At 42.1% G+C, this 72,089-nt stretch overlaps 2 protein-coding genes across 4 annotated transcripts; one reads left to right on the top strand and one right to left on the bottom strand.

Moving 5' to 3' along the window:
* Positions 1 to 25,378: 25,378 nt before the first annotated feature.
* Positions 25,379 to 64,454, bottom strand: LOC132870542 (uncharacterized protein CXorf38-like). Its single transcript, XM_060904219.1, has 4 exons — positions 64,409 to 64,454; positions 33,842 to 33,964; positions 33,116 to 33,265; positions 25,379 to 25,807 (listed from the first exon to the last, which is right to left on the bottom strand). Exons 2-4 carry the CDS (start codon positions 33,956 to 33,958, stop codon positions 25,673 to 25,675), a joined length of 402 nt encoding a protein of 133 aa, XP_060760202.1. The 5' UTR covers positions 33,959 to 33,964; positions 64,409 to 64,454; the 3' UTR covers positions 25,379 to 25,672.
* Positions 34,717 to 55,571, top strand: LOC132870538 (uncharacterized). Of its 3 annotated transcripts, XM_060904216.1 has the most exons (8): positions 34,717 to 34,893; positions 35,022 to 35,938; positions 36,812 to 36,908; positions 39,044 to 39,275; positions 50,133 to 51,025; positions 51,158 to 51,212; positions 51,603 to 51,756; positions 54,894 to 55,571. In XM_060904216.1, the coding sequence occupies exons 3-8, from the start codon at positions 36,831 to 36,833 to the stop codon at positions 55,027 to 55,029; spliced, it is 1,548 nt and encodes a 515-aa protein (XP_060760199.1). In that variant the 5' UTR covers positions 34,717 to 34,893; positions 35,022 to 35,938; positions 36,812 to 36,830; the 3' UTR covers positions 55,030 to 55,571. The 3 variants fall into 3 exon arrangements, with proteins under 3 accessions (XP_060760199.1, XP_060760198.1, XP_060760197.1); XM_060904215.1 differs by having other exon boundaries at positions 35,022 to 36,896; XM_060904214.1 differs by having other exon boundaries at positions 35,022 to 36,908.
* Positions 64,455 to 72,089: the final 7,635 nt, after the last annotated feature.

Raw genomic sequence — 72,089 nt, 5'->3', positions numbered from 1 at the left:
CCAGTAGTAGTAGTAGTAGCTGTTGTAGTAGTTGATGTTGCAGTAGTAGTAGTCACCAGTGGCAGTCGTAGTAGCTGTTGTAGTAGTTGATGTTGCAGTAGTAGTAGTCACCAGTGGCAGTAGGTGATGTTGCAGTAGTAGTAGCTGTTGTAGTAGTTGATGTTGCAGTAGTAGTTGTCACCAGTGGCAGTTGTAGTAGGTGATGTTGCAGTAGTAGTAGCTGTTGTAGTAGTTGATGTTGCAGTAGTAGTTGTCACCAGTGGCAGTTGTAGTAGGTGATGTTGCAGTAGTAGTAGCTGTTGTAGTAGTTGATGTTGCAGTAGTAGTAGTCACCAGTGGCAGTAGTAGTAGCTGTTGTAGTAGTTGATGTTGCAGTAGTAGTAGTCACCAGTGGCAGTAGTAGTAGCTGTTGTAGTAGTTGATGTTGCAGTAGTAGTAGTCACCAGTGGCAGTAGTAGTAGCTGTTGTAGTAGTTGATGTTGCAGTAGTAGTAGTCACCAGTGGCAGTAGTAGTAGCTGTTGTAGTAGGTGATGTTGCACTAGTAGTAGTCACCAGTGGCAGTAGTAGTAGCTGTTGTAGTAGTTGATGTTGCAGTAGTAGTAGTCACCAGTGGCAGTAGTAGTAGCTGTTGTAGTAGTTGATGTTGCAGTAGTAGTAGTCACCAGTGGCAGTAGTAGTAGCTGATGTAGTAGTTGATGTTGCAGTAGTAGTAGTCACCAGTGGCAGTAGTAGTAGGTGATGTTGCAGTAGTAGTAGCTGTTGTAGTTGTTGATGTTGCAGTAGTAGTAGTCACCAGTGGCAGTAGTAGTAGCTGTTGTAGTAGTTGATGTTGCAGTAGTAGTAGTCACCAGTGGCAGTAGTAGTAGCTGATGCAGTAGTTGATGTTGCAGTAGTAGTAGTCACCAGTGGCAGTAGTAGTAGGTGATGTTGCAGTAGTAGTAGCTGTTGTAGTAGTTGATGTTGCAGTAGTAGTAGTCACCAGTGGCAGTAGTAGTAGCTGTTGTAGTTGTTGATGTTGCAGTAGTAGTAGTCACCAGTGGCAGTAGTAGTAGCTGTTGTAGTAGTTGATGTTGCAGTAGTAGTAGTCACCAGTGGCAGTAGTAGTAGCTGTTGTAGTAGTTGATGTTGCAGTAGTAGTAGTCACCAGTGGCAGTAGTAGTAGCTGATGTAGTAGTTGATGTTGCAGTAGTAGTAGTCACCAGTGGCAGTAGTAGTAGATGTTGTAGTAGGTGATGTTGCAGTAGTAGTAGTCACCAGTGGCAGTAGTAGTAGCTGTTGTAGTAGGTGATGTTGCAGTAGTAGTAGCTGTTGTAGTAGTTGATGTTGCAGTAGTAGTAGTCACCAGTGGCAGTAGTAGTAGCTGTTGTAGTAGGTGATGTTGCAGTAGTAGTAGTCACCAGTAGTAGTAGTAGTAGCTGTTGTAGTAGTTGATGTTGCAGTAGTAGTAGCTGTTGTAGTAGTTGATGTTGCAGTAGTAGTAATCACCAGTGGCAGTAGTAGTAGCTGTTGTAGTAGTTGATGTTGCAGTAGTAGTAGTCGCCAGTGGCAGTAGTAGTAGCTGTTGTAGTATTTGATGTTGCAGTAGTAGTAGTCGCCAGTGGCAGTAGTAGTAGCTGTTGTAGTATTTGATGTTGCAGTAGTAGTAGTCGCCAGTGGCAGTAGTAGTAGCTGTTGTAGTATTTGATGTTGCAGTAGTAGTAGTCGCCAGTGGCAGTAGTAGTAGCTGTTGTAGTAGTTGATGTTGCAGTAGTAGTAGTCACCAGTGGCAGTAGTAGTAGCTGTTGTAGTAGTTGATGTTGCAGTAGTAGTAGTCACCAGTGGCAGTAGTAGTAGGTGATGTTGCAGTAGTAGTAGTCACCAGTGGGAGTAGTAGTAGCTGTTGTAGTAGTTGATGTTGCAGTAGTAGTAGTCACCAGTGGCAGTTGTAGTAGTTGATATTGCAGTAGTAGTAATCACCAGTGGCAGTAGTAGTAGCTGTTGTAGTAGTTGATGTTGCAGTAGTAGTCGTCACCAGTGGCAGTAGGTGATGTTGCAGTAGTAGTAGCTGTTGTAGTAGTTGATGTTGCAGTAGTAGTAGTCACCAGTGGCAGTAGTAGTAGCTGTTGTAGTAGTTGATGTTGCAGTAGTAGTAGTCACCAGTGGCAGTAGTAGTAGCTGTTGTAGTAGTTGATGTTGCAGTAGTAGTAGTCACCAGTGGCAGTAGTAGTAGCTGTTGTAGTAGTTGATGTTGCAGTAGTAGTAGTCACCAGTGGCAGTAGTAGTAGCTGTTGTAGTAGTTGATGTTGCAGTAGTAGTAGTCACCAGTGGCAGTAGTAGTAGCTGTTGTAGTAGTTGATGTTGCAGTAGTAGTAGTCACCAGTGGCAGTAGTAGTAGCTGTTGTAGTAGGTGATGTTGCAGTAGTAGTAGTCACCAGTGGCAGTAGTAGTAGGTGTTGTTGCAGTAGTAGTAGCTGTTGTAGTAGTTGATGTTGCAGTAGTAGTAGTCACCAGTGGCAGTAGTAGTAGCTGTTGTAGTAGGTGATGTTGCAGTAGTAGTAGTCACCAGTGGCAGTAGTAGTAGCTGTTGTAGTAGTTGATGTTGCAGTAGTAGTAGTCACCAGTGGCAGTAGTAGTAGTTGATGTTGCAGTAGTAGTAGTTGTTGTTAATCTAGTATGACTAATTACCTTGGGTATCAGGGGTATCAGTTTTTTCAGGTGAATGTACTCTCTTTCTGCCGAAGAATGACAAAATAGATGTATTTTTCTTTTTTTTCTTATCCATGTTTACTTGTCTCTTTCGAATATTCGTATATAGACCCAAGGTGTCCGCGGAGTCTAAAAAAGTCTAAAATTACACATTTTCAATTTTAGGCCTAAAAAAGTCTAAAATACAGAGATATTTTGCACTGTTGGTCTAAAATTTCATTTGGGTAATTTAAGACCTAGGTAAATCTTCCCGGAAGTTCCTTTCAGCACCTAGATGTCACCCAGGATTGGTTGGCATCTCGGTGCTGAAAGGAACTTCCGGGAAGATTTTCTAGTTTCGGTTGTGTTGCCAGATTGGGTGGTTTTAAGTGCGTTTTAGCGGGTTTTGAACATATTTTGGGCTGGAAAATGTCAGCAGTATCTGGCAACACTGCGAAGATTTTCTAGTTTCGGTTTACAGCGCTGACTCAGTTCGTGCAGTCGCTGGTGCTGCATAGGCTACCATGTAAGCTCTGTCAATTTCAGCAACAAATTAAAAATGGAAGTTGACGAATTGGTTCCTAAAAGAATTAGTAACGGGTCAGTCATCTGGCATTTTTTTGGATTTCACGAGGAGGACGTGGAACAGCAAATGCCAGTTTGTAAAGTGTGCAAAAAAAACCTGTCATCACGAAAGGCAGCAGCACGACAAATATGTTCCATCACCTAAAACTCACCTGGTACAGTATGAAGAGTCTCTTCGGGTGTATTCAGACCAGGATAGTTCGATAGTTCACTTGCTTTGGTCCGAACCAAATGTTTTTTTTATTTTTTCATTTTGGTGCGGTTCGCTTTCACACTGTACATTTTAGTAAGCAGACCAAAATCTGTCAACAAAGCCACGCGCCCTGAGGTCGTTCAGTTATTGGTCAGAGACGACTTGCGCACAAAGCGTTAAGTTCAAAAGTAGTTATGGAGGCTTTCTGTGCTGTTATTCTTTTTAATGTCATCAAAGCTACATGTTTTTTTCCAGTTTTTACTGTTTTCACAATTGTGCGATTACTATGCTGTTGTACAAGTAATTTATCAACGACGACTTCAAAGGGCAAGGTGGCTACGGAGGATAGCACTGATGAGTGCACATCATGTTGTGACAGTTCTGGCTCTTCACACAAGACGGAGGAGGTATGTGTCGGGATATTCGCCTTATCCATCGTAATAGATGAATTTCTTTTTTGCGTCGCTAGTACCGCCACTTTTTGAAAGGATGTCCCTGATTTTAATGTAGGTCTGACGGAGTTTCTTCACTTTTAGCCGACATTGTTTTGGGGAGCGCGTGAACCCCTTCTCCTTCATTTTCTCACTGAATACAGCAAACGCATCGGCATTTTTGTGTGTTCTCTCCAAAAGCTCAGATATGTGGACATCTGCCCATATATCCACAAGGGTACGCGTTTCTTCTTCGGCCCACGTTTGCCCCTACTCCTCTTTTGTACTCTGTAGTCTAGCCTACCACTGGTCTGAACGACTGTTGTAAGGTTCCCTTGACAACCGAAACAGTGTTTGCACTTTGCAGTGGAGTGTCAAGACTCTGTTTTCCATAATGCTCGACAAACGATGGAAGCTCCCGAGGTACAAAAAAGCAAAACTGTCAGATTAGGTCCGGTCTGCTTTCACACCAAAAGGTCCGCACCAGAGTTCCTTTGGTCCGGACCGAGTCCGACCTTGCAGCTCGGTCTCGGTCCGCTTGTTTGGTCCGGACCAGAATTCGGTGGTTTGTATTCAGACCAACCCAAAAGGTCCAGACCAAGGGAAATTTGGGTCGTTTGGTCCGGACCAAACAACGTAGGTGTGAATACGCCCTTAAACTCCAAACTACTTTCCCACAAGCTAAACCCCCCCCCACGAGCTAAACAAATGACCATAGCGGCCTCGTTCTCCAAAGCCACCCCATATGAGAAACCGAGTCAGAGACGGAGAGCTATAACAGATGCAATCACTAACGTCATTGCCGAAGACGTGATCACAATTAGTATAGTGGAAAAAACAGGCTTCCAAAAATTACTAAACACACTCGATCCCAAATATGAGTTGCCTGGTCGCAGACATTTTACAGAGAAGGCAATACCAGAATTATACACATCTGAGAGGCGGAGCCAGAAAACATTCAGTTCAAAAGTGTGCAAAGAGAAAAATGATGTTTTGCAGATCTCTCTTCTCTCCCTCAATCTCTCTCTCTATTGTGAATGTTCCAATGGTTCTCAGTAGTCAGGTTAATAGCTTGGAGATCTATTTTTTTTTAAATAATTTAATGAATGAGCACTTTTTTCTTATTTAGGCTAAATGTCTTTCTCAGTGTTGAGCTTGCACTTTATTGGTTTGAGCTCTGAGCAGCTCTGTATTGTGTTGCCCCTTTGTTGCAATTTTCAAGATCGTTTTTGCAGTTTGTGCCACATCTTTGTTGAATAAAAATAGTCTTATTTCAATTCAATTGTGATTAATCATGAACATGACAATGTAAAATGTGTTGTTGAAAACCACCTGTAAAGTTAACCAAGAATGTTATTTAATCTGCAGGGATTGTAGTGAAAACAGTAAAGAGTAAAAGTTAGATTTCATGGGGTCCTTTAAAGGAGATTTAAATATATTAAAATATATATCGTATATCGTGAAATGGAGAAAATGTATCGGGATATTCATTTTTTCCCATATCGCACAGCCCTATTGTCATGGTTTGTAGCAAAATGGGCAAATGCAAGTTTAATGACTGCTGGCTTGAACGCAATGATTCCGTAGACTGGTTAAAACGTGTACCAAACAATCCGTTTGAGGCGTACTGCACATTGTGCAAAAGAACACTCAAACTCAGCACCCTGGGTGTAAAGGCACCGGAATCGCACGCGAAAGCGGAGAAGCACCAGGCTGCCCATAAAAGTCTGCAACAATCGCATGCCATCACTCAATTTTGTTCACCGTTGTCAGGTCCAAGCACATCTCGAGACGGTGTATCAGCTAACTCCGTGCAAACTGTAACACTACAACATACAAACCGTACGGAATGGAATGCCTCATCCTCAAGTGATTTGCGGGATGTCTTTGGCTCCACTGCAACTTAGTTCCTCATTAATGCAAGAGCGCACCCTAGGGATGTAATGAGTTCATTGGTGAATGATAATAAATTTTGTTATTTCGAAAGTAATTCAGGCTCTCCCAATTTTCTTTATTTTGTTTGTGCCGTATAAGTCTTAAATTTAACCTGCTATGGTCTTAAAAAGGTCTTAAAAAGTCTTAAATTGAACTTGTTCAAGCCTGCAGACACCCTGTAGACCGTAAGACGCCACCTAGCGAAAGACTTGGATCAGGTTTTACTCGCTTGGGACGCTACAAACTGGGCGGCGTAAATACACGAACGGGTCCGAACAGGTCCGACGTATATTCAATATGGCGGCGGTCAAAACAAATTCATCCGATGCTGAAATCTGTTGAATATCCAGATAATTATGTTGGAAGTTGCATATTTGTGCAAGATTTTCGATGTTGAGACCATGAAGTCAAGTAATACCAGTCCCCCCAGGATTTCGCGGGCCTTTTTTGTGATTGTTGCGGGCTAAAATGTCTGATGTTGTGGGGGGTTTTCGAAAAATTGCGATGAAAGTTGCGGTGTTTTTTAGGTTTTTGTTGCGATTACATTGCAGGAGGAAGTGAAAGTTGCAAGAAATTGTTGCGATTTTCTCTTTTTGTGATTAAAATTGAGTGATATGTTAAATATTAAGTTATTACTGAAAAACTATTGATTAAAAAAACAAAGACACTGAGAAATGGTCCTATAAACAACTTTACCAATATAAAAGATTACCAGGACTACAAAAATGCAGAAAAATAGACTTTACTTATCCAAATGCACCTGTTGGTTCAAAAGTTAAAGTGCATAGAACCTCACAGCACAACATGAAGTTACCTAAAATATAATATAAATGCCTCAGCTTTCATGTAAGAAAAAAAACTATTAATACTAGTACTGTGTGCAGGCAGTCTCTCCTGAAGACTAAATTAAACAATAATTATAAACTAATAAAATAAATGGCTCAGGCTTCATAGAAGAAAAAAAACAATTTGAACAGAATCTCACAGTATGATGCTGAAGCTGCCTAAACAATGGAAAATAAAATACCATTTTGGCAAAAATGTTGGCATCCATTAATTTCTTGTATTAAGTAAAAAAAATAATGTAAAGTGCACACAGTCCTTCACTGTAAACATAACACACTTTCAGTAACAGAATTTAAGCCTACATAAACACTGACTCGCACATGCTGCTTCTCTTGAATGGAAACACGGAAGTAAGCAGTGTTGCCAGATACTGCTGACATTTTCCAGCCCAAAATATGTTCAAAACCCGCCAAAATGCACTTGAATCCCCCAACTGGATGGGAAACTGCCCAGTCTGGCAACACTGGAAGTAAGGCGGAAGGTAGTTTGTCGACTTCACCTCAAGACGACGCCAACGATTGGTCAAATTTGTGGGAAAGTTGTGGTGATTGGATATAATTGCAACACCACCCTGAATTCGCGGGGATTGGTTGAATTTGCATTGAAGTTGCAAATCGCAACATCGCGAAATCCTGGAGGGTCTGTAATACACCACGAAACGTTCCAAATAGGGTATAAAATGCTCGCGTCCATATTGGCCCCTGCCCCGCTCGACAATGCGTTCATTATTCGAAATAGTGCGTCTTAGATGCGGGCGCGCCAACAATCTGAGTCTCTGAAACATACATATTTACAACCCTGTCATTACCTGGAACTCAGTTTAGATTTAGAACATTCTTAAGATAAAACGTCCTGCATAGTCTCTTTATGATAAACGTCTTAATGCTACTTACCCATGAGGTTATCAAGTAGACATTCTTCTTCGGGACCTTCCAGAGGTATAGTTGGGATACGCATCCCGCAACAAAATATTTATAAGCTTCCAGGCTCTTGTAAGCTTTGAGGGCTTTGCCAGTGTAACACGAGTCACGATTAACGAGAAAATTGTAAATGTCGTGGTAGGCCAGATCGGGCAAATCACTGGCACCGCAGCTCCGAATTTCCCTGAACAAGGTTTGTGGCAAGTTGTACGGATCTGCAATCCCCAACCTGGAACACCTTTCCACGTAACGCTGCCTCACGTCACCTTCAAGATGCTGAACAAACTTAGACAAGTAATCGTGCGATGTAGATGGGGTATTTTCCGAATTTTCTTGGGGATTAGTCCCTGGATCCATTACACTCGTGCAAGGTAAACTATCCTGAAGCCGTCCAATATGGCGGAGTAAACACGGACGGGTCACGTGACTGCACATCCTCTATAGCGCATTTCATACACAGTGGCAGTTCAATGTGCTTTACAGAGGTAAAGGCAAAACAGTAAACAATAGAAAATTAAATTACATAAAATAAAGGGGGAAGAAGAGAGAAAAAAACTAAGAATTAAACAATAGTAGAAATAAAATAATAAAATGAAGTAAAAGTTCAGTAAAAAACAGCAGAATAAAATAGAATAAAAGTTAAGTAAAGTTTAAAACATGCAAAGACTGTAAAAGTTTAAAACATGTAAAGATGATGATATTTATCAGCAGGGGCGGTCCTGGGGGCGGGCCGACCGGGCAGCTGCCCAGGGCGGCATCACGGGGGGGGGGGGCGCGAAAAAAACAACAACAAAAAAACGGTCCCAAAAAAAAAAGGTCCCCCCAAAAAAAACCCCCGAAAAAAAAACAAGACGGGCGGTGTGTGTGTGTGAACATTTTGGATGGGGAAGCCCAATACCAAAGTTGCGCAGGTGACGTCATCAGTGTGTGTGTGCCTAACTTGTCATAGCCCCATAATATGCACAATCCCGCCAGCGGAACGTTGTACTAGTCATCAAAAAGACTTTACTACCATAGTACTACACTACTATGACATTACACAGAGTCTTAAGTAATACATTACGACTTGATCATTGCCATTCTGGTAACAGCAAATTTATAACAGGCCGTGTCCGCGACGTACAACACACGACGAGAAATGTTTAAACGACCATGTAAAGCTGTTAATGTTGTGACGTTCGCGAACGAACCGATTCTTTTGAACGGCTCCTAGGCATGAACGATGAGAACCGAGTCTCGAGCTGGGGGAGCCGTTCTTTTTTGCCCAAGGACAAGAAGTAGGCTAAACAGCGTTTGCCTTTTATTTATTCAAGTTTTATCTGTTTGCCCGGGGAGTAAATCACTCTAGGATCGCCACTGTTTATCAGTTAGCAGAAAGCATCTGAGAACAGCTTGGTCTTTAACCTAGATTTGAAGCTGCCAACAGCAGGAGCATTTTTGATGTCCTCTGGCAGTTGGTTCCATGGCTGTACTGCATAGTAGCTAAAAGCTGCTTCACCACACTGTTTTAACAACAGGTTTTACCAGTAAATTTTTCTGCTGCGATCTGGTAGATCTGATTGGGTTAGGCCGCTGCAACATGTGGAAGCCACACAAAACTGGACGTGTTATTCATCTAATTGTTTGGAAAAACACACAAAGAGGATAAGCTATTCATCAAACTGGACGTTATTTATGCATGCGTGTGTATTAAAGCTAGACTGGCTTTCAGAATTTTCCCTGACACCCAATTATTTTTGTTTAGTGGACCGAAAGCTACTGAATTTGAATCACAGACTTCCAATTTTATGAGGTTTTTTTTTTAAATAGAACAATTAATGGGCGGCACGGTGGTGTAGTGGTTAGCACTGTCGCCTCACAGCAAGAAGGTCCGGGTTCGAGCCCCGTGGCCGGCGAGGGCCTTTCTGTGCGGAGTTTGCATGTTCTCCCCGTGTCCGCGTGGGTTTCCTCCGGGTGATCCGGTTTCCCCCACAGTCCAAAGACATGCAGGTTAGGTTAACTGGTGACTCTAAATTGACCGTAGGTGTGAATGTGAATGGTTGTCTGTGTCTATGTGTCAGCCCTGTGATGACCTCGCGACTTGTCCAGGGTGTACCCCGCCTTTCGCCCGTAGTCAGCTGGGATAGGCTCCAGCTTGCCTGCGACCCTGGAGAACAGGATAAAGCGGCTAGAGATAATGAGATGAGATGAGAACAATTAATGAATTTGGGGCCACGTGACCCTAAATTCTCCGCTATTTTTTCCTCCTTCACCATGACCCTATTCAAGCTACTACGTCATGCATCATGTGGTACAAATTTGAAACTGGAGGGAACAATGGAGGATGTGAATGAAACATGAAAGACCGACTACAGTAACGGAAAGCGAGAAGAAAAAAAAACATTGTTACGAAGGAAAGGAAACTAATAAATATCGGTGGTCAGCGAGCACCTCGGTGTGATCAGCTGTTTGTTTAGCTACAGAATGATGGAACTGTCAGTGCGCGGTCAACGGTAAACCTGTAGATGGCAGTAATGCAACACTGTGGATGCCAGCTGTTGTAAAACCCAGAAGAAGAAGAAGGTAAACCTGCGCATGCACACATGGACTTCCTGTGGCTGCTTGACTGCGTGAAGCAAGCTATTTCATGCATGTTATTTGCTAGGGAATCCCCTCAAATTAAAGAACTTCCCAGCCGCAGAATGGCCTGTTTTTTTTTTTTGTTTTTTTTTTAGATATTACAGAAATAAACATGTATCATAATGACCAAATTTCCGATGGAACTAAATTTCACCGATTTTATGAAATCGAAAGGCAGTCTCGTTTTAAGGTTATGAAAAATAAAACTTACCAAAAATTAAATGAAACTTTTTAGCATAATAGAAGAATATAACTTAAAAAGTTCATTCATTAATTTTTCCAATAAACCTCTTCTATGTTCTGACTTGCTTTTTTGTTATACGCACCTGAGCGTGTTGATCTTATGATGTTAAAAGCAAAGTTGTTTCTACATTTGGGAACTTGCTGAGATACATATTTGTTTATCATGCTTGCAACTGGTTTTGGCTGGTTTCAGTTTAATCCTTGAAACTTGTCTTCACTCACACATCTACTCTCCATTTTTCCATCGAGCTAACCTAATCAGTAATGTAATACTCTATCACCCATTGAAGCTACCCAATCACACACAGACAACTCGGCTTCTTGAATCACATCTTCCAATCATATCATTACCCCACACTCTTAAATGTGAATATATACTCATGTTTGTCTCTCAATAAACTGAGGAACATCTCTGAACAGCTGTGTCTGCGTCAGTGACTGTTACTCCGGGATCGAGCCATGAGGCAGAATCTCCCAGGCTGCAGAGGACTACATTTCTACATCATACTTTGTCAATTCAACTTCCTTCATGAGAGACAAATCAAAACCTATCACTTGTTCAGTAAAAAGGGGAGAAAAAAGAAATGCTGCAGTGATACAGTGACTTGCACAAGTATTCATCCCTCTTGGTGTTTGTCCTGTTTTGTCGCATTACAAGATGGAATTAAAATGGATTTTTGGAGTGTTAGCACCATTTGATTTAAACAGCATGCCTACCACTTAAAAGGTAAAAATTGTTGTTTTCTTGTGGCACAAACAATAATTAAGATGAAAAAACAGAACCGTGGATTGTGCATAGGTATTCACCCCCTTTCGTATGAAACCCCTAAATAAGAGCTGATCCAACCAATTCACTTCATAAGCAGGGGCGGACTTACCATTAGGCAAACCAAGGCGGTTGCCTAGGGCCCCCAAAATTTGGGGGCCCCTAACAGTCAGCCCCGTCACGGTAAACACCAAACAATATATATGTAATCTTAATTTGTCTCTGATATTAAGTAGTCAACGATATAAATGGAAAAACACACCAAAAAAGCATCAGAATATCGAATTCATGTGTATATAGTATTTGTCCCAGCACCCCCCGGTTGTTTTACATTGGACTCGTCCATGATCTGACGACGTAGACAGGTGCGCGATGGAAACTCAAACCAAAGCAGCGGGAACTGTAAACAAGATGAAGCGCAGTTATGAGAGTGGTTGCGCTAAATGAAAAAAAAGGGCACAAAGCAAAAATAATGCAGCTGCACTTCTGAAACTAACTACATTTTTCAAATCACCTGAGTCTGCTACAGCCTCAACCTCCGCTGTTGAGGAATGTGTTCGTGTAGTTTGGGTTCCATACTTCTGCACACCACCTTTCTATGAAGACTTTGGAGAAGCCAGCAATAAGTAGGACTTTCTTTCTCATATGATTATGACTAGGGTTGCCACCTGTGTCTGACAAAAATCCTGGACATTTCGACCATCCAATCGACCTTTTTGCTTGTAAGCAACGGCGCCCTTCACACATCTAAATCAAGACAAAAATTGCCCTTCTACGCTGAAATTGTATTGCTCTAATTAGTAAAAATGACACTTTTGCTAGTTACTTGTTTAGTTAATTGCTTTACATAATATAGCAGGTCTTCATTATTTTGGTTTATTTCCAACAGTTTTTGGTTGTGGACACCTGGGGGCAGTAGTGGGCACAGGTAAAAGGGGAATACATAATTAAGTTCTGTTTGTTTGCTTATGTGGAATAAAAATAAATAATCTAATTTTTTATTGTATCTGAGAATACTTGAATGTAAGGTGTAGTGTCAAACAGCTTACCTGATTGCTTAGAGTGTGGTGTGTGCTTTGCTTGTGCTTGCCTGTGCCTCTGCTGCTCTTGGCTAAACAAATACATAGGAGGACATATAACTGGGCACATACAGTACATACAGGAGTAGGCAGATAAGACTATTTGGATTTCATTTAATTCACCAAAACCTTACCTAATCTTCCATTTATATTTGGTGTTTTTCTTTGCTGCTGCTATGAGTCCTGGCTGATTTTCAATGAATGTCTTTAACTCAGTACAGGACAACTGAAAGTTTAGCCTGACTTGAAGCTCAGCCTTCACCATTGCAACAGAGAGTCTGTTTCTTTTATCAGTCCAAGCATCCTCCATTGCCCCTTTTCCCCCAAAGCAGTTCCAGGGCTGGTTCGGGGCCAGTGCTTAGTTTGGAACCGGGTTTTCTGTTTCCACTGACAAAGAACTGGCTCTGGGGCCAGAAAAACCGGTTCCAGGCTCGCACCAACTCTCTGCTGGGCCAGAGGAAAGAACCGCTTACGTCAGCGGGGGGCGGAGTTGTTAAGACCAACAACAATAACAAGACCGCGAAAGATCGCCATTTTTAAGCGACGAGAAGCAGCAGCTGTACAAACGCGAAGTCAGCCATCATCATCACTATTGTTGTTGCTGCTGCTTCTTCCGTGTTTTTGCTTTGATATTCGCGCCAAGGTTTATGCAAACGTAGCGCCGTAACTGACGTATGCAGCGACGTAATGACGTTTTCAGCGACGTAATGACGTGGCTCCGCTTAGCACGGCCAGCTCGGAAAAGCAAACTGGTTCTCAGCTGGCTCGCAAGTTGAAATACACATTTTGCCCATTATGTACAAAAAACCGGGACATTCAGTGTCCCGGATTTTTTTTTTTTTTCCGGGACAGACCATGAAAATCCGGGACAATCAGGAAAAACCGGGACAGGTGGCAACACTAACACAATGGACATTTGGAGATTAAGGACTTTTCAGTAATGTACTGGCTGCAACCTTTAAAAACTCATACCTCTCTCTTTCTCTACCCCCTCCCCCCCACACACACACACAAACTCTCTCTCTCCCTCCCTCTCTCTCTCGTACATTTATCTTGGCATCAGTCTTATCCCATTGAAATGTAGAGGTTTCGATAGAGTAATATCCATTTGTGTTGTAGTTCTGATAACAGTAAGATCATTTTGTATCTCTGGTAATGTGTCTGGTAATATATATCCATTTGTGTTCTACTTCTGATAAGAATAAGATCATTTTATATCTGGGAATATGTATCTGTGGAGTAAAAATAATTGGATTTCAGATATCCTTGTTTTATTAAAATATGGAGATTGACTCTTAAAATTCTCTCTCTCTCTCTCTCTCTCTCTCTCTACTGTCCTTCTGTTGTTTGCCTTGTCGCTCTCTCTCTTTCTGGTTTGATCTGAGCAATAAACACCATCAGAATTTTGGCAAATGCTGGAGTAATCTCAAACCTGTATCACTGTGGAGCTTATTTGGGGCACATTGTTAGTGGCAGTTTGCTATCTTTTTTTTCTGAATTTACAGCAAGGAGATATGGCATGTGCCAAGTAGGGATGACCATTATTCTGTGTGTGTGTTTCAAGACTGACTTTTGAGGGCCCCATGTCTGTATTTCACCTAGGGCCCCAAAATGGCTAGAACCGCCCCTGTTCATAAGTCACATCATTAGTTGATTAAGATCCACCTGTGTGCATTCAAAGTGTCACATGATGTCTGTATAAATCACCCTGTTCTGGAAGGACCCTGACTCTGATACACTACTAAGCAAGCAACATGAAAACCAAGGAGCCTCCAAACAGGTCAGAGACAAAGTTATGGAGAAGTATAGATCAGGGTTGGGTTATAAAAAATATCCCAAACTTTGACTATCCCACGGAGTCCCATTAAATCCATTATAGCAAAATGGAAAGAATATGGCACCACTACAAACCTGACAAGAGAAGGCCGCCCACCAAAACTCACAGACCAGGCAAGGAGGGCATTAATCAGAGATGCAACAAAGACACCAAAGATAACACTGAAGGAGCTGCAAAGATCCACAGCGGAGATGGGAGTATCTGCCCATAGGACCACTTTAAGTCGTACACTCCACAGAGTGGGGCTTTATGGAAGAGTTGCTAGAAAAAAGTTATTGCTTAAGAAAACATGTTTGGAGTTTGCCCAACAGCATGTGTCAGACTCCCCAAACACATGGAAGAAGGTTCTCTGGTCAAATGAGACTAAAATTGATCTCTTTGGTTATCATGGGAAACGCCATGTGTGGCACAAACCCAATACCCTGAGAACACCATTCCTACAGTGAAGCATGGTGGTGGCAGCATCATGCTGTGGGGATGTTTTTCATCTGCAGGGACAGGAAAGCTGGTCAGGACTGAAGGAAAGATGGATGTCACTAAATACAGGGCAATTCTGGAGGAAAACCTGTTTGAGTCAGCCAGAGGTTTGAGACTGGGACGAACGTTCACAATCCAGCAGGACAATGACCCGAAACATAGTGCTAAAGCTACACTGGATTGGTTTTAAAGGAAACATTTAAATGTCTTAAAATGGCCTAATCAAAGCCCAGACCTCAATCCAATTGAGAATCTGTGGCATCACTTGAAGATTGCTGTATACCAATGTAGCCCATCTAACTTGAAGGAGCTGGAGCAGTTTTGCCTTGAGGAATGGGCATGAATCCCAGTGGCTAGATGAACTAAGCTAATACAGACATACCCCAAGAGATTTGCAACTGTAATTGCAGCAAAAGGTGGCTTGACAACATATTCACCTTGGGGGATACCTATGCACACTCCAGATTTGTTTTTTCATCTTAATTACTGTTTGTCTCACAATAAAACAACAATTTTTACCTTTAAAGTTGTAGGCATGTTGTGTAAATCAAATGGTGCTAACCCTCCAAAAATCAGTTTTAATTTCAGCTTGTAATGTGACAAAACAGGACAAACACAAAGAGGGATGAATACTTTGCAAGACACTGTAGATAGACCTTTATTATCATTGCAATGCACAAGTACAGTACAAGGAAATTGGTTGGCTGTCTTTTGCCAATGCAAATAACATAAAAGATAAGCCAAAAACACAACAGAAATGGTTTTGAACAAACAAGAAATGCTTCCAAGTGACACATAACATGCAGAAAACATCCAAGTAGGTTTCACTGTGGCCTGCAGGATTGGACGTGGGTAGAGAGAGATGTCATAAACTTGCCATATGTGGGCAATATGACATACAAGGGTTATGGTGAGGGTGGATCCTGTAGTTGTCCTTACATGGCTGGAGGGCCAGGTTGCAGATGTTTGTGCAGCGAGAAGCCTCTACAAACACCCAGCGGATTACTTGATAAAGCGTAGGACTGTCATGAAACCACCATTAGTCTCACTGCACGTAAAACTTAAAGATGCAGCTTTTAGACACTTGTCAGTAATCATGCCAAAAGTTTTATTGTCATTAGTTTTAACAAATTAATGAAGCAATTTACATAAAAGCTGTCTGAGGTGACTATAAATCACTGAATAAATATTTAGAATTGCTCAAATGTAAAACAAGGTGAACTTCCCCTTTAAAATGTTCTTCATAAAGGAGTGGACCAAGATCCAGGGCAGGCATCACAAAATATTCACTGTTAGAATGCAGATAGTACCAATTAAAACATTTTGTTTGGAAAAAATAATGTCCATATAGCTCCAAATTTTATATACTGATACATCCATCCATCCATCGCAGGCATGCTGGATCCTATCCCAGCTGACTATGGGCGAGAGGCGGGGTACATCACAGGGCTGACACATAGAGACAAACAACCATTCACACTCACGGTCAATTTAGAGCCACCAATTAACCTAACCTGCAAGTCTTTGGACTGTGGGGGAAACCAGAGCACCCGGAGGAAACCCACGCGGAGAACATGCAAACTCCGCACAGAAAGACCCTCATCGGCTGCTGGGCTCGAACTGAGAACCTTCTTGCTGTGAGGCGACAGTGCTAACCACTACACCACCTTGCCGCCCTTTACTGATGCATCTTTTTTTTTAATATATATTAACATTTGGGGGCGGCACGGTGGTGTAGTGGTTAGCGCTGTCGCCTCACAGCAAGAAGGTCCGGGTTCGAGCCCCGTGGCCGGCGAGGGCCTTTCTGTGCGGAGTTTGCATGTTCTCCCCGTGTCCGCGTGGGTTTCCTCCGGGTGATCCGGTTTCCCCCACAGTCCAAAGACATGCAGGTTAGGTTAACTGGTGACTCTAAATTGGCCGTAGGTGTGAATGTGAGTGTGAATGGTTGTCTGTGTCTGTCAGCCCTGTGATGACCTGGCGACTTGTCCAGGGTGTACCCCGCCTTTCACCCGTAGTCAGCTGGGATAGGCTCCAGCTCGCCTGTGACCCTGTAGAACAGGATAAAGCGGCTAGAGATAATGAGATGAGATGAGACTTGAATGATGCTGTTGAACTGGAGGTATTATGAAATGAGAGGTGTATGTTGGATATGTTAAAAAGAAAGCAGTCATGGTACTCAACCATATTTTTAGTGATTTAAATTATTGTATTTTTATAAAGATGTACATTTAAATAAAGTTTGCAAGATGACGCATTCAGAATGAACATGTAGCAGCCTAGGTCACGGAGTGCCCATGAACTTTTACCAGCGTCGTTGGCAGGGCAGCGAGAGCAAATTTTGACGCTTTTGTCGCGTTTGGTGTGAATGTAGGCTACACTTTCAAATATTTGTTATTCAAAAACTCTAAACGCGACTGCTCCAGTGAGTCCATGAAAGGTTGATTTTCTGTCTTATTGTTGATAGATCAATTTCTTTAACAGTAAAAACAATCACCACAAACAACACAGAATTACCACAGATAGCCCTTCACAAATGAGCGCTTGCCATGATTGGAAGTGTTAACACAGAGACTTAGCATTTGGAGCAAATTGGAAGGCTACGTTTTTAATTTCTGTGGCACGCACTTGATAAAGTAGTGACGTTTAGCTATTACATACTACCTAGTTAGTAGTAAATACTTAAATTAAAGCACCTACATAACATATTGATTTGCAGCAAGATATAGCTTAATAAATATTGAAAATTAACTCTCTTTTGTGGCTGTTTATTAGCATACTGCTAAAGAAAAGTTACCTTGCTAGATATTGGTTTTTTTTTAACATAAACGATTATTGTGTGGTAATTTGTGTTTACAGATACCCTTTTTTGAAGAAGCAAATCTTTAATTTTCTTAATTATTAGATGGATATACAAAAATTCTTCAGTGATGATTTATTACTTGTGCATGGAGTTTTAGATTATCTGTTTGTTCTAATAGCAGCAGAGAGAGAGAGAGAATGAGAGAAAAAAATAAAGAATGAAAGAGGAAGGGAGAGAGAATGAAAGAGAGAGACATACAGACAGAGAGAATGACAGAAAAATGAGAGAGAGAGAGAGGCTGGCAGCAGGTGAATGGTTTATAGCTTTCAATTGAGACTTCGTCATTTAATGAATAAAACATTGAAAATGTCAGGTTTATTACAGCTTATAAGTCCTGCTCTTTCTGACTAAACCTTGGGTGGCCAACCCGCGGCTCTTTGCCCGGTGTCATGCGGCTCTTACGTTCATATCGAAGTTTGTGTTGTTTTTTTTTTTTTATGTGCGTGTGCGCTTTGCTTGAGTTCAGTATGGTATTTTCGTCAAATGCATCTTCGCTTTGCTTGGGTATATTACGGTATTTTCAGGTCATGTCAAATGCGCATGTGCGTGAGATAATCGCTAAGTTTTTGGGCAAGGTGTATCTTGTGTCAAGTAGCCTCTCAAAATGGCAATGAAAAAATGCACAGCCAAACGAAAATATGAAGACGAACATAGGACATTTTTAACAGAGTGGGAGAGTTTATACTTTTTTGTTGAACGTAATGGCAAGCCATTCTGCCTTATATGTCAGTCGTCATTAGCTCATTTCAAAGCTTCCCGCCTCCCTGAATAAGCAAGGAGCCAGATATGCAACACTAATTGAAAACCTGCACGAAAGCTTTGTAACCCGGTTCCGTGATATACAACTGAAAAGGCCACAGGTTACGTTCCTCGTCGACCCATTCAATGCGGAGACGGACTGTTTGAAAGCCCCGCTTGTCACAGATGAGGCTGCGGCTGAGTTGGAGATGATCGATCTTCGTGAGGAAGACCAACTGAAACCTGTTTTGAGGGAAGGCACCATTGAGTTTTGGAAAAGTGTGCCATTGGAAAAATACCCGAATGTGAAACAGGCTGCGCTTAGTCAATGTTTGGGTCAGCACACGTCTGCGAGTCTGTGTTCTCTGCCATGAAACACGTGAAGTCAAAGCATCGTTCTGTTCTGACTGAAACCTGTGTGAAAGAACTGCTTCGAGTGGCAACGACGGAATACAAGGCAGATTTGAAGAGGATTGTTCAAGGCAAGGAATGTCAGAAGTCCCACTAAGCAACATGCATAGTAAGTGCACACAATATTGATTGCTGTAAATGACTGGCCTGTGGTATTAGTACTGACTGAAGGAGTAAATTTCTCTCATGTTGGCGTGTGACATTTACTATTAATCTGGCTGAGCAGAGGTGCGTGAGCGTGTGTGTCTGTGAGGGAGAGAGAGCGGGGGGCGATGTTCATGTGCGGTCATGTGTATGGTGTGGCTTTTTTTTTGGTAATGCCATGAGTCCCACTAAGTTGCATGCATAGTAAGTGCACACAATGTTCATTGTTAAAAATGACTGGCCTCAGCCTGTGGTCTTAGTACTGTAGGAGTAAATATGTTGGTGTGTGACATTTACTATTAATCTGGCTGAGCAGAGGTGTGTGTGTGTGTGTGTGTGTGTGAGAGAGAGAGAGGAAGGGATGGGTGATGTTCGTGTGCCCATGTGTATAATGTGGCTCTTTGCAGTAATACAGTAAAAAATGTGGCTCTTGGTCTCCAACTGGTTGGCCACCCCTGGACTAAACCAACTAAGATTGAACAAATCTGTCAGCTGAATAAAATGAATAACATTCTTAGGACCAGTAACTTGCATAAGAAAAGAAATATAAATATTCTTAGGTCACAAAATCGTTGCTCTGTGACTGCTGTAAGCTGATAGACAGCAATGATAAGAGTAGATCCGTGCTCAATAGAAATTATGATGAGATTATGCTCTTTACGCTTAAGCTTAATTTATATCCATAAGGGGTAAGCATTCCCTCAGCCCCCCACCCAGTAATGGCTCAACCCCCAATCATTAATGTCTAGTGCTGTCCTTGAATGTCAGTGTAGTCTATTAGCTTACAAAGCAGTTACAACAATCTTAATAATAATAATACATTTTATTTATAAGTGCCTTTCAAGGTACCCAAGGACACTGAACAGTAGATAACCAACAATAAAAGCAGAACAATAAAATAACAATAAAATAATAAGAAATCAATAAAAACAATAACAACGTTATTAAAATCAAAGAGAAAAAGCCAAGCTAAAGAGATGTTTTTAGCTGTTTTTTAAAAGAGGACAGTGTTGAGCATTGGCGTAACGCTAGTGGCAGGGCATTCCACAGCTTTGGGCCATTTACACTGAAAGCTCTGTCACCCATAGAACAGAGCCGAGAGTAAGGGACCGCTAATAGGTGGGCATCTCTAGAGCGAAGATTTAGAGGTGACTGATATGGAGTTAGGAGATTTGATAAATGGGGGGGGCCAGGTTATGTAGGAATTTGTAAACAAGTAAAATAATTCTGTACTGAATGCGGTATTTAACTGGGAGCCAGTGCAGGTTGTATAAAACAGGCGTGATATGATCCCAGGGCCTGGTGTGAGTGAGTACCCTAGCAGCTGAATTTTGCACTTATTGCAGCCTATTTAGTCACTTGGCTGGGATGCCATCGAGCAGGGCATTGCAGTAGTCCAGTCTTGAGGTGACAAAAGCATGTATAAGTGTTTCAGCTGCAGATGAAGTCAAGGAGGGATGGAGTTTGGAGAGACTTTTCAGGTGAAAAAAAGCTGTTTTAGTGATATTTTTAATGTGTGAATCAAAAGAGAGAGTAGAGTCCAGAATAACACCCAAATTTCTTAATTCAACAGTAGTGGAAGGCAAGGCAAGGCAAGTTTATTTATATAGCACATTTCATACACAAATGGCAGTTCAATGTGCTTTACAGAAGTAAAAACAAAAACAGTAAACAATAGAGAAATAAAATTACATAAAATAATTTTATTTTTATTCTAAAACAATTAATTAAAAGAATTAAAAGAAAATAATAAGAATTAAACAATAGTAAAAATAAAATAATAAAATGAAAAAAAAGTGAAATAACCAGGAATAGATAGCTGTGAGTGCTCCAGTTTTTTCAAGATAGAAGGGGTGGAAATGAGGATGGCTTCTGTTTTGTCTTGATTTAATTTAAGAAAATTCTGCACCATCCAGTTGTTAACAGCATTTAGACAGTTAACGAGATTAGACGGAGGGAGGGAGGGAGTGAGAGGGTTTGGTATGAATATAAATTTGGGTGTCATCTGCATAACAGTGAAAGTTAAGCCCATAATGCTGTATTATGTGGCCAAGAGGAAGGATGTATATTACAAATAATAAGGGTCCCAAGACAGAGCCCTGAGGGACACCATGAAGGAGGGGTGATTTCGGGGATCTAAATTCTCCAATTGACACAAACTCTTCTCTCATGGTAAGATAAGATTTAAACTAGGCTAAAGAAGAACCAGTGATACCAAGCAGAGTTTCTAAGCGGCTCAATAAAAGATTGTGACATACAGTGTCAAAAGCTGCTGTAAGGTCGAGGAGAACAAGTATATTGACATGGCCAGTGTCAGCAGCTAACAGCAAATCATTGACAACCTTGACCAGGGCAGTCTCAGTGCTGTGCATGGCCCTAAACCCAGACTGAAACTTCTCCCAAAGATTATATTGAGTTAAATGCTCTTGGAGCTGATTGGCAACGATATGCTCAAGGACTTTTGCAATGAAGGGAAGATTGGAAATGGGGCGATAATTTTTTTAAAATCATCAGTAGCTGCTCCAGGTTTTTTCAAGACAGGAGTGATAGCTGCTGTTTTGAGAGCCTGAGGGACTAATCCAGTTAAAAGGGACGAGTTTATTATCTTAACCAGCAGGGGACAGAGAACTGGCAGGCAAATCTTGACCAAAGAGGTGGGTCGAGGAGGCAGGTGGTAGGCCTGGATTTAGATACTAAGCCAAAGACATACTGCTCATCAACTAATGAAAAAACAGAGAAAGATCCAGCTGGTGGTGGACAGGAAAAGGGGACATTAGAGGGAGTGATGGAAGTGGATTTGATCTGCTTGTATATAGAGTTGATTTTATTTTGAAAAAATTCAAGAAATTTACAGCAAAGATCAGTGGAAGGAGTAAGAGGAAAGTTTTTAGCAGGCAAAAGAAGTTTGTTTACAGTAGAAAAAAGCTCTCTGGGGTTTCCTTGGCCTCTGGAAATAATGGTGGTGTAATAGCTGGTCTTGGCATCAATTAGAGACTCTTTATAGGCAGAGACATAGTTACTATATGCTAGTGCATGAACTTTCAGGCCAGTTTTACGACTTAGTCTCTCCAGCTGCCGACCAGCAGCCTTCATTTTACGAAGCTCAGGTGTGAACCACGGAGCAGAATGAGAGAAAGAGACAGTGCGCATCTTCAGGGGGGCAAGGTGATTGAGAGAGTCAGCAAGGTGAGAGTTATAGAGCATGACTAACTCCTCAGGGGATGAGTTTAATGATTTAGTGGTCAGAATAGGATGTAGTGTGTCTAATAAATCAGCTGTAGCTATGTTTTTTGTGTTCCTGTATGTGATGGTGCGAAATTCACACCTACGATGGAGAGGCTCAGGGACAGCAGTATTAAAAAAAAATAGCCAAGTGATCAGAAACACAGAAATCTCTGGAATATAAATTTGATGGTGTAATGCCAGAGGTACAAACAAGATCTAAGATATGACCCTTTGAATGGGTGGGAAAATCTACATGTTGGGTGAAATCAAAACAATCAAGGACAGCCACAAAGTTTTTAGCAAAATCACAGTTATCTGAGTCAACATGAATGTTCAAATCACCAAGCACCAGTATAGATGGACACAGAGCACTGACAGATGAAAGCAGCTCAGACAATTCATTAATAAAAACAGAGGAAACTCTGGGAGGCTGGTAAATGAGCAAAAGCAGTAGAGGTAGACCACCAGTAAACTTCAGAGCAAGACATTCAAATGATGACAATTCCTGCAAGGGCATAGATACAATCCTGTAACTGGAGCGATAGATCACAGCAAGACCGCCCCCCCGCCCAGTTAACCGTGGCTTCTCCATATACTCATAACCTACAGGAGTAGCTTCATTTAAAGCCAGAAAATCATTTGGTATTTGCCACGTTTCAGTTAAACATAATACATCTATGCCAACATCAGTGATCAAATCATTAATATAGGGTGCTTTTTTATTAAGAGATCGCACATTTAATAAAACAAACTGCGCATTTATTGAGGAAGGGCAATTCTGCGAAGTTTTAACGAAATTTATGGGACACAAGTTCGTAAAGTCAACAGAGCGCCTCTCAACGACAGTCCGCTTGATGTTATGATTCCAGCTCCAAAACGAATCAACGTTGTTTGGATGTTGATGGCGAGCAAACGTCCGTCCAGAGCCCCTGTGTATATATTTAGGCCGACGCAGGAACCCAAGATGTTTGTGCGCAAGCAGAGTGTCAGGGAACTTGTATGTTTTATTCCCCAAATAGTGGAGATACCTATAGTGGAGATAGGTACTTAAGCGCCATGGAGAAGTCCCAGGAAAGCCGATGCAAAAGTTTTGGCTCACTGTAAAGCCGGTGTCGGTGGCATTAGATCAAAAACAAGGAGCCAGAGTAGAATCACTGTTGCACGCACCATCCAAGCGAGCAAACATAGGCTACACATAGAACAGCTAGACAGACACCTGTGCCCTTAACACGTTAGCCAACAGGATACTCACTTGACACTCCAGAGGGCAGGCAACTGAAATAGCCAGCCCTAGGGAGAGCAGTAGTTCATTCAAACAAAGAACTTACCCTCATAGCGAGTAAGATACTTACCCAAAAGAACAGGTAAGGCGGACACAGGGTAGTCAGCGTTAGTAGTAGCCTAGTCCATTAGTTTGACCAACAGTTCAGTAAACTCCTGTTAAAGTCCAGACAGGTAGATAAGATGAATCCCCAGTCAATACACAGTCTATCTCCTGATTTCAACAGTAGCAGATGGCTTATCTTAGGATGTCAAGAGCAAAACAGGTTTCCGAGGGCATTGGAAATCTGACACAGGTAGTCCTGGAATCCGCTCAACAGGTTGCAGATGACATACAAGGAAGCGCGAGATAAGAAACACATCTCCACAGAAGATTAGGGGAAAATAAAAAACACACAGATAGCCTGAAAGTAAAATGCTAAAAATAATAATAAACAAACAAATACGGGACCAAAGAGTAGCGGCTGCCAAAAGCGCCAGCGTTCACTCAAAACCGGAATCTTTTCCCCCTTTCTTTTTTGTATTGTATCAGAGATTACAGTGTCTTGCAAAAGTATTCATCCCCCTTTGCGTTTGTCCTGTTTTGTTGCATTACAAACTGGACTTAAAATGGATTTTTGGAGTGTTAGCACCATTTGATTTACACAAAGTACCGACCACTTTAAAGGTGAAAATTGGTGTTTTATTGTGACACAAACAATAATTAAGATGAAAAAACAGAACCGTGGAGTGTGCATAGGTATTCACCCCCTTTCGTATGAAACCCCTAAATAAGAGCTGATCCAACCAATTCACTTCATAAGTCATATAATTGGTTGATTAAGATCCACCTGTGTGCAATCAAAGTGTCACATGATGTCTGTATAAATCAACCTGTTCTGGAAGGATCCTGACTCTGCAACACCACTAAGCAAGCAACATGAAACCCAAGGAGCCTCCAAACAGGTCAGAGACAAAGTTATGGAGAAGTATAGATCAGGGTTGGGTTATAAAAAAATATCCCAAACTTTGACTATCCCACAGAGCGCCATTAAATCCATTATAGCAAAATGGAAAGAATATGGCACCACTACAAACCTGACAAGAGAAGGCCGCCCACCAAAACTCACAGACTGGGTAAGGAGGGCATTAATCAGAGATGCAACAAAGACACCAAAGAAAACACTGAAGGAGCTGCAATTTATATATATATATATATATATATATATATATATATATATATATATATATATATATATATATATTTTTTTTTTTTTTTACTTGTGTGACTTGATATGTCCTCTTCTGCTGCTATCCACTGTCCTGCTGCAAACAGGAAATTTCCCCATTATGGGATAATAAAGGTCTTCTTATCTTATCCACAGCCAAGATGGGAGTATCTGTCCATAGGAACACTTTAAGCCGTACACTCCACAGAGTGGGGCTTTATGGAAGAGTGGCCAGAAAAAGTCAGCGCTTAAGAAAACACGCTTGGAGTTTGCCCAACAGCATGTGGCAGACTCCCCAAACACATGGAAGAAGATGATTCTCTGGTCAAATGAGACTAAAATTGATCTTTTTGGCCATCATGGGAAATGCAATTTGTGGTGCAAACCCTGAGAATACCATTCCTACAGTGAAGCATGGTGGTGGCAACATCATGCTGTGGGGATATTTTTTACCTGCAGGTACAGTAAAGCTGGTCAGGACTGAAGCAAAAATGGATGGCACTAAATAGGGCAATTCTGGAGGAAAACCTGTTTGAGTCAGCCAGAGGTTTGAGACTGGGACCAAGGTTCACATTCCAGCAGGACAATGACCCGAAACAGCGTGCTAAAGCTACACTGGAGTGGTTTAAAGGGAAACATTTAAATGTCTTAAAATGGCCTAATCAAAGCCCAGACTGCAATCCAGTTGAGAATCTGTGGCATAACTTGAAGATTGCTGTATACCAATAAAACAACTGTGTCACAATAAAACAATAATTTGCAACTTTAAAATTGTAGGCATGTTGTGTAAATCAAATGGGGCCAACCTCCCAAAAATCCATCTTAATTCCAGCTTGTAATGCGACAAAACAGGACAAACACCAAGGGAGATGAATACTTTTGCAAGACACTGTACATAAACATGATGCACGTGAGAACATTCTCCTTCCTTTCTAACAAATGTCCTGGATCGAAGGAGCACTTTACAACAATTTACTGACTGTAACTTGACTGCAACGGCATACTACTGAAATCTATGAATAGTACAGCGTGTGTTAAAGTGTACCATTCCAAGTTACATGGAACGACCTGCTTGTGAAAAACCTGAATGAACGATCTGACTGCTAATATTCCTGCTATATACAATTCAAACCAAAATGGAGTTATCCATTTATATGTATTAACCCCTGCAACAATGTCTGTCCTCCTTCTGTCGTCTCCATAGCACAGTCATCTTTCCCCATTGTTGTTCACTCCTTGCAGCTGTTGTGCCTTTAGGCTCTGAAGGCTCTGAAGTTCTGTCCTGAACTGCTCTTCAAGATCCTTGTGGCTGTTCAGGAATCTACAGATGTTCTGCAGTTTCTCCTAAACGGGAGGAAAATAAATAAATAAATGTCACGGGAATCTAGCTTCAGCAAATTTGCCACCAAGATAAAGAATTTCTTGGAAAAAACTAGATTTGTATCAAAACTATATAATCAATTTAAAAAAACACAGGAAGCGCTCATTTTGTTTTAATTTAGTTTGCTGGCACAGAGGTGGTCACTGAGAGGAAGTCACTGTCGTTATAATATACTATAATTATAACTATTATAATATTGAGGATTTTTGGTTTGGTAGGTTATGTAGACCTTACCAGAGGTATGAGATCCCCCTGGAGCTCACGGTTGTTTAATAGGTCTCTCAGGGATTCCCTGAGCAATTCTGTCTCACACTGGCTGAGAGATTCAATCAATACTCCTTCCATTTTGGCTCCATCCACACGGTCCACCCCAGGGATGTGCAATGATAGATCAACAGACAACATCTGAAAAACAAAAGTTACTAAATGATTTATACTCGAGCTGTCGAAGTTAACATGATAATCATACATTAACGCAAATTCATTTTAACGCCACTAATTTTTTTGATGCGCGATTAACGCATGCGCGTTCTGTGCCCCTCCCCCATAGTTTGGGAAATCAGGAAGTGATGTAGTATGAGCGAGCGATGTAGCAAGTAGCTGGTCGGCGTAAGTCGTGATAAAGTGCACTTATATACATACAGAATCAACTTATATTGATGCATTCTGACTGTTTACATAAAATGTGTGTATTTTTTAGGAGCTTTTGATGGTCCAGAGGGAAGAAAAGAAGACGTGTGAAGGTCCAGGTGTGTGTGTGTGTGTCTGAGCTCGTAGGCTGCACACTGGACTGAGAGAGTTTGTTTTATTCTGAGAAATTTGTGAGTGATGTAAAAGTGTTTATAAATGCAGTTTTTGCTCATGAACGTACTGTATATTTAACAGTGAGTTTTTGCATTTTACTGGAAAACATCTTTATGATCTGTGTGCCTTAAATGTATTTATTTGGGGTTTTGTATTTTGATTTTCTTTATTTAAAGATGGCCACTGCTGTTGTCCAGAGTCCACATCACCGAGTTTGTTTAGTTCAGGGGGTTTCAAAGTGTGGGAGAGTCAGACCCCCCCCAGAGAGCAAATAAACAACAGCGTCCCTCCCCCCCCCCCCCCCTACAATTTTTGTTGTTGCTATACTTAATGTTCCATTCGTATTTAAAAAAAATGGTTGTTGTACACATTTTTTTCTTTAACACATTTTAAACATCTGTGCTTTTTTAAAACATTTTTTTTTTTTTACACATTTTAAACATCTCATAGCATCGTTAGCTAGCACCTCTTGGCAGACAACACACTGTGGCAGTGGAGCATCTTCAGATCCAGTCCATGAAAATCCAAACTTTAAATAATCGTGGTCATACTTCCTTCTTTTTTTGCTTGGCCCAGACTCTGTCTCCTCACTCACTGTAGCTTTAGGTACTAAAAATCGATCCATTTTGTCTCTGGCAAAGGCTAGCTGAAGTTCGCTAAATGTCCGCAATAGCAACTGATTCTGGTTTATTTTTCCTCACGTTGCGCCACCCCCAAAGAACTCTGGCGCCCCCTAGGGGAGGCGCGCCCCACACTTTGAAAAGCCCTGGTTTAGTTAATTTTATTGCGTAGCTTGAGGCTGGAAGTTAAGTCCAGAACTCGAGGAAAATACTGTATTGTTTTGTTCACACTGAATTATGCTAAAGCCTCAAAATTATACAGTTGAAGCGGCTTTGTTTTTTTAAAATGCAGTAGGGGAATAAAATAACCACAAAAATAATTTTTGCTGTGTCCAGCATTATCTTTCCTGACCTGGCCACATACATTTACATAAAGCAAGCAGATTTGTCCACTCTCACTCCCCAAAAACTTGAAAAATATCCCTTTAAGGTACATTTAGAACAGATTTTTAAAAAGTGTGATTAATTTGTGATCAATTGTGAGTTAACTACAGATAATAATCAAAGCCAAAGTCCTTCCCACGCCATGTGGTGCATAGGGTGGCGCCGATCTCCGTTTCCGTAGCCCTCGGCCTTTCGCCTATTACGTAGCTAGGGTTACAGTGGGGCATGGGTCCTCTGGTAACCGCGAGAGTTTGACTCCCCACTCACATCTGTATTGCAGCGTACCTTGCCAGACAGCAATAGGTACCATTTTTATGATGGTCTTTGGTATGACCTGACCGTGAGTAGAACTCACTATCTCCCGATCGAGAGTCGGACATGCTAACCTCTAGGCCAATTCGTGGTGCAGATAATAATATTAACTATTTTAATCCATTGACAGCCCTAATTTATACACATAACCTCACTGTAAATTAGCCTGGTCAGTTAAACAATTTAAAGGGCATATTCTGGACCAATTTTGTTTGTTTTTTTTATCTGAAAGTACGCCCCTTTACACACTCATCCAGAAGGGTAATTTTGCACAAGGCCATCTGTCTACAGCAGAAAAAAATAAAATAACAAAACGCGTCTGGAAAAATCCCAAGGGAGTCTGGAGCCAGATTCGTGGCGTCACCTGCGGAAGCGCCAGCAGGCTGCGCGAGCTTTGCACGGTTTCAGTGCACAGTCTGTGTAGACCAAGCGCTCCCATTTCTCTCTCAGTGTCCGGTCTTTTGGAAAACGATGAGTACTAATCCCATCATGATTGGTGTTGCTACACCCTCCTACGATACATCTGTTAACCATTTTAATAATTATGCGATAACGTTGAAGAAATTTGCAGAAAACCACCAGGTCGTTTTCTCATAAACAAACCAGCGCTGACGTAGGATTCAGAGGGAGGCGTCCCGCATGCGACGTCACGAAAATCAACGTTTCCCTGGAAATTCAAATGCAAAGTTTTTTTCAGAGGCGGACCAATTCGCCTCAAATGGCTTGATTTCAACTGAATTTTTCTGGTATTGCGCAAGGTAAACAAATTGCAGAGAATGCAGAATGTTACAGATATTTGACCAAAGTTTAATATAAAATAGGAGAATTAAATTGATATTGCTCCTGAATTTTCCCGTGATATGCACTTTAAAACTTCATCCACCATCATCAGTGAAGTGTGTGTAAGCGCTCTTCTGTGTTTTGAGGAAGACGTGACAACACGGGAGCACCACAGACATTTTGAAAATCTTTATCTGATCACAAGCTAATTTTATTAGGCTTATATCCATTATGCTATGTATGTTCTGTTATGTCCATGTAGCTATCCAAAAGCTTGAGCATGAGCTAATCTCATTTAGCGAGCAACATTTTAGACATTTGTTGGAGGAGGTTATGTTTTCGCTTCCGTTTGTTAGCCTGTTCCCAGCATAACTCAAAAAGCAGTAAACGGATTTTGATGACATTTGGAGGAAAGGTGGGCCATGGGCCAAGACATTTATTAGATTTTGATGCAAATGCAGATATGTATGCAAATCCAAGATTTTATTTTGTCTGTTCCCAACGTAACTCAAAAAGTAGTGAACAGATTTGGATGAAATTTGGTGGACAGCTTTAGTATTATCCAGGCTTGTCATACTCGAGTCCAGGACTTGGACTTGAGTCTGACTCATGCCCTAATTTTAAGGACTCGTGACTTGACTTAGACTTGAGCACTGATGACTCGGACTCGTGCGTTAACTGCATTCGGACTCGTAAATTGGAGACAAGGAATCTGATTTTTTCTTTAATTTTTGTAACATGCCGTAATAATTTGGCATAAGATATTGATATCTACATTAATTTTTATGCTAATGTTGTGCAAGAGAATGCACATTCACCTGTTCATACATCATGTTCAGGAACAAACTAACATTAATGGCGTTAAAATGCCTGGAGAGACGCCCCTAGGATTGTCTGCTTTGCTTATACTGACTTCTCGTGCAGTGGAAGAAAATGCACTGCTGTGTGTTCCATATGTAGAAGAACTATCAAGGAGATGACGGGGATGACTTCGATCGTCATTTGGTAAGACTCCACCCAGAGAAGTGAGTGACACGCTATGTTCATTGCTCTATTGATAGCAGGGCTTGCTGAGCGATGAACTAGCTAGTGTTAACCCTCTCTCATGTTATTTACGCTGTTGATAGTGGGTGGGGCTTGCTGAGTGATGAACAAGCTTTTTATCTGTAGCCTGTTAACTAAAATGAGGCAGTGGAGCAGGAACGTTAGTCCAACACAGTAGCAGAGACGCTTTCACATAAAGGCAGCAACAGCCACCATCAAACAGTGCGGTTGGAGTCTTATTCTCGGACTCGACTCATATCAATAGTGGACTTGACTAGAAATTTTCTTTAATGAATTGGACTTGAACACTGGACTTGAGTCTGGACTCGGACTCGAGGTTTAGTGACTCGACTACAACATTGGCATTACATGTTCAAGTGATTTGATTTTGATGTTGATAATATGTGGCCTGATGGAGGTATGCACTCTGCCAAGTGCCCTTCTCGTTATCACTGTGTTTCTTAAGTTGGCTTCTTGCCCAAGATGATTTTTGCAGGCATCATTTACTATTGTAATTAACAACATACTTTTTAGTTGACCAGTTATACTTTATCAAGAGTCTGACATTGCCAGTTCATTAGCAGTATAATAGTATGGATGATAACACTCCAACATGTACACATAAATGGACGATTATTTCAAAGGGCACTGCAAGGCAAGGCAAGTTTATTTATATAGCACATTTCATACACAATGGCAGTTCAATGTGCTTTACAGAAGTAAAAACAAAAACAGTAAACAATAGAGAAATAAAATTACATAAAATAATTGTATCTTTATTCTAAAATAATTAATTAAAAGAATTAAAAGAAAATAATAAGAATTAAACAATAGTAGAAATAAAATATTAAAATGCCAAAAAGAAAAAGGAGAAAAAGAAAGAAAAAGAAACTAGCAGAATAAAATAGAATAAAGTTAAAGTAAATTTAAAACATGCAGAGAAAGTAAAGATTATAAAAAGTGTAAAAAATATTAATTATTTAACAGAAAGCATCTGAAAACAGCTTGGTCTTTAACCTAGATTTGAAGCTGCCAACAGCAGGAGCATTTTTGATGTCCTCTGGCAGTTGGTTCCATAGCTGTACTGCATAGTAGCTAAAAGCTGCTTCACCACACTTTGTTTTAACAACTGGTTTTAATAGTAAATTTTTCTGTTGCGATCTGGTAGATCTGATTGGGTTAGGCCGCTGCAACATATCAGAGAGGTAATTGGGCCCTGTACCATTTAGAGATTTGTACACCAGCAGCAATACTTTAAAGTCAATTCTGTAGCTTACTGGAAGCCAGTGAAGGGACCTTAGAATTGGAGTAATGTGCTCTTCTTTTTGTTCGTGTGAGAACCCTCGCCGCTGCATTTTGAACCAGCTGAAGTCGTTTGATGGTCTTTTTTGGCAGGCCTGTGAAAAGGCCATTGCAGTAATCAACCCTACTAGAGATGAAGGCATGTATTAGTTTTTCCAGATCATGTTTTGACATAAGTCCTCTTAGTTTGGAAATGTTTTTTAGGTGATAAAATGCCGTTTTAGTGATTGCTTTCATGTGACTGTCAAAGTTTAGCTCGCTGTCAATGAAAACACCAAGATTTTTAACCATTTCTTTAGTTTTAATCCCTTTTGTGTCAAGAATAGTGGTAGTCCTGAGTCTTTCATCTTTTTTTCCAAATAGAATTACTTCTGTTTTATCTGTGTTCAGCTGAAGAAAATTTTGTGACATCCAGCTATTGATTTGATCGATACACTGCAGTGTTATTTTACAGCACCTTTGAAAATGAGTTGTAAGCAGATACTATATGGCAGTGGTTTTCAAAGTGGGGGCCTCAGAACGTTGGAGGGACGATAAAAAAATTGCAAAAAAAAAATCCTTTTTTTAAATAATTATTAAATATATTGTAATTAGTTTTTGAATCATTATTCTAAAATATAATTATTAATAATAATAATACATCATATCGAAACATTGTTTGCCATGCTTATCTCTCTGATTGCCTGTGATGTTGCTGTTTGCGCCATTTATCAACCTGCTTTGCTCCTCAAGCTAGCGTATTGCTAGCGCAAAATGGACAGGTTTTTGAAGAAGGGACCGAAGGAACAAACCAACAGCCCTGCTGTGGAGGACACTGCTGCGAAAAAAACTAAGAAGTCCTGGCCAACTAAAATCCGAAAATATGAGGCAGCATACATTAAGTATGGCTTTACAGCCATACAGAAAAATGGCCATGATTGCCCGAAATGTGTCCTCTGTCTGGAGACCCTGTCAAACGAGTGCTTAAAACCTTCGAAACTTCAGCGTCACTTGGTACAAAAACATCCGACAGATGCTGAAAAAACAGTAGATTTCTTCAGACGCAAAGAAGAGCATTTGGTCAGGCAATCTGCTGCATTCACCCAGCAAGCTACTGTCCCCGAGCGGGCCCTGAAGGCATCATTTTTAGCCTCGTACCACATTGCTCGTGCTAAAAAACCTCACTCAACTGGAGAAGATTTGATTTTACCAGCCACCAAAGACATTGTCCGAGAATTGCTTGGTGAGGATGCTGCCAAAAAAATCGATGCTGTCCCACTCTCTGATAACACCGTGAGGATTGGTGACATGGCTCAAGACGTATCTGCTCAGCTGTTGGAGCAGGTGAGAGCCAGTGAATACTTCGCACTTCAGCTGGATGAGAGCACAGATTTATCCAATGAGGCCCAACTGCTTGTGTACATCAGATTTATTTCACAGGAAAGATTTGTGGAGGAAATACTATTTTGTAAAGCACTTGAAAGAAGAACTACTGGGAAAGACATTTTTCAAGTTTTGGACGATTACATCGAGTCTAACGGATTGGATTGGACCCATTGTGTGGGGGTGTGTTCGGACGGAGCTGCGGCAATGACCGGGAAGATCAGTGGAGTGAACGCGCTCACTAAGCAGAAGGCCCCGCATGTAGTGGCCACACACTGCATGCTCCATCGCGAGGCACTGGTCGCAAAAAGGATGGATAACGGGTTGAATCAGGTACTACAGGAGGTTATACAGTTTATTGTTCAGTGCGAAAATATTTGTGTTGAAAACATGTTAGTTAATAATATTCTTATGCTAAACAAATGTAACAATTATTGACTATTGAATAAAAGTAAGACAAAACATTCTAAAAGTTGATGTTTCTTTACATATTTTGTAGCATTGTCTGTGGGTTTGCAAAGGGGGTCCCCGGCCAGAAGCTAATGCTGTTTGGGGGGCCTTGGCATGGAAAAGTTTGGGATATATGATACTGGATTGGACTGTAGACTTTTCATACTGATCCATCTTAAACTTTTATTTATGCTGTGTTGTTTTGTCTTATACCTCCTGGATCTGTTGGCCTGCTGCAGCCACTTCAGGGACGTGGCGTAGAGTTAGTAACAACTGTTCCAGGCTCTTCTGAAAATGTGTCATCCACTCATTTGAGACCTGCATCTCACACGAGTGCATTAACTCATTCCTACAGCGTATGACCTGGGGGGAACAGAGGGATGAAATGTGTACGTCAGCTAAATGGATGAACTGTGTTCGCATGTCTCGACTACAGACAAATTAACTCCCTTTGGTCTGACTTGGAAAAGATGGTTTTTAAATACAGCTTCTCACATCTGGAATAAATTTTACACTAGCTTCAAACTGCAAACCTTGCGGATTTCTTCAGCCATCCTGTTCTCCTGTCATCCTCAGGGTCATTCAAAATCGGCAATTAATTGTAGCCCTAAAATGGACCTCAAATGATCAAAAACAATCAGAAGAGAATAACGAAAGCTTTTTTTGGTGTAAAGTTTTGAAAAAAAAAAAAACAATGAGCACCATGTACACAGACGTTTGCTTTGGACTTTCAATTATATGTCAGTTAGGATCTCTCTCTCTCTTTTTTTTTTCTTTGAACTCAGCATCACAGCAAATGAGGCCTTTTCTTCAACATGGTTCCTTATTCTTGAAATAAAGTACATATAATCTGACTTTGCTCACTCTTATTTGTGTGACTAGACGAGTGTCTCAAGCATTGCTTGGGAGTATGTAATACGATGTGCAACAGCGTTTCACCTCTGTGATGAGCCTCTGGTTGATGAAGCTGAAATGGTCACAGAAGTGGAGGAGATTAAGCAGTGCTGCTGCATCACATTGGTCTGCTCTGGATAAATCTGCCAATCCTCGTGGCATGAAAGCCTACACAATGTAAGCAGAACCAGTAAACACATTAAAAACCAAACGTCCTCGGCTGCTGAATGTGATAAGAGAAGCCACTCCATTTAACAAACAAAGTGCAGTCATACTGGGTCATTTTTGCCAACCTGCTGTATTTCTACAATGGCCTTCTTTAGGTTACCAATTTTTCTATAAACAGACAGACAGACCTACACATAAGGTGTAATGCAAACCTCAATATTAACTTTTGACACCTTAAATGGCCTCAAAATTTTTTTTTGCCCCCCTTGAATTTCCTTTTACCCTAAAATTTTGCTGTATTTCAGCAAGTTTTCAAGTACATGGTTCAAGGCAATACGGATACGTTTTCTAGGGGTATAATTGAGTTATTTAGATAAAAGTACATGTTTAAAAAAAAAAAACATTTAAACATTTATTTCTGCAACAGAAGAACAAGACAAGCCCTGAAAAGATGAAACAGAAATCAATATCATATATGTAAGACTTCCGTATGGTACTAGTACATAATACGTCTTTTTATTATAGAGTTTAGGACACAAAACACACTTTGTTTTGCCTATAACAATGACTAGCAATATCGCAAAGATGAATTATAAAACTAAAAACATTATAAAACAGGAGTCTGTATTGCAGTACCATCTTATCATTCAGTTTGCCATTGCATTTAGGAGGAAATTAAACAACCTTTATAGTGTGGTTTACTATTCGAGACACAAAAGCATGTCTTACACTGTAAAAAATGTCCGTAATTAAAAGGTACGAACTACCGTATTCTTAGGAGGGAATTTTCCGTAATATTATTCTACGGATGATTTGCCCGTATTTTGAAGAACGCAATGCATTGTGGGAGAGACTGTCTTCAGAGGGAACGCAGCCGCCGCTTGCTCGCTCTCTGCTGTCTGAGTGAGTTGGAGTACTGCACTTCTGTGGTAAATAGTATTATTAATAATAAGTTACACAGTTAATCAAATCATCTTTGTATGTAGTTCAATTTAATCGGCTACAGCCTGGAATCATGTCGTGAGTCTAGTCTTTTTTAATATCTTCCACGACACAGCTATCAGAGCGGTCAAGATTACCAGCCAACTTGTGATGTCTTAATAGGCTAGGATCTACATCTCGTAAATCAGGGGCGATTCTAGCATCTGATCTTTGGGGGTGCTTAGCCCCCAGAGCTGACAGAGACACCTGGCTTGAACGACAGTGTTTCCACGTTTATTCCGCATTTAGACTAGACTTAACTAGACAAGAAGACTAGACTAGACAAGACTAGACTTATGCAATGTTTTAACAGAAGCTGACCCAATAAACTATGATATCTACACATTTACAGCCACTGACACAAATATTTACATTATATTTTTAACTAAACAAGACCTACTACTGCATTTGTAATGTTGGAGCTATTCATTTTGAACAGTGGTAATTGTTAATTAATGTGTTATTGTGTATTGTGTAATAATAGTGTGTATTATTATGATTTTACATTAGTTTACATTAGTTTATATTTTTTGTTATATTTGTTATATTTTGGTAGTGTTCTTTTGAAAACGTAGGCTATATCCAAACCACACTCACTGTCCCCCCAGACAATGACCAGGGTTTGGATTTGTGAATGATAAGCAAACGTAAACGCTATGTTACATTAAGTAAAACTGAGTAACACACGGTGGTCTAGCACCGTAGCACTTGTACAGCTCTGCACAAAAGTATCTCGATATGGATGATAAATGTCGTTTTTATCATTCTATTCATAGACCAGGGAACATCAATATTGCATTATGCATATTATTGTGTTGTGTTTAACAATTGTAATTCCAGTCCGTACCTTCACATCTCGCTATGCCAGTAATACTCAGGTGCTACTTCGAGTTCCTCATCGGCGTGGAATCCAGTAAAAAAAAAAACCCACCATGTCGTAGCAAGCACTCGCGCAGACAGGCAACCCAATCAGAGGGGACGCAAGGAGGAGAGGTATTTTACTGCTCATAGAACTATCACGTAACAGGTGAATTCAAGAACACACACACGCCCGCGCACACATTCATTGCGCAGTGCGCAAGGGCGCTTATTTCTGAAAATTACGTCCAAAAGCAGTGTTTTTGAGGGTGCTGAGCTAGGAGGTGCTGAGCTCGTTTTTGGGGGTGCTTGAGCACCCCCAAAAATAGGCTAAACACGCCCCTGTCGTAAATGTAGGGTATCGGATTTCTATAGACTTACAACATACGTTATAGTTTTGTCTACATTATCATGACTCTGTTGTCCTGTTTCGCTTTTACTTAATTTTTAGCGTCCACAATCCGTTTGGCCGCCCAAGTTGCTAGCTAAGTTAGCTCAGCAAGGCTCATGTTGGTAACTGAACAGACGGTTAATAGCTATATTGCCGTTAACGAGAATATAGCTATTAACCGTCTATTCAGTTAAAATCAAGTTGGACTTGCCACAGTCCCATTTGCCTGCCACCATGCTGACCTGTAGCATATGTGGTTTTAAGTCTGTGTCATCCACGGAATATGTCAGTCACTGCAGAACACACAGACACCTGAACAACGTGCGTATGTCGTGTGCGCTTAGAGATTGTGGTAGGAGATTTTCTTCTTTCAACAGCCTCGCTGTTCACATGTCACGAACCCATCCTGAGAGAAGTGTTAGGCAAACTTGGAACCGCAGTGTGTCTGTGCCTTTAAAGTGTTCATTCAATTATTGCACGAGAGAATATGTAGAGCTTAAACAGCTGGTGTCTCACTTAAATGACCACATCCAAGAAGGTCTCCATGTTGTGTGCCCGTTTGATGGCTGTGGTCGTACTTTTAATGTGAAGACCTCTCTCTCATCCCATATTTCCAGGATTCATCGTGGGTGGAACATGACCCAAATATCTTCCATTTATTTATCAGATGTACAGGCTCGTCTTACAGACAGCACACCAGAGGTCAGTACATATGTGAGTACAGATCCCGACACTGATGTACACAGTCAGGTATGTCAGGGTAATACAGACAATGACAAAAATGCACAAGATAGGTTCATTGAAAATCTGGCCCTGTTTTGTTTAGGTTTACAGACTAAATACTTAGTTCCAGCCTCTACCATTTCAGAAATTGTCAATGAAATGAAAACACTGCAGGATGTGCAGCAGGAATTCACAATGGGAGTTTTGGGCCTAAAATTGGAACAGTATGGTGTCCAACGTGAAACCTTACTAAGTCTGGGACAGAGCGTATACAAACAGAGCCCTTTGCATGCAGCCTTATGTGCCAGTGGGCCTTTAACAACACACCACCGCAGGCTGCAATACTTTAAGTCTCACTTTAATTATGTTCACCCTGTGGAAGTGACACTGGGGTACAATGACAGTGGGAAGAGGCGACACTACCATTATGTTCCTTTACTTGACAGTCTCAGGGCAATGTTGAAAAAGCTGATGCACAGTGGTGACCTTGCTGAACATGGTAGGCCTATACATGTATTTCGTGATTTTACTGATGGGCATGTTGTTAGGTCAAATGAGATGTTTGCCACAGACCCAGACAGTTTAAAGGTGATGCTTTTTCAGGGTGCTTTTGAAGTAGCTAACCCTCTTGGATCTGCCAAGCAAAAGCACAAAATTTTAGCTGTGTATTTCACTCTTGGTAATTTACATCCACATCTGAGATCAACAGTTGATCAGATTCAATTAGTACTGCTTTGTTCAGAGAAAGACTGTAAATATTTTGGCGTGGACAAGGTTTTCAGGGAGCTTGTGTCAGATTTGGGTGAATTGGAGGAAAAGGGCATCTCCTTTGAGGATAAGACATTGAAAGGCACTGTTGCATGCATTATGGGAGATAATCTGGGTTCCCACATGATTGGAGGGTTCACAGAAAATTTTAGTTGTGCTGAGTATTTCTGTAGGTACTGTCTTGTCACAAGACCCGCGTTTTTGGCCAATCCTCTCACAGTTTTCACTCCAAGAGATCCTACTGAGTATAATGACTCTGTGCAGTTTCTGGGGAGTCACCCGGATGTGACCACACATCAGGGCATTAAAGGCAACAGTGTGTTTAACAAACTGTCACATTTTCATGTCTGTCAGCCTGGACTGCTGCCCTGTTTAGCGCATGATTTGTTCGAGGGTGTTGTGGACTATGATCTGGCAATGTATTTGCAGTACTTAATTAAGAACGAGAAGTGGTTTAGTTACAAGTTATTAAATGAAAGACTCACTTCATTTCCAGGTGAAAGCAGTAACAAGCCAAATGCTATTCCAAACAAAGGAACAAAACTTGGTGGCCATGCAGCCCAGAACAGGTGGTTATTGCAGTTCCTGCCCATTTTGGTGTATGATAAAATTGCAGATGCTGATAATGCTGTCTGGCAGGCGTGTCTTCTTCTCAGGGAGTTAGTTGAAGTTGTCTGTGCACCTACCCTTTCAGAGTCCCAGATTGCATACATGAAGGTACTGACTGAAGAGTATGTGGAAATGAGGCAGGAGTTGTTCCCACATTCCCCTCTGAGACCAAAACACCACTATCTTTTGCACTATGCAGATTTGAGTTTACATTTTGGTCCTCTCATACACACATGGACGATGCGCTTTGAAAGCAAACATAGCTATTTTAAAAGATGCATTAGGTCAAGTCAAAACTTCAAGAACGTCACAAAGTCACTTGCGAATAGGCATCAGCTGTTTCAAGCTTATCAGAGTCAGGGAAATTTATTCAGCTCCCAGGTTCAGGTGTCAGACTCCACACGGTTCTATCCACAGCTGTATGATGCTAGCATAAGGGCAGCTGTTGCAGATTTTGGACTAGACTCCTCCAACTCCATTGTCACAGACAAAGTACAAGTTAAAGGGACCAAGTATGCAAATGGTATGCTTGTGATACAGGAATATACCAAAGGACAACTGCAGTTGGGTGAAATAGCCAGCATTCTGATCAAATGTGAAAAAACTGTCCTGCTTTTGCTACGGGGGAAAACTGCCAGCTGGGTACCTGAGATTGGTGTCTATGAAATGGAAAAAAATGGTTCAGAAACTCTTTCTTGTAAAACCCTTGACAGTCTCAGTGATTATTCTCCACTGTCCTTTTACCACAGAGGTGCAAGGTTGCTCTCGCCACTCAGGCATCTTCCACAATGGAGGTTGTGAAGAATGTTATAACAAGGGCCATGCCTGTACTAACAACTGACGTCATAGAAGAGCTGATGGATCATCTAAAACATATTGGTGTTAACAGCATTGATGATATGCAATACCTAACCAGCGAAGACTTGGATGGCATTTTGCCTCCAATTCAAAGGAGGCGGTTAATTCAAGCCTTCACTGCAGGTAAGTGTTTACTTTTATTATACTGTAAACCAAATACACTATATTGCGAAGTGTTCTGCTTGGAAAAAACTTTGTGTATGCCTCTGATCATCTGCCTTGTCAGATCTATCTGTTGCGATGGCAACATGGGCTGGGACAGGTTGATTCACTGCTTTGCCCCGCATTGCTGCTTGCAGCTATATTTATTCAACTTTTAGTCCATGGGCCAGGACCCAAAAATTCACATATTGGTACCACCTGAGGTGGCAAAATCTATCATTGATTTTTTGTAATCCTCTATGTCTGAGGGACATTATTTGGTATGATAGCCCTCTCTAAGTGGTAGCCGTCTTATATTTTTACTAGCTTTTATAACGCTACCCAGTGCAGTTTGCAATACATGCCTACCTGTATGTATGGGTATAGGTGTATGAAAGTATGTGGGATGATGGGATATGTTTTCATCTGTGTTATATAACATGTAGACATCATAGGCATGTAGAAAATATACAGTTATATATCAATCACACCCTTTTCCCGTAATATAACATAGGGATAGATTGAGGCAGAAGACTGTAACAGGATGGGTCAAATTCCAAGTCTTGCTATATCACATCTGGAGAGTATGTGCCTTCAGAAAATATATGGGCTTGATAGCTTAATGTACATAACTATTTTAGGCCTGAAACCCATAATTGACCAATGTATTTGAATGAAAATCAATGCATTTCAATGTGATAAAATGTACATTACAAACCAAAGGTATAGAGGCATGTTAGAAGCTGGAAGATGTTTCAATGCACATAACATTTTATCGAGAGCATAGACCTTAGAAAATAAATGGGTTTTATAGCTTAATACACAATTCACAGCTATTTTAGGCCCGAAACTATTGAAAATTAATGCATTTCAATGTAATGCAAAGTGCATTGCAGAACTAAGGAAGAGAGGAATGTGGGAAGTTGGGAGATGTTTCAATGCACATTAGATAACAGAGTATAGACTTTTAGAAAATATATGGGTAAGATAGCTTAATACACATTACACAGCTATTTTAGACCTGACATTTTCTTGAGTGCTACACACAGTAAATTATACAATAATATGGAGGAAGGCAAGGCCCCTCTCTCCCAAAAACTGAATTACAGCAACAACTCTTCTCAAAACGTCCCGCCAGTATTGCCTTTCTCCATCAATTTGTTTGACAAGATCAGAATCAATTCTTCCTGTGTCTTTGGAACGACTGTGTAATGCTAACATGCAAGCCCTATGCTCCTCACTCCTCTCATGCTCACCGATACGCTCAGAATGTTTCCAATCAGAAAACCCGTTGACAAACGCATTGTGCTTACTTGAGAACAGTTTGCAAGCAAAACAATAGATGCAACCAGAGGAAGGAGAGTAAAGGAGCCACTGCCTTGTCACAGACTGACCATTAGGTAGAGAGCGTTTGATTAAGGAATTTGTGAAACTCCTAGTGATGGCCAAAAGCTGCAATGTAAAGCTTAAGGGCAGAAAGTAGCTGTTGTTTACATATCAAAGGTAATATGCAAAAAGTCGCTAAATTCACTAGATGAAGTTGCCAGAGATGGCCAAAAGTCAATACAATACAACAAGCCTTAAAGTGCAGAAGGTGTTTTTTATAAAATTTTTAATATAATATAAACACGAAATGCACTAGCCTTTTAAGGTAGGCTTTTAACCTTTGAAGGTGCTGTATGATATACGTATAATATAATATGTAAGGGTTAACGTTCGGCGAGAAGGTCCCTACCGTGGAATAGCGGCACGACAGAGAGAATCATGGGTCTTGATCTCTCTGAAGTGCCGCTATTCCACGAAAGGGACCGCCTCGCCTTGCGTTAACCCGCTTATTACATGGCTATACTTAAATTATTCACACATGGTGGCGACGTTTTTGATTTCATGTTAAGTTTAATGAATGATTGAGAGGTTGTTGCTTGCGCAACACAAAATAGTCCGTTGCCGTTCTGGAACACCGGTGTCTGTTGCCATTGGCAGCGGTCCGATATAGACCAACACGTCTGATCCTCAAATAACAGACGTGCGAACGTTGGGGAGCCCCATTCAAATGAACGGCGCATTCTACAGAGTGAAGACGACCCATGTTGTTAGGGTTTTGCTGGGATTCGAACCTGGTTCATTGGTGTGATAATCCAGCAAACCCCCACTAGGCCACCAGGGGGATGACTCAAATGCAGAGGCGTGAGGCGGAAGTAGAAAAAGTATCAAAAGGTTTATTTATACTATATACACTATATACAGGGCAAAACAAAAAAACAAAAACAAAGAGTATAATCCAATACTGGGAAGACAAAGGGAAAAATAAAATATCAAAAGTTCAAAGTCCAAAAAGGAAAAGGCAAAAATGCAAAAGCTCAGAAGATCACAAAAATAAAAATATCCAAAGGTACAAAACAAAAGCCAAAAAACCAGAAAAGCAAAGTGCAAAACAAAGAACACGGTACAGAGGAAACTGGAGATAAACATAACAGCATAAAGACTCCGTGACAAGAGGACTGAACTCAGGGGTATAAATACACAAACTAATTAAGGACACAGGTGAAGATAATCAGGACAAACAGGCAATTAACAAAAACACAAAACACAGGAACAGTGGCGGCCTCTAGAGGCCAAAATAAACATGACATGAAAAGGAAATAACAGCGGCCTCTAGAGGCCAAAACAGTCATAGTCCTAACAGGACCCCCCCCCCCCCCCCTAGGAGCGTCTCCTGACGTTCCCAGGGCGATCCGGATGGGCCGAATGGAAGTCCCGACATAGTTCTTTATCAAGGACATCCTGAGCAGGAACCCAGCAGCGCTCCTCAGGACCATAGCCCTCCCAGTCCACCAGATATTGCAACCCGCTGCGGACCCGGCGGGAGTCAAGCAGGCGATGCACAGTGAACACAGTCTGCCCCTGGAAGATGCGGGGGGGGTGGGGGGTTCCTAGGGGCAGGGGCATATGTAGACGTCAGTACGGGCCGCAACAGGGAAACATGGAAAGTGGGGTTGATCCTCAGAGTCCGGGGCAACTGGAGCCGGTAGGAGACAGGGTTCACCCTGTGCACCACCTTGAAGGGGCCAATGTAGCGAGGAGCAAGCTTGCGGTTCTCCACCCGCAGCGGAAGGTCCTTAGTGGACAGCCAAACCCGCTGCCCAGGGCGGAAAGTGTGTGCAGGTCTTCTATGGCGGTTGGCCTGAGTCTGGTTGGTTCTGGAGGTCTGTATGAGGGTCTTCCTGACCTTGCTCCAGGTCTTGCGACACCGTCTCACATATTGGTTGACCGAGGGCACCCCCGCGTCCTCCTCCTGGTCCGGGAACAGAGGTGGCTGGAACCCGAATTGGCACTGGAATGGCGACAGCTTGGTGGCCGATGACTGCAGGGTGTTGTGGGCATACTCTGCCCATGGCAGCCAGGTGCTCCACGATGTCGGGTTATCCATAGCCAGGCCTCGCAGGGTGGTTTCCAGGTCCTGGTTGAGCCTCTCCGTCTGACCATTGGACTGTGGGTGAAACCCAGAGGAGAGGCTGGCAGTGGCTCCGATGACCTTGCAGAACCCGTGCCACACTCGGGAGGAGAACTGGGGCCCTCGGTCTGAGACGATGTCCTGTGGAAGACCAAAGACTCGGAAGACATGATTAAACAAAAGTTTCACTGTTTCAAGAGCAGAGGGGAGTTTGCACAGTGGTATGAAGCGGCAGGCCTTGGAGAATCTGTCAACAATGACCAAAATGACCGTGTTACCTTGTGACTCAGGGAGACCGGTGATGAAGTCGACTGCCACGTGGGACCAGGGACGCCGGGGAATGGTCAGAGGATGCAGGAGACCCTGGGGACGCTGTCGTGGGTTCTTGGTTCTGGTGCAAACCTCACAGGACAGGACAAATGACCTTACTTCCTGCTCCATGTTAGGCCACCAGAAGCGTCTTTTCAGGAAGTCCAGGGTCCTCTGAGCTCCCGGGTGGGCGGTGAGAGGGGAAGAGTGACCCCACTGGAGAACCTTGGCCCGGGCTTGATGTGGGACATACAAGAGGCCCGGTGGCCCCGTCCCAGGACCGGGGTCCTGGCGTTGGGCTCGTCGGACAGCCTCCTCAATACCCCAGCGGACAGGGGCCACAATCCGGGACACAGGGATAATAGGCCCGACTTCATTCTCCCTGTTAGTGGCAGAGAACAGCCTGGACAGTGCGTCAGGTTTGGTGTTCTTGGAGCCGGGGCGGTACGAGAGGGTGAAGTCAAACCGACTGAAAAACAGGGCCCACCTAGCCTGTCGAGGGTTAAGTCTCTTGGCTTGCTGGAGGTACTCCAGGTTCTTGTGGTCAGTCCAAACCAGGAATGGATGTTGCGCTCCCTCCAGCCAGTGCCTCCACTCCTCAAGGGCCAGTTTGACCGCTAGCAGTTCTCGATCCCCCACATCGTACCGGGACTCCGCAGGACTCAGGCGGTGGGAGAAGTAAGCGCAGGGGTGCAGCTTTCCTTCCGAACGTTGAGAGAGCACCGCGCCGACACCACTGTCCGAGGCGTCCACCTCCACGATGAATGGTTGGGAGGTGTCCGGGAGGACCAGAATGGGTGCCGTGCAGAAGCGGTCCTTGAGGTCTCTGAACGCCTTTTCCGCCTGAGGAGACCAGACATAAGATCCACCTGTCCCTTTGGTGAGGTCTGACATGGGTGCTGCCACAGAACTGAAGTTCCTGATGAACTTGCGGTAGAAGTTAGCGAATCCTAAGAACCGCTGAACCTCCTTAACGGACTTGGGAGTAGGCCAATCCCGGACGGCCAGGGTCTTGGCAGGGTCCATTTGGAGTTGGCCTGTCCGTACAATAAATCCCAGAAAGGAGACCTCGGGAACATGAAATTCGCATTTCTGGGCCTTGGCGAACAGATTGTTCTGTAGCAGCCTCTGGAGAACCTGGCGGACATGGTGGCGGTGCTCCTGCATGGTCTTGGAGAAGATAAGGATGTCGTCGAGGTAGACAAAAACGTACAGGTTAATCATGTCCCTTAAGACGTCGTTGATTAGGGCCTGAAAAACAGCTGGTGCGTTGGTGAGTCCGAAGGGCATCACCTGGTATTCGTAGTGCCCAGACGGGGTGTTAAAGGCAGTCTTCCACTCGTCTCCCTGTCGGATACGGATGAGGTGGTATGCGTTCCGTAGGTCCAACTTGGTGAAGACGGTGGCGCCTTGGAGCAGGTCGAAAGCAGTGGACATCAGCGGAAGGGGATATCGGTTGCGCACAGTGATCTTGTTCAGGCCCCTGTAGTCAATACATGGTCGGAGCCCCCCATCCTTCTTGCCGACAAAGAAGAAGCCGGCACCAGCAGGTGAGGTGGAGGGTCGAATGAACCCAGAGACCAGGGCGTCTTTGAGGTATTCCTCCATGGCCTTGCGTTCTGGCTGAGAGAGGGAAAACAGTCTGCCACGAGGAGGGGTAGTCCCAGGGAGCAAGTCGATGGCACAGTCGTAGGCCCGGTGCGGAGGAAGAACGGCGGCCCTGCTCTTGCTGAATACCTCCTTGAGATCCCAGTACTCTGTGGGAACTTGAGATAACTCGGTGAGATCAGGGGGCTCGGCAGGAGACACAGGAGAGCTAGAGAGCAGACAAGAGGCATGGCATGCAGGGCCCCATTCCACAACCTGGCTTGTTACCCAGTCTATGCGAGGGTTATGGCGAGTAAGCCAAGGAAGGCCTAGAATAACTGGGAACTCAGGTGAAGGAATCAGGTGCAGGGATATTTCTTCCTTGTGACCTTGAGACTGGAGGAAGACTGGAGAAGTAACTTGGGTGACTCTTCCATCACTTAACGCTTGGCCATCGAGGGCAGACACAGACAGTGGGACTTCAAGAGGTGCAGTCGGAATATTGATGCTTTGGGCGAAGTGAATATCCATAAAGTTCCCAGCCGCCCCTGAGTCTAACAAAGCTTGACAAGAGTGGACAGACTCACCCCAGGAGATGGAGACCGGGATGTAGATTCCTTGGCCAGGGAGTCCGGGAGAGAGGGTAGGCCCCGTCACAACCCTCCCTCGGCTGGACGGGGCGGTCCTTTTCCCAAGAGTTCGGGACATGATGCTCGGAAGTGACCAGGCTTGCCACAGTAGATGCAGCACTTGTCCCTCCTTCTGCGCTCCCTCTCAGATGCGGAGAGGCGAGTACGACCCACTTGCATGGGTTCTGGACAGTCACTGAAGGAGGTAGACGGTCTCCAGGTAGAGGTAGGGAGGCTGGGGGGGCTCAAGGCTTGGTGGCGTTCTCTCATCCTGTTGTCCAGACGAATAGCATGTGAGATGAGGTTTTCAAGGTCACTTGGGCATCCAATAGAGGCCAGACCATCCTTGATGGGGTCAGACAGACCATGATGGAAGGCTGACACCAGGGCAGTCTCGTTCCATCCACTTACTGCTGCGAGCGTTCGGAACGAGATGGCGTAATCTGCGACGCTTCCTCCTTGCCGGATGGACATGAGCTTTCGGGCTGCGTCGGTACTGATGTCCGCCTGATCGAAGACCCGAAGCATCTCTTCAGAGAATAGCTGGAAATCAAGGCACTCAGGTCCCTGTCTTTGCCAGATAGCAGTAGCCCAGGCTCGCGCCTTACCAGCTAATAAGGTGATCACAAAGGCAATCTTGCGGCGATCCATAGTGTAGGTGGTAGGCTGAAGCTCAAAGGTGAGTTGACACTGGGTAAGGAACTCTCGGCACTCACTGTGCTTGCCGTCGTACCTCTGTGGTGCAGGAAGGCTGGGTTCGCAAGGTGAAGAAGGCAGCATGGCAGGAGGCACAGGAGCAGGAGCGGGAGCTGGATCAGGAGATGCAGGCAGAGATGTCAGCTGTGCCAGGGTTTTCCCGATTTGCTGAAGCAGTTCCTCGTGGCGAGCAAGGGCCTCACGTTGGCTGGTGAGCGTACGTCCATGAGCGTCCATGGTTGCTCCGAAGCGTGTCAAAGCTGCCGTAATTCCCTGAAGGTTGGCTGGGTAGACGGTTGAAGCAGCCTCTGCTGAGTCGGTCATGACGGAGTCTTTCTGTTAGGGTTTTGCTGGGATTCGAACCTGGTTCATTGGTGTGATAATCCAGCAAACCCCCACTAGGCCACCAGGGGGATGACTCAAATGCAGAGGCGTGAGGCAGAAGTAGAAAAAGTATCAAAAGGTTTATTTATACTATATACACTATATACAGGGCAAAACAAAAAAACAAAAACAAAGAGTATAATCCAATACTGGGAAGACAAAGGGAAAAATAAAATATCAAAAGTTCAAAGTCCAAAAAGGAAAAGGCAAAAATGCAAAAGCTCAGATGATCACAAAAATAAAAATATCCAAAGGTACAAAACAAAAGCCAAAAAACCAGAAAAACAAAGTGCAAAACAAAGAACACGGTACAGAGGAAACTGGAGATAAACATAACAGCATAAAGACTCCGTGACAAGAGGACTGAACTCAGGGGTATAAATACACAAACTAATTAAGGACACAGGTGAAGATAATCAGGACAAACAGGCAATTAACAAAAACACAAAACACAGGAACAGTGGTGGCCTCTAGAGGCCAAAATAAACATGACATGAAAAGGAAATAACAGCAGCCTCTAGAGCTTGGGTGGCCAACCCGCGGCTCGCGAGCCGCATGCGGCTCTTTGCCCGGTGTCATGCGGCTCTTACGTTCATATCGAAGTTTGTGTTGTTTTTTTTTTAATGTGCGTGTGCGCTTTGCTTGAGTTCAGTATGGTATTTTCGTCAAATGCATCTTCGCTTTGCTTGGGTATATTACGGTATTTTCAGGTCATGTCAAATGCGCATGTGCGTGAGATAATCGCTAAGTTTTTGGGCAAGGTGTATCTTGTGTCAAGTAGCCTCTCAAAATGGCAATGAAAAAATGCACAGCCAAACGAAAATATGAAGACGAACATAGGACATTTTTAACAGAGTGGGAGAGTTTATACTTTTTTGTTGAACGTAATGGCAAGCCATTCTGCCTTATATGTCAGTCGTCATTAGCTCATTTCAAAGCTTCCCGCCTCCCTGAATAAGCAAGGAGCCAGATATGCAACACTAATTGAAAACCTGCACGAAAGCTTTGTAACCCGGTTCCGTGATATACAACTGAAAAGGCCACAGGTTACGTTCCTCGTCGACCCATTCAATGCGGAGATGGACTGTTTGAAAGCCCCGCTTGTCACAGATGAGGCTGCGGCTGAGTTGGAGATGATCGATCTTCGTGAGGAAGACCAACTGAAACCTGTTTTGAGGGAAGGCACCATTGAGTTTTGGAAAAGTGTGCCATTGGAAAAATACCCGAATGTGAAACAGGCTGCGCTTAGTCAATGTTTGGGTCAGCATACGTCTGCGAGTCTGTGTTCTCTACCATGAAACACGTGAAGTCAAAGCATCGTTCTGTTCTGACTGAAACCCATGTGAAAGAACTGCTTCGAGTGGCAACGACGGAATACAAGGCAGATTTGAAGAGGATTGTTCAAGGCAAGGAATGTCAGAAGTCCCACTAAGCAACATGCATAGTAAGTGCACACAATATTGATTGCTGTAAATGACTGGCCTGTGGTATTAGTACTGACTGAAGGAGTAAATTTCTCTCATGTTGGCGTGTGACATTTACTATTAATCTGGCTGAGCAGAGGTGCGTGAGCGTGTGTGTCTGTGAGGGAGAGAGAGCGGGGGGCGATGTTCATGTGTGGTCATGTGTATGGTGTGGCTTTTTTTTTGGTAATGCCATGAGTCCCACTAAGTTGCATGCATAGTAAGTGCACACAATGTTCATTGTTAAAAATGACTGGCCTCAGCCTGTGGTCTTAGTACTGTAGGAGTAAATATGTTGGTGTGTGACATTTACTATTAATCTGGCTGAGCAGAGGTGTGTGTGTGTGTGTGTGTGTGTGTGTGTGTGAGAGAGAGAGAGAGAGGAAGGGATGGGTGATGTTCGTGTGCCCATGTGTATGATGTGGCTCTTTGCAGTAATACAGTAAAAAATGTGGCTCTTGGTCTCCAACTGGTTGGCCACCCCTGCTCTAGAGGCCAAAACAGTCCTAGTCCTAACACATGTAATGTAATATAATATAATATAATATAAATGTATACAAGCCTTTAACCCTCTTTCTCCCATAGCTGCCGTTAGCGCCTGACTTGTATTCTCCCATAGCTGCCGAAAGCGCCCGAAATCGCCCGACAAGAAAATACACCTGTAACTGCAAAAAATGTTGTTGCTGAACTTCAAATACAAATGACACTAGTTAATGAGACTGTAATACACGTATTTGTGTATTAAAATGTATATGTTTGTATGAAATTATTTTTAGATATGGTCATGTTTTTACGTGGTGTCCCCTTGGTTGCGGCTCAGACTGATTCTGTGTTTGGGCGCATCTTCATAGCTGGCTAAATTAGTCAATCGTCCATGTTTGTTTACACTTTGTTTGCTTACATTACTGTCAATTCCTGTGGTCTCGTGCCAAATCTTCTTCTGTAGCAGCTATTGTTATTAAATTTACCTCAGAACAACTAGCCAGACCAAGAAAATGACTGCACAGAAAAGACGCCATTTTTTTAACTCTGGAGGAGGCAGTGGCGTTATGCCTCAACTCCGAGTCAGAGCCAGACTTGTCCGTCTCGGATTTCAGTGATGCAAGTTCTAAAGTGAACTTGGATAATTACATAATTAAAGGGTTAAAAAGGCTGTTGAATATTAAACTAAACAAGTGACGTTGCACAGGTTGAATGCAAAGCAAGTTGTCAAGCTGAAAGCCAAGGTCAGGTTATGAGTGAAGAGAAGTGATGCAGGGGGCTGTATATATATATATATATATATATATATATATATATATATATATATATATATATATAGAGAGAGAGAGAGAGAGAGAGAGCCAAAGTCTCCGCCCCTTCTTTCAGTCCACTCAGTGTGGCCAATTTAGCACCCAGGGGCCCTCTGGTTGCCGTACCGCATGGCCCAGGGGCCCTCTGGTTGCCATATCCCGTGGCCCAGGGGCCCTCTGGTTGCCGTACCGCATGGCCCAGGGGCCCTCTGGTTGCCATACTGCATGGCCCAGGGGCCCTGTGATTTCTGTATCCTGTGGCCGAGGGCCCTCTGACTGCTGTCACTGTTCCCCCAGCCCAATTCAGTTTGAATTCAATTCAAATGTTTTCGAACGAACCTTCCAATGATAACAGTATTTTTTTGAAAAAATAAAGAACTTAAAGGTGCAGTGTGTAAGATTGTGGTCAAAGTAGGTATTGCAACAACAATGTTCATTGAAAATGAGATGCCTATTGCCACATTTGATCTTTTCATGAATATTTACCAAGTAATAAACTAATATTTACCAGTATGACAAAATACAGTAAGTTTCCAGCTAAAAATGCCCATTTCTGGAAATTCAAAATGGCGGACAATGGAGAAGATCCCATTTTTCTTGTATGAAAAGTGCAATTTTCCCAGTCATAATGACTACATAGAATTTGATGCACAACAGGGTATGTTCATTGTGCTTGGCGTTTCTGGTCAATGTACAGCAAATGGTATTCTTGGCAGATCAGTTCTTTCTTGCATGGGCCAATGGCATTTAAGTGCAATATCACAGTATTAGGCCTATAATATAATATAATGTGGCTTATTATATTATGACCTATTATATTATAGCCCATTATATTACATTATAGCTGTTATGATGTAAATAGCTGTTATTATGTAAATTATGGCTAGTGAAAAGACTGAATGGCTAGTGAGTCAGGACAACCACTAGCCAAAATGGCCGGTAAGCAAAAAAGTTAACGTCAAGCCCTGGTGTGAATCTAAGTGTAACCATATTTATTTGATTAAATTGTTGTTTTTTATCCATAGACTTGCAAGCTGTACTTGGCTCAACGTCTCTGCAACCGAATGTCCATCTCCCTGAAAATCCACCTCTGACACCTGGTCCCATGGAGGAGTCTTCATCCCGGGAGACTGTTGTACCATGGCACAAAATGCCTCCAAACCTTATGCTTGCCTTACGTGAAAAGAAGAGACCAAAACCTAAAGAGAGACGAGAGATGATCCGTATAGTTATTGACGATGTACTAGCTAAAGAACGTGGAAGACCTGGAAGAGGAAAGCTGCGTGAGATTGCCAAGAAGATAGTACAACAATATCCCTCCTCTTTCCAAGACAGAGAGATGAATGGAACCACGGTAATTGGAACTGGGTATGATTCAGTGTTCATACAGCTTGAGAACAGACTTGAGAACATTAGTAGGCCATGTACCTTCAACTCGAGGCCAGCAGCAGAAAGGGGAGATGAGATAAGAAAGAAGTCCAGCCACTCGGATCGATATGTATGTGTGGAGTGGCAGCCTGCTGTTGAGAACACTCCTGAACTAGAGTCTAAAAAAGATGACTTGAAGAACGATTTCAAGACCCGCCAGCTGGAGGAATCAGTTGTTCGCAAATTGATGACTGACACATACTCCATCCAACGAACTGCAATCAACAGTGGAAGCACTGTGAAAACTCTAATGGAGGAGTGGCCCTTCCTTTTTGAAGCTGCATGCATGTTTGACCACACACACACACTTCTTGGCTTGGAAGTCCAAACAAAGCTGGCAGAGGAGGTGTCCAGAAAGGGAAAGGGCATCAAAGACTTTCTACAGTCCAGGGGGATAAAGATGGCACCCAGTAACGATCTAGTACAGCTGATCTCTGGGATCGCAAAATTCTTCAGAGAAAAGCCTGAACAACTCTTCCACCCAAGTGAGGTGGGTTTATAAATGTTTTATCACTGTGTTATTCATGATGAACTACAATGTATTTGTATGGGGCATACTGTTCTGGATGGAAAAATAGTTATTCAGCTATTCAGTATTTCTTCTTTTATTTCCTAACAACAGGAATCTGCTGCTGCCGCACTACCACTGCAAAGCACACCTTGCATCCTTACCACGGGTTTGTAATCTGTTTGATATTAAAAAAAATGTGTTATGGATTTGATTTCACTGTCTATCTTCCTCATTCCTCACATGCTTCTTCTCTCCTGTCTTTTTCTCCTGCTTCTCGCTCCCTTCTTTGTCTCTTCCTCTTTCCCCATTCGCTTTCTCCCTTCTTGTCTGTTCTGTTTTCAGAAACTCACTCTATGTTTTGTTTGTGAAATAACTTTTTAATGGGTGGGCTTATTTCCATCAAGTCTTGTGTGCTAAAACTCTATGATCGGTGCATGAAGTAATAGAAGTTTGGAAGCCAGCACTTTCAAGGTGGCCGTGGAGTTCATAATTAAGTATCGTGTTCCACCCGTTTTCATTTGTTAATATATTCTCTTATGAATTTTACATGTTTAAGGTGATCATCATTACAAAATCGCCATGGACCAAGAAGTCGTAAACAACCACATCAGCTCCATGATTGTAGCTCTGAGCTACACTTTTGCTGCATTTTATGTTTTTAACATAAAGTACCCAAAAGACATGGCTCTCACGCTGGAGTTCATTCAAAGGTAAGCAACTCTTACTGTTATGTTTTTTTTTTGGGGGGGTTTTTTTTTTTTTGGGGGGGGGGGGGGCACAAGCAGTTTTGCTGTGAAGGCTACTGTTTAGTACGGCAGACGAGCGACTTCGAGCGACTTTTGAGTAAAACCATGCAAATTGGTACACATATCCATCTTGGTATGCTGATTAATATTAGATATGGAGGCGTCGCGATGCTAAATTTTCAAGATGGCCACCAAATCCAATATGACCAACCCATATTGATGAAACTATCAGGTATTTTGTTGTAAATGCATGAAAATTGATACAGTTAGCTCTTGATATGCTGATTAATATTAGAAGTAGAGGCATAGCAGAAAAAAAATCTGATTTCTCAAGATAGCCGCCAAATCAAATATATCTGACCCATATTAGTATAACCACCATGCACTTTGCAGTAGGAGCATGCAAATCAGCACAAATATACTTCATATGTTGAGCAATCTAGTAGTTGGCCATATTTGATTTGGTGGCCATCTTGCAAATTCAGCTTTTTTTGTGACGTTTTTGTGACAGTTATTAATCAGCATATCAAGAACTGTGTACCAATTTCCATGCTTATACTACAAAGTGCCGGGAGGTTTCACTAATATGGGTTAGCCATATTTGATTTAGCAGCCATCTTGAAACGTCAGCATTTTTCGCAATGCCTCCATTTCTATTATTAATCAGCACATGAAGAAGTAACTGTGTACCACTTTCCATGCTTTTACTACAAAGTGCCCAGTAGTTTCATTAATATGGGTTTGCCATATTTGATTTTGCAGCCATCTTGAAAATTCAGCATTTTTCGCAACGCCTCCACATCTTGTATTAATCAGAATATCATGAAAGATATGTGTACCGATTTTTATGCTTTTACTCAAAAGGGCACGGTTTGGCCCTTTTTTGTCGCTCATCCTTCGTACTATATGGTTTATTCAGCATCTTTCTTCCACATTCTTTGTCTATGACAGCCTATGGAAATGTATGGTAAATGGTTGTGACAGATCTTTTTTCCATAATGTATATGGCAGCCAATAGGACCATGTGAAAGAAAGTGGTGAAATTTGGCACACACATTCTAGACAGTCCCCTGATTCTTTTCAACAAGTTCTATTTTGACACCTCACACACAATTCAAAAGCTCAAAGTTTTTCAACTTTCAGCCTCTGCCAATTCTGATTTTGTGAGAATTGAAAATAAAGTGCAGCCCCATAATGCACACCGTTCCACTAGTGGAACGCTGTAATGGTCATTGTAAAGTTAACAAACACAGTACTACACTAGAAAAGTAGATCCACCGCGCTCCTGTTCCTCACTATCTGGTGCGTCACGGGAAAGGACTGAGTTCTAATCAGTGAAGAAAATCACTGGAGCATCTCAGATGTGGAAAAATATTTTTCTGCTTTTATTGAGCAGTGCCAAACTAACGTTTCGACGTTACCGCGTCTTCATCAGAGTCGAAAAAAAAACGATGAACGACTCTGATGAAGATGTGGTAACGTCGAAACGTTAGTTTGGCACTGCTCAATAAAAGCAGAAAAAGATTTTTCCACATCTGAGATGCTCCGGTGATTTTCTTCACTGGACAGTACTACACTACTAACAGAGGGCCATTAGTACTGCACTACGACTTGGTCATTGCCATTCTGGTAACAGCAAATGTATAAGGCCATGTCTCAAAGGGTGAAATATTGTACTAACTATTTACAATTTGTTTTGCAATGAATCCATTAGGCTCATTTCATGTGCAATCAGACGCTTTGGGGCTGATTTTAATTAAACTTGATTTTAATGAATATTTACATAAGTAATAAACCAATGTACCAAAGTATAGTATAGTATAAGTTTTGCAGCTTAAAATGTAGAATTTTTGGAAATTCAAAATGGCGGACATGAAGAAGATCCCACTTTTCATGAATGAAAAGTGCAATTTTCCTAGTCATTATGAATACTTAAAATTTCATGGTGGTGGTAAGTATTTGTGAACAAGGTGACATTTGTGAATGGGCAGAATTAATTCTGGAAATACAGTATTAAATACAGTGCGCCTTTAAGGTAGAAACAGACTAAGAAAGTTTTGATTAATAGTGTTGGACACCATACATTTATCCTTGATTATGTCTGTCAGGGTAAGTCACATAGAAATGGTTTTGATTTAGCTTGGAAGCTCTTTTCTGGCTCTACAAATTACACAACCAACATGGGATACAAGAATTATCAGAATATTATGATAGATTATGAGATATTAAAATATTGTCATTTGAATTTTAAAAAGCTACATTAAAATGAGTCATTTTTCTACTTAAGTTGGGGTATTATAACATCTCCTGAAAGTTTGGTCTTTGGTCCTTGTCATATAATTTGACGTTTAGGGTGAAATAAGTTGTAATAAAGTAGTTGTAGTAGTACAGTAGTATCAGAGAAGGTTAGCCCACCTGATATACGGTACGTACCCAACCTGTCACTCCGCCCAAAATAGCATGAGCATTTTGGGTGGAGTGTCAGATGGGGAACTCCTGTCAGTTGGGGTACTCTTCTCTGACACTACTCTATTACAACTTTACTACAACTCATTTCACTCTAGAAGTCGCATTATCTCTGCAATGACTCTAGAGACCAAGACCACACTTTCTGTTGATGAAATTGACATGATATCCTACCTATCCTATCCTAGGCAAAAACTGACTAATTTTAAAATACAACTTTTTCTATATTCAATATTTAGTATATTAACATCTCATAATTCATATTCTGTTGCTCGCTGTATTCCCTGCTCTTTGAGCTATTTGTAGAGCCAGATAAGACATCATCCAAACAATCTCTGTGTGATTGATTGACATAAACAAGGATGAATGTACAGTGTACCACCCTCTTAATTAGACATTCTTAGCTTTTTCTCCCTTTTTATTGATGCCAGACTCAGGCAAACGTAGTTCTGGGATTCTACCTTCCCAGTAAAAAGGCACACCAAGTTTCAATAAAAGTTTCAAGTTTCAATAAAATCCATGTGGGTCAGGCCCCAAAGTGTATGATTCAACTAGCTTGCATAAGCAAATTCTATGTGTTAAGTCATAACATCACTCCAACAGCATATCTAAAAATACTTTAAATATTCTTTTAGAGTTTTCCTGGGAATAAATCCAGAACGAGGGTCAAAGGCTGAGAAGAAGGGAAAGAAACACCCTCACTTGCCCCCAAGACTTCTGAAGTTCTTGTGTGAACTGAACAGTTTTAAAAACCCCTGGATGGAAATGTGAACATTTGCATGCATGTGCACGCATGCGCACGCGCGCACACACACACACACACACACACACACACACACACACACAAAGCTGAGTTTCTGCTGAGGTCTGGAATGCCCCTCAACTCCCACCCCTTAATTGTTTAGGTGCATGTTTCTTTTTTTTGTTCTTTCTTAAGAGACTTTGAAACCTGTTTGTTGGGAATCATAGACCTCACCCTTCAATCCAATTTAAAAGTTACAAATATCAAATCATTTTGTGGGTTTTGTATGTTGCATGACGTTCTTAAAAATGACAGGGTGCTAGTCATAATGAATACTTGATGAAATTTGTGGTGGTGTTAAATATTCTTGAATTAATTATTTGTGAATTAACAGCATGACTTCCCATAGACCTGTCCCTTCAATCCAATTTAAAAGGTACAAATATCAAATCATTTTGTGTTTTTTGTATGTTCTTAAAAATGTCAGTGTGCTAGTCATAATGAATATTTGATGAAGATAACATCTCTGAATTCATAGCATGAATTATTGAAATAAACTACTAAAATGGCATCTCACCTTGTGTAGACGTGCGTAATGTACTGTATTAAAAGACTTAACTTTGTGTAGATGACAAAAACAATCTCTGTTTATATATATTAAACTATCACATATTGGTAATGCATATTCAGATTCATATATTTGTCCTTAAGACATTTTTTCCTAGTTTGGACAGAAATCGACTTTATATCTAAGGGGTTATCAGTTTTCCACTAAAAGAAGTGTCTGTGAAAGAACCGAATTTACTGTAAATCCACAGAATTCTCCTTTCTTATAATGAAGGGGAATACATGTGAATGAACAGAAAGTTTATTGTAAATCTACGGAATTCTCCTTTTCTATAATGAACGGGAGTACATGTGAATGAACAGAGAATGTATTGTAAATCTACGGAATTCTCCTTTTTATGATGAACAGAAATACCTGTGAATGGACAGAGAATTTACTCTAAAAATACGGAATTCTCCGTTACAGAATAAACGGAAGGGCCGTAATGTAAACGGAGAAGTTACTGGTAATTTACTGCCAGGACTTTATCCGTTTTTTTACGGAATTTTTTTTTTACAGTGTAGCATTCACTGAATGTACTTACTACGAGCTTTTTTACATATATATGCGGACGTCCTGAAGTCAACCTGGGAAAACATCGAGGGCCCCAGCGACCACTCGCAGTGATGAAAAGCACAAATGTGCACGTGCGCCTGAAGTGAGCCAATCAGAATCGCCGTTACAAATCGGGAAGAAAAAAAAAACAAAATGATCACAGGGGAGGCGAGGATGCTGCTTAATACGTCTTGTTTTCTGTAATGTACTCGCTCGAAAATCATTTTTGTACTTAAAGAAGGTGACCATAGGTGCGCCCGAACGGGTCTAACTCACTAAAATATTTCTGCCCGAACGTCTTGGTCGGGCAAATTGGGCATTCGGGCAATACCTGGCGTTGAGGCTTGTAATGTACAGCAAGCCAGTCATTATCAGGAAAGTAAATGCTCACAGGGTGATGCAGGACTGAAGGGGTTTATTTTGTGTTATTATATGGCATGAGCTACTTCTGATAAAATCGTGTTCTCTGATTGGTTCCTTGGCAGGCAGAATTTTCCTGTAATGCCCGTGGGCGATTACGGACTTTCTTTCTAAGGCTCCAGCTTTGAATGTTGTAAAAAATAAACAAAAACAAAATGACAAAGATGACCTGGAAATCAAAACGGAATTAAAAATAGCTGAAACACAAAAGAGTCACCGAGTTATTCAAGAAATGCGCAACAAAGAGCATTTAGAAACTGCTAACCGCGAACAGAAATTCAGTTTTGAAACGTGTTTTTTTCCTGTGTAAAACGGACCCGCCCACTCCATTCCCTCCCAGTGAAGCCGTGCGTCTGGGCGGGGCTCAAAACGACACGTTTAAAGCCTGTTGTCCAATGAGCTTTCGTCTTTCTGCCCATTAAAACAGCGAGTACACAAAGCCCTAACAGACACTAATAGATGCCGCGGCTCCAGTGGGGGTCTGTTAGCTGTGTGTGTGTGTGTCAGGGGCTTTTCACACAGACTGCACTGTTCACCACGAAACAGTGTGAGTTTAATGAACAAACAGCGCCACACTGCAGTGAGATCCTTCATCAATCTGATTCACTCAGATACTGAATTACACCAAGACGGAGGAATAAAATCGACACTTTGGGAAACGTTTCATTGCTGCATTTGAATGAAATGTTCGGGGAAGCTGGACTTCCAGTGGCGTCTTAAAGCGATCACCACTGACAGAGATGGACTCAAACATTACTGACTGTTTTAACATTTATTATTATTATTATTATTATTATTATTATTATTATTAACTAATAATAGCTGCATTGTTGCCATGGTTTTGAGTTTACTGGAAGTTCTTTTCTGCTCCTTTTTAATTTTTATTTATATGTAATTTTTTTCTCTCTTTATTTTTGTTCCTGCATCAGTTCTCTGGCATTAACGACTCATTTTCATTTCAAATTCTATATTCCTGAGATCATTTCCACCATGTCACTGCTGCTCACACAGAGGGCAGTTAGTTTGAGTCTCAGGTGCAGTTTGTGGGATTCGTTACAGTGTTGTAGTAAATTTCACAGTGAGTTCAGACACATCGCAGTCGGATCAAGTCCCGTTTTGTGCTGCAGCTTCTCACATCCGTCCATCTGACCCAAAGACTCTGTGACAAATCATCAGTGTGCAGTGAACAGAAACAATCTTCCTCCTCAGGACACTGATGATGAAGCTAAAGCCTCTGCTTCAGTCTCACTATTAGAGAATGGCTCTTACTGAGGAGCAGCTCATGTTGTGGCGAAATGCATTCTGCCTCTGAGACATAACGTTTTCCCGTCACTGTCCCCTTCAAAAGCACACTACCACGACACTGCACTCACCTCATTAACATAACACGCAACACCTGTGAACGCTGATTGGGGGCGTGGTCACGCGTGATTGATGAAGCGCTTCCTTTAAATGTCACTATGTTGCATCCGTAGGAAGAGGAGCGGAAGTGGAGCTCTGTTTGGTTCCTGTGCGAGCAAAGCGTGAAGGTGCGATTCTGGAGTAGAAGCTAAACCGAGTGGGAGACTTGTACATTGTTGCCGACGACGGCGACCCGAGCAAGATTTCCGGGACGGAGGAACATCGCAAGCCCCAGGTGGGAGGAGCTAATAGCGACTTCAAGCCCGATGCGGGAAGCGGATGGCTGAGGTCTGTTGAAGCTTCGGATCCAGGACGGTCCGGTTTACACAGCAGCTCCTCCTACTACTACTCATCCGACAGAATCGGTGCCATGCATGAATTGCGTCTTCCAGCACTCTCGGTCCTGCATTGCAGTCCGGAGTTCCCCAACTTCGAGGCCGGTGTCCTCCTGCAGAATGTCCCTAAGCGTTGTGCAGGGTCTGCCACGCCTTCTGCTGGAGTCCATAGCAATACTCTTCCTGCCGCCTCTTTACGTCTCATCACGTGACCAGCGAGGGTTAGTCGACGCTGTCTAATGATGGTAGAGATACGCGGGTAGGATCCGTAGAGTGACTTGTTAGTAGGATGTTTCCTCCAAGATATATTTTGGACCTTCCGCAGCATCGAGGTGTAAGTACCATCAATCTTTCTCGAAAGCGAATTTGTTAATGACCATGACTCCGAACCATACAGAAGGATGGATTCAACAGATGCTTTAAACCTTGGGTGGCCAACCCGCGGCTCGCGAGCCGCATGCGGCTCTTTGCCCGGTGTCATGCGGCTCTTACGTTCATATCGAAGTTTGTGTTGTTTTTTTTTTTTTTAATGTGCGTGTGCGCTTTGCTTGAGTTCAGTATGGTATTTTCGTCAAATGCATCTTCGCTTTGCTTGGGTATATTACGGTATTTTCAGGTCATGTCAAATGCGCATGTGCGTGAGATAATCGCTAAGTTTTTGGGCAAGGTGTATCTTGTGTCAAGTAGCCTCTCAAAATGGCAATGAAAAAATGCACAGCCAAACGAAAATATGAAGACGAACATAGGACATTTTTAACAGAGTGGGAGAGTTTATACTTTTTTGTTGAACGTAATGGTAAGCCATTCTGCCTTATGTCAGTCGTCATTAGCTCATTTCAAAGCTTCCCGCCTCCCTGAATAAGCAAGGAGCCAGATATGCAACACTAATTGAAAACCTGCACGAAAGCTTTGTAACCCGGTTCCGTGATATACAACTGAAAAGGCCACAGGTTACGTTCCTCGTCGACCCATTCAATGCGGAGACGGACTGTTTGAAAGCCCCGCTTGTCACAGATGAGGCTGCGGCTGAGTTGGAGATGATCGATCTTCGTGAGGAAGACCAACTGAAACCTGTTTTGAGGGAAGGCACCATTGAGTTTTGGAAAAGTGTGCCATTGGAAAAATACCCGAATGTGAAACAGGCTGCGCTTAGTCAATGTTTGGGTCAGCACACGTCTGCGAGTCTGTGTTCTCTGCCATGAAACACGTGAAGTCAAAGCATCGTTCTGTTCTGACTGAAACCCATGTGAAAGAACTGCTTCGAGTGGCAACGACGGAATACAAGGCAGATTTGAAGAGGATTGTTCAAGGCAAGGAATGTCAGAAGTCCCACTAAGCAACATGCATAGTAAGTGCACACAATATTGATTGCTGTAAATGACTGGCCTGTGGTATTAGTACTGACTGAAGGAGTAAATTTCTCTCATGTTGGCGTGTGACATTTACTATTAATCTGGCTGAGCAGAGGTGCGTGAGCGTGTGTGTCTGTGAGGGAGAGAGAGCGGGGGGCGATGTTCATGTGCGGTCATGTGTATGGTGTGGCTTTTTTTTTGGTAATGCCATGAGTCCCACTAAGTTGCATGCATAGTAAGTGCACACAATGTTCATTGTTAAAAATGACTGGCCTCAGCCTGTGGTCTTAGTACTGTAGGGGTAAATATGTTGGTGTGTGACATTTACTATTAATCTGGCTGAGCAGAGGTGTGTGTGTGTGTGTGTGAGAGAGAGAGAGAGAGGAAGGGATGGGTGATGTTCGTGTGCCCATGTGTATGATGTGGCTCTTTGCAGTAATACAGTAAAAAATGTGGCTCTTGGTCTCCAACTGGTTGGCCACCCCTGCTTTAAACACTCCTCTTTGTAGACCGCTTTATGGGGGAGGACCATACCTTCGAGAGGGAGTGTATTGCTCCCCACGCTTTCCCTAACCTTGTCTTCACGTCATGGGCAGTGTTGGTATAGCCTCCAAGGGTTACTGAGTTAAAGCGCACAAGCCCCTTGCTGCTCGTTTACCAAGCGCTACTGGAACTATAAACTCTCTCTCCCTCCACACACATTCACAAGCCCAAACACACACACGAGCACTGGGTTTACACGACTTTATTTTTTTTTTTCATGCCCCTTTCGCTGTATTGGAAGCATAAGGTCATTATGGAGTTGTATTGATGCCATTTTTTTTTGTGAATAAGAGTATGCACATCGAAAACCTACTTTTTTTTTTTTTTTTTAATTTTATTGCTGACGGTGGTTACTTTTAAGTGGCAGGATTTTGATGAGATGAGAACTTTTGCACTATTTTGGATTAGAGAAGAAAACCTTATTGTTGGCAACCAAAGTTCAGTGTTTGTGTTTGCAGCTTGATTGTAATTTGAAATATGAAACCAAATGTTCAGTGACAGTTTTTGCACAAGAGCACAAAAGCCTGTTCTGTCTGTGTACTTGAAGTAGTGTTATTAGAATATCTATTTCTTTGTGTTCTTTAAGATGTGGACAATTTAATGTTTGGTGTCTTTTGCACTATTTTGGATTACAGAACCTTTTCACTGTTTTTGCCATTTGCCTGATAGAAAACCTCTCTTACCTGAAGTACTGTTTACAATATCCACTTTATTTTTGTAAGAACTTTGTACTTCTGAGACACTATTCTTACTTCTGTTCTTCTGCACAATAAATGCTCAAATTACATTATGTCTTTGCATTTTTGTTGTTTAAATCAATTTAGCTTTGCTAAGGGACTAAAAAACCCATTCAGAACACTTCCATTATAAGCTTTACACCACGGCATCTATACCGTGATATCAGTGGCGGCTGGTAGCCTTTCAAATGGGAGGCTGGTCGGTTACAATATTTCCAGATTTTAAAAGGAAAAACATCAATTTTGCCCATACTCTTGCCTCTGATCTGGCTGATTGTTGGCAGGGTCACAAACTGTGAAATGACAGGTTCTTTTGGCCCATTAGCCTACTGTCCAATATACATGATGGTGGTGTGGGGGGTATATTTTAACATTTTATATTTTAAAATTGTGTCATGTTTAAAAAAGTGATCATCATTATTGAAAGCAGCTCTTTGTCAGGAACCTCAGCAGTCGAGCTGAGGGCCACACATTGAATGAAATGACACTTTCCCTATATTTTACTTATTTTGACTGAGAAATGTTTTATTGACAATTTTGATAACCCTTCACATTTAATCCAGGTCTGTAGTGTGAAATGTTCTCGGCTGTGTTTTTGTTTAAAAATGTTTTCCAAACTATAGCTGTGTTTAATTCATATCCAGAGAAATATATATTCCAATATAATATACTCAGCATAAACATTTTAAATAGATTCTATATTTTTGGTCCATCCATGACATATTACTAAAGTAGCCTATTTACTGTTGTTGATGTGGGTCACTTGCTGTTAGCCAATTCACTTTCTCGTACCAGGAGAGCTGAAAGGAACGAGTATTATTCCCTACCTTTTTCACCAAGTCAATTTGAGGCGTTGGTCTACCCTGCTCTTTAATTTTTTTCCTCGAAAGGAAGACTGGCAAATGGCTTCGCCAAAATTAAATCAGCAATGCTTGGCATCCGTGCGCAGCTTTCTTGCTAGCTGACTAGCCCCCTCAAGTTCAAGTTCAGTCACTCAAATAAACGAAATTTCTGGAACTAAGATAGCAAACTTGACAACACTATATTTACACTTTATTTACACTGTGTATGTATGTGTGTGTGTGTGTGTGTGTATATATATATATATATATATATATATGTGTGTATATATATATATATATATATATATATATATATATATATATATATATATATATATATATATACACACACAAACTAAAGCTGGTAGAAACCGTATGTAATGAATGAAATCGAAATGTAAGCTGATCTCTTACAATACACCACAGCACTTGGGAATCCGCATGGGACTGAACTGAGATTCACCACTGCCTGTCTATAGTTGAAACGAGCTGTCAATCAAAGAAAATATCTGGCTGCTTTCACCAGTCTCCTTGTGGAAACTGCCATGTCCCTCCCACTGTGAGGCTGGGAGTCCGTAGGCGGGTGTTTTCGCAGTATTTGTCCAATAACCGTTTTGCATTTTGATATTGAAACGCGCATAGCTCCCAAATGCCGTTGAAGTCAAGGGTGTAGGTTTGGTCTAAGCTTTGGTAGGGACATTACAACTTACCCCCCCCCCCCCCCCCCCCCCCATAACTTTGATCATACATCACGTGTACACAACCACTCTCCTACTCAGCGGAACAGTTCAAGAACACTTTACTTATTCCTTTTCCAAATTCAGCATACATTTTGCATTTTGTCCTCTTATGCAGTTAAGAGAAAAACATTCCAGGTAAGATCAAAATAAATAACTATTATTGGGATCTTCTGTATTAGACAGCAAACACAAATCCAGATAAGAACAAAGAACTTCTTGCACTTCAGGAGGTAAATGATGCAATCTCTACATTATTGGGATATTGTGCATTTACGAGAAAAATATCCAGAAAAGAACAAATAAATATTTTGCACTATATAAAAATAAATAAATAAAAATCTCTGTATTATTGCAGTGTTTGTTGCATGCTTATGTGCATCTGTGTTTATCAACTGGCAAAACTAAATATGTAAACATAAATGCTTAGAACTTTTACACCCATCTAAATGCAGTGTAATCTGCAGATTTTTACAGGGGTATGAATGTCTGTAATGTTATTTAAATACACCAAACGCATTAGTAGACCTATTCTACATCACATTCAGTGTCATTGCTGACCTACTTATGCCTGTTCTTAACTTTACACCTCACCTGACCACCTGTAGGTTCTGCTTCCTCTGTCGAAACCTCCTCCTGGTTGGCACTACACTTCTTTGTGTCCTATGTAATCAAACAAAATGTTCATGAAAAAGATTCATGAACCCATTTTTAACAAACATGAGGACTGGAATATCGCCTACATGTTGCCATGATGTATTTAGCTCAGGTGAAAAGAAATTATGCTATGACTGAGTTCAAACTGGACAAAAAGAAAACTATAGTGACAAAAGCAGATTATTAACCTGCACAAGGCTTGCATCTGTCTTCTGTTGTCTAATTTCATGCACAGAGTTTTCATTAATTAGCGACAACAACTGGCAAGCTTTATAGCCACCAGGCTACACTAGCACTAACTAACTAATGAAAACGGGAGCTATCAGCATCTTTCCATGACTTCCCATGTTTATTGCATGTATCTGCCAGGGCTTTATTCTGTTGGCTACTACAGACAGTTAAAACTAGCACTCCAAAAAGACACGGGAGGGGAGGAGGAAATAGAACACTTAGCTAAGCCTTCACTGAACGCTGCAATAATTGTGTTGCGTGACGCAGCTAAATATCAAACTTCTGGGCGCACTATACTTACTGTCGCGGTGGTGAAATAACTTCTAATGTCCCGTTTCTTTTTGGTGGCAATGGCATTGTTGTCTCAAGCTTATGGTGGGGCAGGGGAAGAGTTGACTGACTGCCCGATGTGTTGTCTGCGCTTAGACAAGGCCGTGGCTTCCAGGACGCTATGCTGCTGCAAGCTCACATTGAATGCACTGCACGCTTGTTCACGTGACAGAGCAAGAGAGACAGAGGTCCGGTGTGTGTGCGGAGGGGGCACACATCGGGACATTATTTTCTCACACGCTTTTAATGCCGCGGCTTTTCTAAAAGATCATGTCGACATTGGCCTCAGTAAACTGTAAAAAAAAAAAAATTCTAAAGGGCACTTTTTTAGGCAGAGGGCAGAGGGGCAGGTGCTTGAGCACCACCTCGTGTCTTTCTGTGCACGCCACTGAGCCATGCTGTAATACGTCCCTGATGTGGGTGGAGTACAGAAGTACAGCAGGCGAGAGACGACGTTCACACTTTTTTTTTTTTTTTTTTGATGCTTTTCAGCTTTACCATTTGTTTTAGACACGTACAGCCACAAACACACATGCATGCACATACAGAGTTGTGCTCTGGTCTGGGAAATCTCTGCTCTCTCCCTCCTTTTCTATCCTGCACCATCACTGCAACAAACACAACATTAATTGACCACAGGTGCATTGACTTTGTCACTCACCTTTCCTGGCCCCGCCCTCCATTCACAAACTGATGCTAGGCCACACCCCCACTGCCACACACACACCTTTGTAATGTGAGCAGAATGTGGTTTTGCATTGTCCTGTTGAAGTCTCCCTGGTAAAGATGTCGTCTTCAAGGCAGCAGATGTTGCTCCAAAATTTCAGTGGACTTTTCTGCATTAATGCTCCATCACAGAAGTGTAAGTTACCTTTGCCAAGGGCACTGACCCAACGCCATACCATGACACACCCTGGCTTTTGGACTTGTTGCTGGTAGCAGCCTAGATGATCCTTTTCGTCTTTGGTCCAAAGCACATGTATAATAAAACATGGCATCCATTTCTTACAAAAAAGACCTGAAATACTGATTCATCTGACCACAATACATGTTTCTGCTGTGTGATGATCCATCACAGATGCTTCCGAGCCCAGAGAAGTCAATGACGCTTCTGGACACAATTAACATACGACTTTCTTTTTACACAGTAAAGTTTAACCTTGCAGTTGTAGATGTAACTCTGTGGATATAATTGTAGAGCTTGACAAAGATTTGCCAGAGTAATCCTGAGCCCATGTGGTTCTATCCGCTATAGATGAATGACAGTTCTTGATTCAGTACCATCTGAAGGATTGGAGACCATGGGTGTTCAGCTTCGGCTTCAGCCCTTACCCTTGACACACACATTTGTTGACAAACTGGAGATCCTCGGCCCATTTCGGCTCATAAAAGACTTGGCCTTTCATGGATACTGATTTTGTACCAAATCATGATTACAGTCACCTGTTGTCATCACCGGTTTCAAATCACATAATTATTTGTGTTACCTCGTTACGAGCCCTGAATTGCCCCTGCCACAGCTTTTTTTGGAATGTGTTGCAGGTCTGAAATGCAGGAATGGATGTATATTAACAAATGAAATAAAGTTGACCAACAAACCATGAAATATCTCAGGTTCATTCTGTCTGCAATGAAATACAAGTCAAAGTACATTAAGAAATTACTTCTTTTTTAAATTTGCATTTTCTATACTGTCCCAATTTTTTTTTTAATTTGAAGTTGTAGTCTCTGGAGATTTGTTTTGAGGAGTCCTGTTAGAACCCATCATTGTTACACGTATGAGACGCTAAATTGGTTAGCATCACTTTATTGGTGAAGCTGGTTGCAAATTATTTGGCAACTTATTTTTAAATGTATTTTCTTTAACTATCCCGCTTATCTAAACATTTTTTTTAATTCAATAAAGGTCTTCATATCGGCTAAGGCATATCGGCATGAGCATCTTTTTCTTTGTTCCTAAAATGTCTAAAGAAATTGGGTGAAGTGCCTTTAAACTGAAATCCCCATCAGACTGGACTAACCTGCCCCCTTCACTTCGATCTGTTACTTTGGTTCATCGCTTTAAGGCATCTCTTTTTACTTATTTGCAAGTAACTTCCTCTTGATTCTAATTTCACCTGGGATTTGGTAATAATTGATCTCTAATGTGCAGATGCATGTTAATGCATGTTTATTGCTGTGTATGGGTGTGTGTACATTTACTGGATGTGTTCTGGTATCACTGGGAAGTCAGTGGGAGTGGCTAGGACCAGGAGAGCTTTTGTCTGTGTGTATTCATGTTGATTTTTTTTTTTTTTGGTGTGTGTTTAAGGACCACCGTGAAACCGAGATGGTTCATCCTTCTAAGCAACTGTGCCTATTTTCATTTACAGACAACTTCATTTATACAAAGCAGATTGGAGGGAGGGGGAGAGACCTGGAAGTGGCCCTCGTTCAAATTTTCAAGCCAAGTCCACTGTCTTCTCAATCCTACTGACTGCAGCTTTAAAGGGTGAGATTGTCATGATATTTGTATAGAATTGATCGGTAGTAATCCCTGGTGTGTAGGAGAACTTTTTGGTGGATGAGACCCATGATTTCGTGTTCTGTCTGGAAGTGCTGACCTCTGAAAAAACTGAGCTCAAACTCAATCATCTAGCACAGGTTTAGAGCTGCTGTTATAGAAAATTAATCAACCCCTTCTGACCAGTCAGAATCCAGACCTGAATAAGATCTGTAGTATACGGTCTATGAAACGCTGTGTGCAGGGGCGTAGCCATCATTTTTAGAAGTGAGGGGGACAAATTGTTCAGAGGTCTATTGAGTGATTTATCATCCTCTCGCATTCAGTTGCACCTCTCCTTAGCAGCTAAAGAACCACATAACCACAAACAGCACAGCACCAGGGAACCGACTTTAGTTCTTGAAAATGATATACTGTCAATCTATAAATCCTATAAAGTAAAATTTATAAATAGAATTAAGAATAGTAGTAGTGACATACGGTAGCTAGTTATATTCTCTTCTCACCTGTGACCCTGCATAATCCTCCCTGTTGGCCTCTGGTCCACTGTCTCCTCCCTCACCCTGCTCTTTCTGTTGTAGCAATAAAGATTAAAAAACATGTGGAAAGCAACATTTTGAAATAGAATTAGGAATACAGTAATAATAATCGGCGGCACGATGGTTTAGTGGTTAGCGCTGTCGCCTTACAGCAACAAGGTCCGGGTTCGAGCCCCGTGGCCGGCGAGGGCCTTTCTGTGTGGAGTTTGCATGTTCTCCCCGTGTCCGTGTGGGTTTCCTCCGGGTGCTCCGGTTTCCCCCACAGTCCAAAGGCATGCAGGTTAGGTTAACTGGTGACTCTAAATTGACCGTAGGTGTGAATGTGGGTGTGAATGGTTGTCTGTGTCTATGTGTCAGCCCTGTGATGACCTGGCGACTTGTCCAGGGTGTACCCCGCCTTTCACCCGTAGTCAGCTGGGATAGGCTCCAGCTTGCCTGCGACCCTGTAGAAGGATAAAGCGGCTAGAGATAATGAGATGAGTAATAATAATCAGCAAATTCATGTACTTTAAACTTTAACTACCACAAAAATAAATTAAATCTTTACAAAAATAAGTCAAAGGAACACAAATACATTTATATTATTTTCTACCCAGAAGTGAGTAATCTTAGAGTAGCCAAAATAGTAACGTTACTCAAGTAAGAGTATTGTTACTTTAGAATAATATTACTCAAGTAAAAGTCAAACGTATTTTGCAACAAAACAACTCAAGAGTACAATTTATCCAAAAAGTTACTCAAGTAAATGTAACTAGTTACAACCGCCTCTAAGTTAGCTAGCTAGCTTAACTAACTAAACTGACATCTATTTGTCATCTTTTAGCTCAACATTATCTCCATTCAACAGCATTACTCAACTTACACGGTTTGTTTGGAAAAAACTGTGTAAAGTCTTTAGCCTCTTGGCTGGTTTGCTGAACATACAGAAGCGCTGCCCAGATCTGAATCACACCAAAGATACTCATACAATATTTTCTAAAGCGTCTCTCATCACCACAGCGGGGTTTGTTTGCCGCCTCAGCTCCGCCTGCTCATGATGCATTTAGAGGCGGCTCGGAAAAACGTTTCCACGTGTTAAAAATGAATTGAGTGGCTGTAATGGCTGTAAAAATTGCGGGGGACAGAGGGCACAAATACGGGAAGTGCGGGGGACATGTCCGCTACGCCCCCCCGCGTCCGCTACGCCCCCCCGCGTCCGCTACGCCCCCCCGCGTCCGCTACGCCCCCCCGCGTCCGCTACGCCCATGGCTGTGTGTGTTTTAGGATGATGATGTCAAGTCCACAAAACTGGAGCTGCTCTGATTGGCTCTGGCACATAACCTGGCAGGAACAGCCAAGACCTCATGCAGTGCATGTGTACACACACACACACACACACACACGTGATGGTGGAGTGACTGGCTGCTTTGTGTCCCAGGGCTCCGTCATGTCTGTGTTTCCTTCTGGCTCTCCGTTTTAGTTATACTGCCACAGTTAGCCATGCTGGAATCCCTGCTTGCACTCAACGCACAATATACACTGTTTTTAACCATGACATGATGATGCACAGACCGAACAATCTGTGTTTTCTGTTTCTCTCAAGTTGCATGTCACTCCTGAGATGTGAGTGATGTTGGCGTCTCCTGCTCTCCAGACCTGACTGATCCATTCTGATGCTCTACTTCTAGCTGAGGTTCTCATGACTTGGCTCCTGTGGAGGACGGCCCCAAATAAAGACAGCACAAAAATACTCTTAGAAGATGGCTCAGGACACTTAATACAAACGATTTTATTCTGATTGTTTAGGACTACAATCACCCTGACAACTTTAGGACTGAATTTCTATTAATTCACACCATCATCTGTCATCCGGCGGGCCGGTGACTTGGTAAGATATCCTATCCCAGACCCGCCGGTCGAGCATAGCTGCTCTGAGTTGTTCTTCCTTCAACCCCGTCTCTCGCTCGAGGACCGTTTTCAGGGTGGTACGTGGTCGACCGACTTTGTGCTTCGCCTCCGGCTCCCACAAGAGAACTTGTGCGGCAGGTTGATCATGACGAAACACATGGCCGCACAATGCCAGACGGCGTTTGGCGATAACTTTGTTTGAAAACTTGATGAATTCACACAAAGCCCTCACATTATCTCACTGTACTGTATATAAAATTAAATGAATATGTTTTAAAACACCATTACACCTGAAATACCAAGAAATAAACATGGCACCCAAATCAGTTTTTATATATTTTGTTGCTGGACATGAACTTATTTTCAGTAACTATTGATTGTTTTGTGTGTGTGAAAAAATTTCATTTTAAATCAATAAACTAATTTGATACAACACAAATAATTACACTGGATATATTCAGTTCTTCAAATTGTATATGACTGATACAATTATACAATAGATTGTAAGTAGTGTATACTTCAGTAAAAGGGATGGCACTGATCCCATATCAGGTTCGATCGTCTGATATCAGAGTAAATGAACAGATTTGGTCTGATCCTGTTTCAAAAAGATCTAAACTACATTAAACACCAACCAAAGGACAAAGTCATAAATGTGCCTTGTAGTGAGTCTCCTCGGGGCCTCAGATTAACTCCCCAAATGCTGATCCTGTCAGGTGAGAATCCCACCAATGTCCTGAAACTGTTCCTGTCCATTTCAGCTCCCTCTTCCACTGACTGGGTTCAGATCGAGTCCCTGTGCTTTTCCACCTGCTCTTTCAGGGTTTTTAAGGGACTGAGGTCCAGGCAGTTTCATGCAGATCACAAGTTGTTCCACATGAGCAATTCCAGCGTTATGGACGTGACACTTGAACTCAAAATGGCAACAAATGACCCAGTGCATGTTTTATTGTCTCCCGGTATTTAAACAGATGTTGCATATTTTAAGGCTGTAGCATACTGGAGAAGTGATAGAACAAGAACAATTCCCATAGTACATCTAGGGCATGCCAAAAAATGCCAATAAAAGATGCGTTATGGATGTGACAGAAAAAGTATCACTTTTCTTGGGTGACTGTACATTTTTATCAAACTCTGTGAAATTGTAAACCTAATGTCGAAATGGAGAGATCCATTTGATAGAGGGGTCCAAGGTGAATATTAAAAAATCTTTGTTTAAAATATTTTGTATTTCAAGCAGAGTTTCGGAAGGAAAAGTCAGCGTTATGGATGTGACGAAATTCCGTTATGGATGTGACGCGTCTGAAATAGACATGGCATATGTTTAGAAAATCAGCAATTTAACCACCATAACCCTTTGAAAAACTCTAAATATCAGCTAAAACTATCAAAGTTCTTAAATAATATTTAGGATGGCTATTGTTTTGCTGTTTTGTGGATTTTAGCATACATTTCTGTGGCTTGTGGCAATAATATAGGATTGTACATGATCAAAGTTGATTTTAGCTTGGGTTTTACATTATAAGAAAGAAAGACTGACCGTGACATATTAGGTTGGTTACAAATTGGTTCAGCTTGTTCACATCTGTAAAGGCCCGGTCACACAGCACTCCACGTCTATATCACGTACAAAAAGATACAAAAATCTGGTGGACGTGGTCGTAAGTGGTAATTTTTGGTCAATTTTGGCTTTGCCGTGCTTTGTACGGGGTATGGCCGTCGGCGGCTGTTTCACTGCCATAGCACTGCCAAATCACGGGTAACCGCGGCTCAGCGTCGTTGGAAGAGCGGCTTGCTGCGCATATAAAAGCGGTAGGATATGTTGAGCCTGTATCAGTTGGTTCTGTTGGTGCTGGAGCATTAAGATGAGGACATCACAGCGTTGAGGGTTCATGTTCACCCCTTGACATCTAGACTGCAAGTGCCGAGGTCTCAGAAAATTACGGTATTTATACATGCCGCAAATCAGAAGTGATGCAGAAGTGATTAGACAGTGATCAATCGAATTTAGAACTTGTTTGAGACGTCGTTTAACGGGCTTAGACAGTGCTATGTACGCGGAAAAATCCATTTCTCAGTGATAAGCCGCTAAACACACGCTATATCCCGTGATACCAACGCGTAACACCCGTCCGATGACCGTGCTCTGCCTGTGATAGACCGCCAAACTTTCGCGTCTTACCACGTCTCCCCAAGTTTTAATAACGGCCGGGACACTGATTATCACGTGTTTTTCACATGTGTTGCACGTCTTTACCACGTGTGCCGGCCGTGGTTGTCCGCGGTCTAAAGTTTTGAGCAGTCCAAAACTTTTTGCCGCGTCCGACGCTGTTCCGATTTTCCCCTGCATCCTGTCACGTCTGTATATCGACTGTAACACGTCTTAACTTCGACATCAACACGAACAATATCGTCTGCTTCACGGGAGAGCACTTTTTGACGGGTTTTGGCCGTGATAAAGCCGTAAAGCGCTGTGTGACCGGGCCTTCAAATACAGGCCTAGGTGAGATCTCTGGGAGTGGTTTTGATGTATTACATGTTGCTTTATTTTTGCACGGTGAGGTTGACATTTACATGGAATTGCCCACATTCGGTGTAGAATTGTGTGCAGTCTGATTCACTGTGCACCATGAACACACACTGCCCACGTCTCCAAGTCTCTTTCATTTGTTAGAACTAAATGACTGATGTGTTTATGAATGTGTTGTCTGTTCCTCAACATGGAAATGCAGGAACACCAGAGGCTTCATCTCACACACAGATGTTCACCACCAAGCGAAACTAAAAGAAAAACATCTGGATTAATCCCCACACACTGGACTGTGGTACTTCATGACCAACAGCATGGAATCATCTCTGCTCCAAGAGAAACATTATTATCTCCTGTTTATAGCTTAATTCAACAGGATAAAGTGGCTAGAGATAATGAGATTAGGTTTATTCATCTCATCTCATTATCTGTAGCCGCTTATCCTGTTCTACAGGGTCGCAGGCGAGCTGGAGCCTATCCCAGCTGACTACGGGCGAAAGGCAGGGTACACCCTGGACAAGTCGCCAGGTCATCACAGGGCTGACACATAGACACAGACAACCATTCACACTCACATTCACACCTACGGTCAATTTAGAGTCACCAGTTAACCTAACCTGCATGTCTTTGGACTGTGGGGGAAACCGGAGCACCCGGAGGAAACCCACGCGGACACGGGGAGAACATGCAAACTCCACACAGAAAGGCCCTCGCTGGCCACGGGGCTCGAACCCGGACCTTCTTGCTGTGAGGCGACAGCGCTAACCACTACACCACCGTGCCGCCCAACATTTATTCAGTCTTTATATAATATCTGTGTTCTAACATTGAGCTACAACAAACGGGAACTTCCACAAGATCTAACAGAAAAGTGAGCAGACGT

This window comes from Neoarius graeffei, chromosome 22, assembly GCF_027579695.1.
Source record: "Neoarius graeffei isolate fNeoGra1 chromosome 22, fNeoGra1.pri, whole genome shotgun sequence".
NCBI lineage: Eukaryota > Metazoa > Chordata > Actinopteri > Siluriformes > Ariidae > Neoarius > Neoarius graeffei.
Note: the sequence above shows the minus strand (reverse complement) of the source record. Positions and strands in the feature narration are given on the sequence as shown.

Coding starts and splice junctions, on each gene's coding strand:
- LOC132870542 (XM_060904219.1), bottom strand. CDS start 33,958: ATGCCACGAGGATTGGCAGATTTATCCAGAGCAGACCAATGTGATGCA. Junction 33,266..33,841: donor ACCAGAGGCTCATCACAGAG/GTGAAACGCTGT, acceptor TGTTCCCCCCAG/GTCATACGCTGTAGGAATGA. Junction 25,808..33,115: donor CAGGCCAACAGATCCAGGAG/GTATAAGACAAA, acceptor CCTCCCGTTTAG/GAGAAACTGCAGAACATCTG.
- LOC132870538 (XM_060904214.1), top strand. CDS start 36,429: ATGCTGACCTGTAGCATATGTGGTTTTAAGTCTGTGTCATCCACGGAA. Junction 36,909..39,043: donor CACCAGAGGTCAGTACATAT/GTGAGTACAGAT, acceptor CTTTTACCACAG/AGGTGCAAGGTTGCTCTCGC. Junction 51,213..51,602: donor ACCTTGCATCCTTACCACGG/GTTTGTAATCTG, acceptor TACATGTTTAAG/GTGATCATCATTACAAAATC.